The 60,948-nt window shown below is 33.0% G+C and overlaps 4 protein-coding genes across 4 annotated transcripts; 2 read left to right on the forward strand and 2 right to left on the reverse strand.

The window, feature by feature from the left end:
- Positions 1-2,695: 2,695 nt before the first annotated feature.
- Positions 2,696-9,496, reverse strand: LOC25493588 ((S)-ureidoglycine aminohydrolase). The gene is made up of 13 exons (XM_013602128.3): positions 9,336-9,496; positions 9,120-9,251; positions 7,826-7,913; positions 7,668-7,744; positions 6,909-6,948; positions 6,699-6,765; positions 5,591-5,676; positions 5,257-5,338; positions 4,690-4,746; positions 4,531-4,569; positions 4,370-4,440; positions 3,147-3,200; positions 2,696-2,991 (listed from the first exon to the last, which is right to left on the reverse strand). Exons 1-13 carry the CDS (start codon positions 9,367-9,369, stop codon positions 2,922-2,924), a joined length of 897 nt encoding a protein of 298 aa, XP_013457582.1. The 5' UTR covers positions 9,370-9,496; the 3' UTR covers positions 2,696-2,921.
- A 10,317-nt stretch (positions 9,497-19,813) lies between these two features.
- On the forward strand, positions 19,814-48,086 carry LOC25493589 (uncharacterized). The gene is made up of 35 exons (XM_013602132.3): positions 19,814-20,101; positions 20,295-20,388; positions 20,927-21,021; positions 21,354-21,856; positions 21,946-22,162; positions 22,251-22,562; positions 23,603-23,753; positions 23,921-24,058; positions 24,672-24,753; positions 25,456-25,730; positions 25,835-25,948; positions 27,234-27,496; positions 27,755-27,997; positions 28,081-28,236; positions 29,890-30,027; positions 30,133-30,372; positions 30,624-30,751; positions 30,974-31,097; positions 32,998-33,159; positions 33,253-33,400; positions 33,503-33,603; positions 34,015-34,176; positions 35,315-35,362; positions 37,301-37,408; positions 37,888-37,962; positions 39,163-39,213; positions 40,398-40,541; positions 40,639-40,769; positions 42,235-42,322; positions 43,888-43,947; positions 44,035-44,272; positions 45,232-45,383; positions 45,485-45,555; positions 46,299-46,455; positions 47,370-48,086. Exons 1-35 carry the CDS (start codon positions 19,922-19,924, stop codon positions 47,532-47,534), a joined length of 5,514 nt encoding a protein of 1,837 aa, XP_013457586.1. The 5' UTR covers positions 19,814-19,921; the 3' UTR covers positions 47,535-48,086.
- A 1,272-nt stretch (positions 48,087-49,358) lies between these two features.
- LOC25493590 (myotubularin-related protein DDB_G0290005) lies at positions 49,359-51,548 on the reverse strand. Its single transcript, XM_013602133.3, has 4 exons — positions 51,407-51,548; positions 50,984-51,292; positions 49,871-50,032; positions 49,359-49,779 (listed from the first exon to the last, which is right to left on the reverse strand). The coding sequence occupies exons 1-4, from the start codon at positions 51,419-51,421 to the stop codon at positions 49,729-49,731; spliced, it is 537 nt and encodes a 178-aa protein (XP_013457587.1). The 5' UTR covers positions 51,422-51,548; the 3' UTR covers positions 49,359-49,728.
- A 4,304-nt stretch (positions 51,549-55,852) lies between these two features.
- On the forward strand, positions 55,853-59,684 carry LOC25493591 (glutamate dehydrogenase 2). Its single transcript, XM_013602134.3, has 9 exons — positions 55,853-56,149; positions 56,332-56,445; positions 57,727-57,948; positions 58,040-58,114; positions 58,220-58,336; positions 58,444-58,694; positions 58,890-58,965; positions 59,056-59,142; positions 59,271-59,684. The coding sequence occupies exons 1-9, from the start codon at positions 56,042-56,044 to the stop codon at positions 59,454-59,456; spliced, it is 1,236 nt and encodes a 411-aa protein (XP_013457588.1). The 5' UTR covers positions 55,853-56,041; the 3' UTR covers positions 59,457-59,684.
- Positions 59,685-60,948: the final 1,264 nt, after the last annotated feature.

The raw sequence follows: 60,948 nt of genomic DNA on the forward strand, positions 1-60,948 counted from the left end.
TACACAAAGTGGTGGGACATGCATGAATTTCATCCAATAAAAGAGTAAGTGATAAAGAGAGTATTCAAGTGTTGTTGGCATTCCTCATGTATATATATACATCCTACGCTAATTCCTAAGTAATCTTGATCCATATCTTAAAAAGGATTTGTTACGATACACCCACTTGTTTTTAGAATGAGTATTTTAGCATGTGATAACTAAAAAGTTGGCAAATACATCCTAAGATAAGATACACATTTAGGGATACATCCTAAGATAACAAATCCCTAAATAAAATCTACTCCGCATTCATAAAAACACGCATTCTTTAAAGAGACTTTGTTGGAAATAGAGAGAAAATAGGGGGAGGACTTTGGAGTTTGGAGTGTGAGGGGGAAGGGAAACATATGGGAATCCCTCACATTTTCTTGGAGAGTATTTGTTGTAGCCTTGTAGGAGTGAGATGAAAATACTATCTTTTTATTTTAAGGATTATATTAATAAGTGTCCTTATGATACTTTTTAAGAAGATAAAAATAGAAATGATTGATGAGAGTGGCTAAAATTGCTTCTAATCTATCTTTTATTCTTAGTTATTTCAAGAAGAACATGTTTCACACTTTGAAGGATTTTGCCTATACTATACAATTACTTTCAATCTAATATATTTTTACCAAATTTATTTCCTTAATCAGTGTTCCAGAGACACTTGTTAGCATTTTTCTTTTAAAAATAATCAAAAAGTAATTCTACATTTTATTTTATTTTATTTTTAGGAGAAATGATATTTATACAACTATTTTTTGACAACTTTATCAAAAAGTATATTCTTATTCTCTCTCTTCCTTTTTCTCTCTCTATTTTTTGGACCAATGAGGAAAGAGCCAATGAAAATTGTCATCAAAGTTGTATCAAATGGTTGTACATATATCACTACTCTATTTTTAGTGTGACCAAGACTTGTTACCATAGTCTTGTGACCATGGAACACTTGAATCAATTTCTGATGGCCGGATTGGTGGTTACAAACAATACAACTTGCACTAAACATACAACAATCATTATCCTAAGAAGCCTAGTTAGACCATGAAAAATTCTTGCATATCCCTATGGTATAGGCCACTGATGGAGCCGTACATTGTGGGGTCACATTGTGCTTCAATGGAGTCAAGTATTTGGCTATTTGCAAAAGCTAAAGCCTCCTCGATCAAGTATCTTGAATTAACAATTGAGAGAGTATGTGGCCAGAAAACTAGTTGTGAAAATATGCTAGAATGACCTTATGGTATGGTATGCATCTTAATCTAATATCTTAGGAGAATGATAATTGGCTACAAGCCAGAGAATCACAGAGAAGAAATTCACTAGAATCGAATTTAGAGACCAAAAAGAAACTAAAACTTGAGAATTTTTTGGATATTAAACGCAGGATTTGATAACTTTGATGAGTCACAAACAAAGGTGAAGTATATGTAAAAGATGAAATACTTTCCAGCAGAAAAGTTAGCAATGTTAATCAATACTATGATTTTTTTTCTCTAATCCTTTGTTACTACCAATCATAATAACACTAACAAAGGGTGGGACCAGTTCAAAATTCATTCACATAAATTCTCTATTGAGTCACGCGGAAGCTCATATACCACATGTTAGTTATTCTAATCCAAATTCCAAATGGTTTTGTTTGGACCTTAGAGAAAGATTAAACATCTTTTAATGATAGTGTTATTGATTATAATATCCTCACAAAACCAAAGATAGGGTAAAGGAGATTCCAAATTCTGTGTTCCCATTGTCAGAGCACAATTTTATAAGTATTAAGGTGCTCTTGGAGTCTTGAGCTTTATAAAACACGATCCTAAATAATAATAATGAGGATTTTACATCACTGCCTTCACAACCTCTGCTTTTTAGATAACTGTAACTTTGACTATAAGCTACATGAAGAAGCTGGTTTTTCCTACAGTTTCTTCACCCTTACATTGTCTCCCTAATGTTTCCCAATTGTCTCTTTTCAACCTAGTAATGCTTCGTAATGCATTCAGAGCTGTACATAATCAAACTACCAATAATCTTCACAGACATAATTAACCCTAAGAAAAGAGGCAATGGTTTAATGAATCCCTCTATTGAGCAGCAACTCAAGATTCAAACAATCAAACCTACAAGCAAGTTGGATAGTTCTTTGTTCAATCGGTTGAACCAACCGATTCAGTCTGGTTTTTAAAAACATTGATACCAGCAAGCTAAATGTAGACTTTCTTTGGAAAGGAAATATTTTTGTTCAGCGGTATCAAACAACTCGCACCCTAAAGTAAAAGGTTGTGTATAACTAGAATCTCTTGGAAACTTTTAAATGGAATTCCTGATTAATTTAATTATTACCTTACTGGCAGAGATGCTTTCAAAAGTGTGTAAATTTTTAAAATAATGGTTAATGACATAATATTAAAACTTGTATGGTTGAGTAGTTTATGATTTGATCTTATCACAACGTTGTTATTTTCACTGAAAGTTGATTTTGACACCAAGTAATTAAACTTGAAACGTATGTACTTCAAGATTCAAGATTGGGAGACTTTCGCACAAAAAATATGTGCTAAAAATCGACATATACCTTAAACATGTTGAGAGAATTGATTCATGATTTCTATACTTTTTCTGGATAATTTCAAAACTCAGCTTGGTGTTGAAAATCAAAGGTTCAAAGCCAAAGGCAATTCAATGGTATTTGTTCAATACATAAATGGAATTAAGTTAACAAATACTGAAATTAACCATATGATGAGATTCAATGCATTAGTGTTGGTATGATATGACCTAACCATACGAGAGCTAATAAATATATACAGCAACAAGTCTTCTTTTATTTAAATTATTAAATAAGGTGGTGGCTAATATCATTCGTGACATTTATCTAACATCAATCAAAATCACAATTATAATGGGCTTCTGTTCACGTCTTTGTACAGAAGATACCGTGTCGGAGTTTTCCCCAGTGCAGCATACCTGCAGACAGCACCACATGTATTAGTCCGTTTGTTGCAAGATGATATGGAAGTAACATGTAATGTAACATAATTAAGAATGTGATTTTAGCCTTGTATGCTCAAATTAAAGGGGAACTGAAGGAGGAGGGAACAATGTAGTTTGACGTAGCTTACCATTGTGGGACGAATGGCGCCATCCAAATGACATCACCAGCCTGAACCGGGTACCTATTCACATAAAAATCACAACAACAAAAAAACAATTAAAAAAAGAGATGATTCTTTGATACCAATACTCATTAGGTAAACGCGTCCTTGAAGTTACCTGAAATATTAGCCAGAGACCTGCATATAGACTTACATACTAGCTGTGGTTTTAACAAAGAGAACGTCTAGTTCTCTCAACCAAGATGCGCAAACATTCATACTTGACCAGGCAAGTTCAATGCGCCTAACACTATTACTAGTCAATATACGTCCCAAATCTAATATTCAACCCAAAAGCTCAAGATATTATATAGACATGTTAGATTTTGTATATATCAGTCGCATCACTTCCGCGTAGGGCAAACTAAAAATTCTCTTTCAATGTATTTTGGATTTACTTTTATTAATTATTAAAATATAAATGAAATATATAGTATTAAATATTATTGTACTTGTTATTTATATTTGGCTTATTGTGAACGAACCGTAATAGGTTGGACCGTTCTTATTAGTCAGCCCATTTGAGAGGTCCCTGCCTCCACTGATGAGTATATAACCTAACTATCCCATTAGGTTAGACACACTAAAAACAGAAGAACGCTCCATCAATAAGGCGGCAGAAGCATCTCTCAAAACCTAATTCTCTCAAGTCTCTATCTCACGTCTCTTTCAAGTTCATACCAATTGATAAATATTGAACAGAGGACCAAAATCATAGATATGAAAATATAGCATATTAATTAATACCATAACCGTGTACCTTGAATAGTTGAAGAATCCATAGAGACTTGAAAGAGACTTGAGAGAGAATGAAAGAATTAGGTTTTGAGAGATGCTTCTGCCGCCTTACTGATAGAGCGTTCTTCTGTTTTTAGTGTTTCTAACCTAATGGGATAGTTAGATTATATACTCATCAGTGGAGGCAGGCAGGGACCTCTCAAATGGGCTGACTAATAAGAATGGTCCAACCCCATCATGGTCCGTTCACAATAAGCCCAACATAAATAAATAACAAGTACAGTAACATTAAATATTTAATACTATATATTTCATTTATATTTTAATAATTAATAAAAGTAAATTCAAAATATTCAACAGAATATTTATTGGAACCAAAGAATGTCACTATTTTGGATTCTCTGCAACACTCAGGCCAGTATTTTTTTGTAAGGTCAGGTTTAAACTCTTACCAACTATCACCCAAACGATAAATGCCTTCTCCTTCCAATAGCAACAAACCATGCTGGTTATAATGGACCTCCTGCAAAAGCCACGACGTAAAAAAATTAAAAAGGCCTTTAAAGTAAAAAAATTAACAAACTAACTGTCTCGTAGACTCATATATGAATACCTTAACGTTAAGAAACTCTCCAGGCTGAAAATCCATTATCTGCAAGCATGGTACATCAGTTAAATTTAACTACAACTGACCGAAACCATGATAATATTAGAAAGATTAGACGGACTTTGACAAAGTAGGACCTTGAGTACATGAGAGATTTGGGCTTACATGTATATTGAAGTCGTATGCCAAAGACATTGGAAGTAGCTTTCGCAGTTCAAAAATCTGATGATGCATACGGAAAGGAATTAAAACTGTGTCTACAAATTATTCAGGCATAAAATTGCAATCTAGCTTACCAATAGGAGGGGAGGAGGGAGAGACTTAAACAAAACTCCAAGACTTGGTTATTGAGTATACGCCTCAAAAATGGGGCATTCTAATCACAAGTGAATAATCTAAAGCCTATCGTAGAGTGGCTTGACTTGTGCCAATTATAAACATGAACTGTCAGATTATCTTGAATAAGATATATAAATCGTTGAGTAAGATACTTCCAGAAAATCCTAACATTAACATTTTCAGAGTAGTTAAATACGAACTCTCAGATTAATGATAGTGACCTGAACCCAAACCATTTAAGAATTGCTTCAGTCAATGACATTAACACTGATAATAGTGGGGCATTAATTTTTCGATTAACTATCATCATATATTGAAAAAATATAATTGTTGAATTTAAACAAAAAAGAAGAAATAAAGCACAATGCCTTCCAGAATATGGGAACAACGTACCTCCCCTGGAGTTTCAAGGAGTGGTTGTTTATCCGTCGAATTAACTAGTGGCTCTGTGACATGATTTGACAGATGAGCATACCTGACAGGTTATTTACATTACTCATGTGACTGCCGGCAATTTGAATTAATGCAACAAAATATACTCAACCCTTGAACGTTCTACAAAGTTTTATTGTGACTACTTGTCAAAGAATCTTCAAATGTGAAATGGGTTCACCAATGCATTTTCAATAAAATTAACTACATGATTTCTCATTCTGATGAATGGTCAGGTCATGCGGATGATGCATTTTTTATAAATCATAAAAGGGTGGAGGTACAAAGTACAAACCTTCGTTCAAATACCACAATAATAGCAGGTGCGTCGGATTCAATTGAATGTTCGAAATTTGGAGGAAAATAAGCATATGAATCAACCTGGAATTGATAACATGGCGTAAAAAATTCTTTTAGCCTTGCATGCATGTATAAAAATAAAACATCGCATGCATGTACCTTGAATGATATAAACATGAATTAAATAAGTATAACTTTAAAGCCACATCACACGCTGTTGATTCTTATATTCTTTTTCTTATATAAAAATAAAACATTGCATGTATGTATCTTGAATTTAAACCCAATGCAAATGACACGGGACTTTGTACCCTAAATAATAAAACACATTTTTGAAGTTGTTAGAGCGCTGGATAATGAACTTGATGTAAGAAGTGAGGTTGAACAAAGCATGAACAGCTATTCGGCATGGATCTGGAAGGGTTGTATTCGTAAGAAAAAGAAAGGTGTAAGGGGGGAGAACTGCAGAAGTAGTTCCGAATTCCGATGCTAAGTTGGCAAGTAGATTAGGTCATGCAGTGTGTTGTATGGATGGGAGTAGATTGAGGCTAGTAAATTTTTGGGTTGTTAAAGACAGAAAAGTACATTTTTTCTCTGAAGAGCCGAGTCTCTGGTTTCCATTATGAGAGATTAGGATCTACGTTTATTGATTTTTAATAATATCTTACACCAGTTATTGTTCCTGGTGTTCCATCAATGGTTCCAAATTCCAATAATCCACAGATCATGGACTTTCCAGGGATAGAGACCAGTAGCTGGTCCGTGCTATGTTTGACCTCAATACTGACATCATGGTCATTATCCAGTGTAGTGCTTTATGAGAAACAGACCTACTTATGGGATTCAAATAATGAGCTAGATCAGAGTGTAACCAAATTATCTGAAACAGTGTTACAGTGATAAAAATGTTATGCATTTTTCCTGAAACTAATTAATTAATACTGCACTTCTTCCACGAGTATAAGTTTATAAACAATAGTGAGAGGAAATGATATATACATACATATACATATAATTATTAGAAAACTAATTATAAAAGTCCCCAAAACTAGTATCAGACTGACAGGATCGCTTCATATGCATAACAATCATAAACTTATCACCTTCAGTATATGGCTCTCACCATGAGCACTGGTGACTGTGACAGCACCGTGGAGCACAAAGATGAATCTGCACAGAACAATCTTATAAATATATCAAACATGCATGAGCTAGAAATGATGTCAAATTGTCAATGGTTTGGAGCATCATGGAAATGGAACTGGGAGCAGTAGAACTCAGAAATTGAAAAGATGAAGGAACTAGTTCAAAACCTCTCTACATCATGCAGGGGAAGTCCTGATCTTGAATTTTCTGCAAAAGTGGTAAAGCAGAAATCAGTAGCATACCAACTAAACCAGTTGCAGTTACAAACTTTAAATTGCACAGTACATTAAAAGATTAAGAGTCACAGATGAAATGTCAACAAATGCAAGTTAAGGGAAAGTGTGAAGGTGTGGTTGGAGGATATAATGACAATTGTAACCCGATATTACTACGATCTCTAAAAAGAGAAGCAGATAAGATATAGCCAAACAACAACAGAAATAGAGCAAAAATACAATGAAATTATGTTACCAGACAGGAGAGTGGTTACAAGACAGTTAAATAAACAAAGCACCAGATGTGACGCACAAATCATGCAAGAAAGATAGTTTGCTATAGTGCAGTTAAAAGAAATGTCGTTTATGAGACAAGTAGAAGTGACTGTGAATGATGAAACCTGATTTTCTGACATTCACTATTCCATTTACAACATATTTTTCTTCAACTGTCTTTCTAAGCGCTCAAAACTTTCCATAATATTTGATCTAATGTGTTGCAGAGTCTTTTACATATGCTTAACATATTCAAGGAAGGAAAGAAGCCTCATAAATATTATCAATCATTGTATGGTATATGACGTGAGCAGAAAATGACATTGCAAAGTTAGTATTTAGCAAATATACACGGTTTGGAACTCCACCTTGCCGAAACAAAGTTTCATCACAAAATAAATATAATATATTCTGTGTAGTGAAACATAATCAAACCTTTCAGCTTTGCTAGGTACATTATAAAGTGTGAGCCCATTTCAGGTGATATTAAAAATGCCCCCGATGTATTGATCCTGCCAAAGCCAATATAGTTACCACACAGGAAGAGGATTAAACACCTTAACCAAAACGAAATGAGGATATTCAAGAGTTACCAATCAGGCAATGGGCCATAAACATGACTTTCTGGTGATATCAAAGCATGATCTCTCTTATAGACACTGCGTGTGAATCCAGGCAAATCTGACAAACAAAACCACATTAAAGTCAGTTCAATACAATTTAACCAAATATTTTTGTTTTAGAAAATAAATCGAGACTCAACAATAACAAGACCATAAGATCCAAAAGATATTTTGATATAGTTAACAAATAAAACAAAGATCAGATCTCAAGCAAGTATCCAAATAATAACGCTTGGTAGTTGGGTGTCACGTTTCACCACTTGGTTCAATTCTTTCAGTAACCAAAAATAACAATCTTATAGTAATTGTGAAGTTCACAACTTTATCTAGGGAGTGGCAAAGAATCAACCATAGAAGATGGCATTAACTTCTTGAGTTTCACCAATCTCACAAGCCTACTAGGAAATGTCCAGTTATATATGTTTTTTAACACCTTCGTCTAGCTATATGTGCATAACTAGTTTACAACTATAATGTATTTCATATTTACTAGAAGACTCCCTCCTCTATCATGAAAACAAACATAAAACTCCCTTTTATTGTAATGTTGACAAGACTAATTAGAATTGCAAATTAAGCCATTAGCTCGTAGATATTGTACTCAGATTCTAGTGTTTAGGTGCATATAACACATTCATTTGGTGTGGTTAAAATGGTCAGGTACGAAAATGAACTTTGAATTAAACTGCAAAGTAGGAATGCCATTTGACTGCAAAAGCAGCTTACTTGACGAGCTTAATCAAGTTGGTAGAGTCAGTTTTTATAATAAAATGGATAAAAAATTATAACATTCCCAGACAAACAAACATTTAAAAAATTTATAGATAAAAAGTGCTTAATTGAGCAAGTTATATCGACGAATCTAGTACATAAAGGTTATTTGGATTAATCTACTGTCATAACCACATGTGAGACTCGGTTTGGGAGAACTCGGAAAAGGTTTATGACATGTGTATAAGCTATTTTCAGTTTATTTCCACAGGCTCTCCGAGATAACTAATGAAACAGTTTGGCTTTATTTAATATTTTGTTATAAGTAAGAACTTAAATGATAAACGCTTATGTTATAAGTGCTTAATTAAGTTGTTTATCCAAAAAATTAGCAAGTCGAGATTAGTTTGATACTTTGATTATCTCCATTCCACCTTAGTTGCAATGAAATAACCAACGATTATTCGGTAGTAATTGTTTACTTCTATCTTCATTAACCATTTGATTCATATATGAAAATAATACAATCGGTGAAACAAAATGTTACACTTACTTTGAAGGTTAAGAGGAGATAGAGTGGAGTCATAAATTTTGGAATAAAGAGGCTTCGATTTTGATTCTTTGCTAAGCACAGAAGGTGCAGAGCAAAACCCTTCTTCTTGGGCCAATGAATACCTAAACAACCCTGAAGAGAAAGAAAAAAAACATAAATGAAGCTTTCAACGATACATAGCTTGGGTTAGCAACGAAGGTGGAGAAGAGATAGTACCGGAAATGAGGAGAAGGAGAAAGATAGTCCGCATTTTGAGAGTGGACACTGGATAGTGACGATGACTCGTGTCACGGAAATGTTTCAATTCGCATGCCTTAGCAAAATACTATAGGCCAAACAATAAAAATCGTTTTGGACGTGGTCATGAATGTATATCTGGCTACTAGTCTCTATTCGTTGGAGAAAGAATTCATAATTTATTTATCCATGTCTTGGTTAAAGTACTAAAATAAGTCTTTTTTTTTTTTTTTTGCTTTCGCTCCAATTTCCGATCCATCAAAGGTGGGCGACTAATTCGGCTCATGCATAGAAGCATGTACACTGGCCAAGTGTTGTTCCCTCTGGAAATCGAACTCGGTATTTCCCGGATACGTCCTTGGAAGGAGCTCCTTGTCACTGGAGCCCAAGCAACTTGGTTAAGTACTAAAATAAGTTAGTTTACATCGAAAAGTGGTGTAATTATTGCTAAGAAAAAAGTAAATACTTGTATTTCTAAGACAACATTTTTATTAATAGAATGTTTAACCATTGTCTTTAGGGCACTGGTTAGCAACACCCTTAATTTATATATCGTTATAAAAAATTATTTCTTAAGAGAGAATCTTATAATATTTTAAACATTTAAAAAAAATATGAAAAAATATTATGGTTACACATAAGTTAGCTTAAAAGTAAAGACAAAAAGTGGTGATGGAAAAAAATTTAGAGAGTAAAAGTTAAAGAAATTTTTTAAAGGAACTAGAACAAAAAGGTCGATACATTTATATGGGCAAAAACATGTTTAACCCTAAATTTATAGGTTTGCTATAATACAATCATTCATTTTTAGGAAGGTCTGTTTTAGCAACTACGTTTTTACGAGAACTCTTCAGGTCCTTTTTCATTCTATTTCTTCCATCTATTTCTTTTTTATCCATCTTCTCTCACAAATTTGCATGGGTTTACGTTTCCGACGCCGATGCCGTCGGCGGGATTGAGCGTTATCTCGGTATGTTTAACCTAAAAGCTAGAAAGCATTCACTAAACATGTCACATGACCTACCATTTTGCTGAAGACTTTCTCTCTTACACACAGTTGTTTGCTCCAACCAAACCCTTAACCAGCGACGTCGACGCAACCTTTTTTTTCATGTTTAATTCAATGAAGTTTATTAAATTGTTTATTTTAGTATAACTTTTCTTAGTTGATGGAATATGATAATATAACTAAAATGTTTCCATGTTGTTGGGACTCAACGGAATACATACAGATCGAATTAGTTATATCAATCTTGCTACTGTTTAAGGTTGATCCATTAATTACGTACGTATTCCAATTAAATTTAAAATTATCCAGAGAAACAAGGTCGAATGAAATAAGAATTGAATATATTTTAAACCAAGAGAGTTTGATGCTTGATTGTTTAATAAATTGATATGCCAATAAACCTAACCTCCTTTAGAATTGTAGGTTTTAAACTAAGGAAAAGTTGTGTGAAAAGTGGGACGGAATATAAACATAGAATCGTAGGTTTTAAAGGAATATAACACATGGGTTTTTAGTCCAAGTGAAAATGTGTTGGTTGCTAAAATAGACTTTCATAAAAATGAATGGGTCTACTGTAGCAAACTTCAATATATATACACACAAACATTTGAGGATGTTATTAAATTTCTATACATTTTGAAAAATCAACTATTTGTTTTCTTTTAGTATAGGTCATCAATGTATTTGTTGACTATACATAACTAATTTATTATCATTGTATCTTCTAGACATTGTTTAGATATCCCTCAATTGTTGTTTGAAACCAAACAATGATTCAACATTTTCATAAATTATAAAATATCATCATCGTTTTGAATCATGTAACTCTTAACATTCAAAGTTGCATTCAATGATAGAAATGTATTTACAATTTTGGCATACACATATTCTAGACGTGACATCATCAATTTATACATTATTAGTTATAAGTAACATCTAATTTTGTAAACAGTCCAAATTACTATAAAACAACAATAATTAGAATTAGGCCAACCCAAACACAAAAAGATAACAATGAAAATACTACAACAACATATATGTATAAATTAAATCACAAATAAAACTTTCATGTCAACTTTCTCATTTAAATAAAGAGAAAAATAAGTTGTTTTAAACTTTGTTTTATGTTAATTTATATAGTTTTCAATGGTTAAAATTTCTTTTTAATTAGATATCTAAGATGAATGTTATGAACAAATTAATATTTTTTTTTGGTCTTATGAACAAATTAATATTGATTGTGTATCAATATGAATTTGAGGTTTAATACCTTTATCTATTTCTCATTAATCGATCTTTTATATTTGTATAAAAATAACTCACCTATATTATGATTTCAATTCAACAAGATCGATTTACTCAAAAATGACATACAATTATCAAATTAAATAAAAACAAATGATTGAATCTAAAAAAGCATTGTAAATAATCATAAATACTCAGACTGCATAATCACAAATAAATAACCTATCTCTAATTTTCTTTATATCTCAAAAATAAGCAAAATATATGAGCTATGATCAATACGAAAGATGTATTATATGAGTGTTTCGGTGTCGTACACGCCTAATCTTCCATCGATATGAAACAAAACATAAGCAAAGATATCATATGACCAAAATAAGCAAAACATATCATATGAAGCAATTAACTAACTAATTAATTCATTAATTAATTAAAACAAAGATGTATAAACTATTATAAAGAAAATCAATTTTAGTAACTAATGTAACAACCCGATTTTTGTTAGATTTATTTTTTAATTATTTTATTGTGTGTTTAATTGTGCTTGTGTGTGAATATTCATCATTGGGTGCATTTTCATGGGTTTTCGTGCTAGAGGGGTAAATTAGTAATTTGGTAGTAATTAGAATTATACCATTAAGTGACCGTTGCTAGTGTTTTACCGTTAAGTGACCGTTAACAGTATTTTACCGTTGTAAGTGTAGAGACATTTTGGAATTGAGTTGGAGTAGGTTAAGTCCACTAAGGTTTAAGCCCATTAAGAGAATAGACTATTTAAGACTTGTCTTAAGAGAAAATATCACACAATTTTCATTACATAAGATATTTTGAGAGAGGTAGAGAGAGAAAGTGAAGGAAAAAGGGTTAGAGAAAAGAGGAGCTTGAAGATTCAAGAATTGGAGAGTTCCTAGGAGCTAAAGTGAAGCTTGGGCTAGGAATTGGTGATAATTAACGTAAGGGGGTTAGAATTCATCATAATCATTTTTAGTGTAAATTTTCAATTGTGGTATGAATAAGTGCTTAATTGAGTAATTGATTAATTGTTAGAATTTGTGCTCCAATTATGATAATATATTTGAATGCATGAAGTTGTTGATAATTGAATTGTTGTTAGTGAAATTTCATGTTCAAAGTATGAGAAAGTGATATATGTTGAATTATGCTCAAATTGTTGAATTATGCTATGTTGTTGTTGAATTGTGGCAAGAGTCATGTTCAATTGATGTTGTTGTTGCTAAGTGATGTTGTTGTTGATGAATCATGGCTTGGGTATTCATAACTTATGATTTGTTGATGAGAAATGAGTTGTTGTGGGTGGTTTTGTGAAATTGGTGCAAATGTCATTGGTTTCATGTTTGTTGTGTTGTTGTGAATCAATTTAGTTATATTGACCTGTAAACAAACTCTGGAAACACTTTCGGGCATTGGGAGATCAAAATTGGGGGTTTTGGATAAAAAGGGGTTGAAACCCGTAATATTTTTCTGCAGAATTATGACTGTTCGCTTAAGCGAAGGCTAAGCGAACATGTAATTGAACAATCACAGTAGGTTCTGTGAGTAGTTCGCTTAAGTGAACAGCTAAGCAAACTTTAGCTGTAGCTTCTGGAACTTGTTCGCTTAAGCGAACAAGGTCGTCGCTTAAGCGAACGGGCCCAGTTTCAGCCACTTTTGATTTTTATTCCGGACTTTAGGGGGCCAATCCGAGCTTTGAAAATTGATTCTTTCAACTTGTTTAACATCTGTTTGAACTCCTAAACCTACTGGAACATGTCTAGCTTACTTAAATTGGGATTTTCCGTTTTGGGTTGAAACTTGCATATTTTGGGAATTCCGGATTTTGATGAATTGAACTTTTATGAAATGAATGAGACTACAAGTTAAACCTACAGCTCAAATAGACTTAGGTAAGACTTGTAAGGTTGGTCAAACACCTTAATCATGTTTAACATAAATTTCAGGCGGGAATGTGAAAAATGTTAATTTGGGTTATATCACACGAACTTAAGTTATTCTTTGAACTAATGCCTAATAGTTTGTAAGTGGCTTAAGCTCTTAATTACATGATTGATTAAGATTGTTTGGCGAGTTTCCAAACTTTATATTGTTACCTTACTTGAGAGTTATCAATGTTGGTCGTTTGCCACTTGATACGGTTTTATCGGAAGTGATTCCTTTAAGTTAATTAACTTATGACCTTTTGTGACTAGTTTCATATAACTGCATGAAGATGTGTGAATGATTTGTTATATGAAGGATATGATATTTATCATGTGATGTTGAATGTTTCCTTACTTGAAATATGAGAATAATTGGAGTGGTGAAACTATATGATGTTGAATGATGTTGATGATTATTGATGATTATGTGATGATGACTCTTATTTGAATTATGACTTGAATGTTGTGTGGACGTAATTTCTTGATAATGCAAATGTTGTGGAGATGATCAATATATTTGAAAGTTGTCATTTATATTGCTGTGAAAGTTGAGGTGATTGCATTGTTGAGTCCTTACTTGCATGTCCATGCATCATAGTCATGTTGACTCTTGTGGTTGTAAAAGGGTTGAGCTCTTTTACTTCGGTGATTATGTAAGACGGGTGTGAAATCTCACATACGATGTTTTTGTTACATCGAAGGTGACGACCTTGAGGTGATTCGGTACCACATGTATTTGTGTGTTTAGGGACATAACATTTTGTTGCATGAGTTCTAAGTGTGGAATAGTTGACATACTTGTGGTTGTGAGTGATTGATTGTGATATTTGTATTTATCATTATGAATTATTATTGAGATTCATTAATCATGTCAATTATTTGGAACTTGAATTGTTTTATTCATGTCTAACTGTTATGTGGATTGTGATGATGTAATACTTACCCTAGTGGTTTTGACCGCCTACCTGTCTGTATGGATGGGTAGACGTTGTGCAGGATTAGTTGCTCCGGTGAGTTGATTGATGTTTGGTTGGATATCGGGAGCTATCTCCGGTATCGGTTTAGTATGGTCTAGGATAGACTCCGATCTAGGCGTCTGTTTGTTGGTCTAGATTATTTGTTTGGATTATATATTCGTGTTGGAGATTTACCCATTGTTGGGATATGGAGATCATTTATGTTGATGTATTATTTGATTCATGACATGCATGCTTCGAAGTATTTTGGTTTATATCCACTGCGACTGTTAAGATTTTTATACATGCATGTTGAATTTGGATTTTCTATGATGACGTAGCGTCTATTTCTTGAATAATTGCCTTATTCACGTGTTTTATCGCTTTAATAGAAATAGGGCGTAACAACTAATCTTCAAGAAACAAACATATAACAACCTAGGGATCATAACGATGCTCTCTTGGACAATATTAAGCGTGATCCCTTTTCTCAGCTACGCGTCGCGCCTCTTACTCCTCTCTTTCTTTGTCCTTCTTAGGTCTTCAACAAAGATAGTCTTTACACAGAGATCAATGCCTCTTTTAGTGAATGATAATTTTGCAAGATATGACTTCATATTATCAATTCTTTTCTCGAGATCGTCATCTTTGAGTTTGTTGAAATTATCGCACAATTCTTCTGAGGCCTTGAAGACACTTACCTCCGCTAAGATTTTCGTGTTTCAACTTCTCTTTGTAAAATCTGAATTATACCCTTGAGTTTGTGACATCCATCCAATATATTTGCTTTGTTTCTAGTTAGAGTATTCTTTATGCTGATAATTCGCTATTGAACTTCTCTATCATTTCACTAGTTGATGAATTGAAACAATGGCGCATTTCTTATGTTATCTCGTTTTCATAACTTAACATCAAAGAAATTTAGCGCAGCGACAGATTCAAGATTCTCACAGTCAGCGAGGACTTTCTTTTCTTTAGTCTCAATCTGTCGATTTAGTTTGCAATCTGTTAGTTTGGGGAGGAAGTTCACAATAGGCTCGCCAGTTATAATTTATCATGCCAAAGACCTAAGACAAACAAAAAGTAAATTACAGTCACACCAATTTATCAACAAAAATAAACAACAAGATAAACCCATATTATATATAAAGAAAATAACTTTTTCATCTCTTTTGAAATAGCTTTTTATCTTTTCAAAAATGCTATGAATTTGCAATACAAATAACACATGTAACAAATAAATTAGAATAAATATAAATATTAAAGAAATGTAACAAACAAAATACGAATATATATATGATTTTTTTCCTTTATCATTTAATAATTGTAACAAATTAGATGAATATATTTATACTTGCTTATTCATTGTCCCAGTTATACCCTTAAACAACTTTTTCTATAATAAAGATTGTTGTTGGTGTCGTTAAAAAAATAATTTAGATCATATTTTTTTGTATATCGTTGGTGTCATTGAAATAGATAATCATTGTTAGGTTAATTTTGTTATAACTTGAAAGCAACAAATATTTATATTTTTAGTTTTAATCAAAATCAAAATTTCATTAAACAAATTAACCTATTGAATTAAAGATCGAGGGTGTTGCAATATTTATAATGAATCATAAAAAGTTATATTGTACATTTTGTTCCACACTTAAATTGTGAAATAATTGTCTATATCTTTTTTAGGAGATCCACCGTTTCAACGACTTCGCATATGTTATTATTGAAAAATTGTGCAAACAATTTCTAAGGCACAACATATAATTTTTTTCTAAAAGAAATTGAGAGATTAGAAAGTTGGGTGCCTTTTCAAATCCACAAATTTTTCAGAGTTTATTATAATAACAAAAGGTAAATTTTATGTGAAGAACCATAGAAAACGCATATAAGAAAATGTGATTTGATAAATATTCTTGTTGCTTATATTTAATATTTAATGATGTGTTATTGTGATAATCTATAAAATCACCAAAATGCTAAAATTATATTTTCATTGAGATTAACTACAAATCATGTTAATAACTCTAGATCTAAATTATCTTTAAAATTTAAAAAAAAACTCTAGATCTAAATTTAACAAAGGGAATTTTAAATAAATAGTTAAAAAAAAATCAACCAAAACAATAAATTTATCGCATTAAACTAGATGTACTATACATTAAACTCAATCTCTCGATATCACATCAAAATCAACCCAATTTTCCTTCTTTCACATGTCACCCAATTAACATCACTGACTTGTCTTTAAACATACATACGACAATTTAGTAATGAATACACTCAAAGTAGACACATTAACTACATTATCATGTTTTTTTGTTATGTATAAAATTAGTCAAAGAGGTTTGTAATAAGAAACGTAGGCAGTAAATAATCATCACAAATCCAACTTCATAATTAATGTTTTATTCATATATTAAAACAATCTTTGTTACAATACATGTGAAACAATTCCTACTTCTATCGATCATGACAAAGAACATAATAACTACATTAATAAATGTATTATACATATCCTTAAGATTAAAAAATACATAAATCAACAAAGTTATTTTATCAATTCAGATTTAGAGGCTAAAGTATGATGCAACTGCCACACTTCGGTGAAAAATGGAAAGAAATTGAAATAATAGAGAACATGTTGTCGATGAATATGAATTTTTAAAAATCAATTAAGGATAGGGTGATGCTTTTTTTTTTTCACAATGAAGGAAGCAAGAAAAAAGTAAATTATAAATCTATAATACTTATGTCTTAATGATGTTTGAATTACTAGTGTTAATGTTTCAGTTATGGGTGTGCAGCCAACGACAATAAAACTCGTGTTTAACATTAAATTATGTTTTATTGTTTTAATAGATTTATTATAGTAGGTAACAAAACCAACAGCCGTACACAACTTGTTAATTTGTGCATGGTACACAGGTTTAACACATGTGTAAATTAAATGCCACTAATGATTTGGTGATGTTTAAGATAAATGATATTTGTACAACCATTTTGGTACAACTTTTGACAACTTTCTCTCTCATACTCACATTATATTTTTATTCTCTCTCTTCCTTTTTCTCTCTCTATTGTTTTTGACCAATGAAATGAAAGAATAGCAAGGTTGTCCCAAAAGTTGTCTAAAAATGGTTGTACATATATCATTACTCGACATTTAAAGTGCACAAATATTAAATTTTTCATCATGCAAAAGTTTTATTTTAACCATTAGATTAATCAAGAACAGAATTTTACCATGGTCTCTCATCATCTGATATCCTTCACTTTCTCTCACTATCTCATCCTCTCCTCTCTCTCCACGCTCAAGACCATAACCACCACCATGTTTAACACCTTGATCTCACTCCCTTTCTTTCTACTACCAACAACTACCATTGACGTCACCTACCACTCCACCATCACCATGAATAATAAATACATACAAAGAAGTTTGAAGAAAATTAGTGTCGCTTAACACTCAGTTCCTGGTGAGAATTAATTTGTTTGTTGATTTTATAGTGACAAGAGATCTAAAGAAATGGGCAGTGAACATGATAATGTGATGCAGATATATTATAGATATATATATGTTTGAAAAGTACACCATTATTAAATGTAGAAACCTTGAATGGAGAAGAAGATTTACGATACATCCATAATGTACATTTGAGTAGTTGAACTTGAAACATTATTTTTAAAGTGAATCTAGAAAGATGTATCATTAACTATAAATTGAATGTAATTCAAAAGGTTTTGATTTATTCAGTTTCTTATTACATTTAATGCTATAAGTTATTCGGCAAGTGTTTACTATTCATGATAAGATGTAGTACAATTGCAAAATCTGATGCGAGAGATCTAGTGCGAGAGACACATGATAAGATGTAGTACAGTTGCAAAATTTGATGGTTAATCTAAAGGCCCACTCCCCAAAGACCTTACCCTCACCAAATCTCCCATCTCTATCAAACCCAACCCACTCATACTTTCCTTCTTTCATACGACCCCCTCCCTATCAACATTATCAAATTCGGCTTCATCGACAAATTTATTGGCTCTACTACCACCGATCAATGATTCAAGAATAACAATATAATTAAGTCGATAAATCATGGTATAATCTTTGACTAACTTGATAAAATGTTTATCATAGGCACCTTAACAATTCCAAACAATTCATGACAACCGATATGAATCAAAATCGAAACATTACGAACAAAGAGGAGAGACAAAAACCAAACTCTCACAATAAGGAGAGAAAAAGACCAAGCTCTCACGATATGCAGAGCAAACAATTAAGGATTAAAAAAAAAACCATAATATGAAACCGAAGTGGAAATAATCGTTACCTTTATCATTGTCTAAAACCTATGTTTACTCTTTATAATCTAACAAAATAAATGTATATTGAGTGACAATATTACTCTAATATTAAATACAATTATTTTGATTATCTTGTGAGTATCCCTTTCATGTTTTATAAGAAAAAAATACTTCTCGTATTTTCTTGATAGATAAAAACCACTTCTTTCTACTACTTACGATTATTACTTCACATAACAATGCAGTATTTGGACTGGTTATACATATATATATATATATATGGATTTGCTAGAACACACCCACTAGTTTTTATGTGGGAGTGCTTTAGCAAAGCTACACCTTAAAGTGTATTTAACCACTTTTTAGTTATTCACTTGCTAAAATACTCATTCTAAAAAATAAGTGGGTGTATTCTAGCAAATGCCTATAAGATTTGCTAGAACACACCCATTTATTTTTTTAGAAGGTGTGTTATAGCAACATACACCTTAAAATGTATTTATTAACTTTTTAGTTATATCTTGCTAAAACACTCCCACATAAAAACTAGTGGGTGTGTTCTAGCAAATCCCATATATATATATATAGCGAAGCACGTTCTTTCACTTTTTGTTAAATTAAAATTTGTTTAATTATGATTAAATCTATAAAGTTTTGAATGATTTTTCTTATAGACATGTTAAAAATATTATAAGAAACTTTTTTTATACGAAATTATATATATTTTTTAACCTATAACGAATTAAATATGAATATTTTTAAACGCAAAAATTTCAGGATTAGAGTAATGAAATTTGGACTAAAAATCAATTTTTGAGCTAATATTTTGTGGATAAACTTTGTATAATGTTATAAATAAGTAGGTAAAAAATCATTCAAATTTTTTAAAGTTTAAGTATAATTAAACAATTTAAAACTTTTTAACAGCTAAAAATACGTGCTGAAATTATTTATTTACTAAAGGAAGGCGCGAAGAATTGAAAATGAATATTGCATAGACGAATCCAGACACGTGCTTGATTCATTTCAGGGTTTAGCAACTCAACTCAAAATTAGGGTTTAACTTTTCGAGCTTCGCAACAGCTTCGAAGAACAGTGAATACAATGATTTCCGAAGCAGAAGCAGGTTCAATGGTTTCCGTGGTTGCTTCGTTATCCAAAAGCTTCGATCAAGTTCCTCCTTCCGCCGTTCCGGCGGTGCTCGATTGCATTCTCGTTTCAACTGGTTTGTCTCCGCCGTCGCTCCTCGCTTCACTTATCCATCATTTTCCTCGTTTTCTCAAGGTATCATTCATCTTCTTCATCTATCAATTCAGCTCCACTCTTCACTTCTTTCCATACCTCATCCTGTTACTTGTTGATTTGCACGTTTCTAGAATTTCTAGGATTGTTTTTTTATTATCTATTTATTAACTTTATATCGAGTTTTTTTGTTTTGTTTATATGTTTGATTATCTTTGTTGAATGTAATTTATAGGACATTATCAAGGAGGACGGTACTTTGGATTCTGATAAAAGACACCGTTTGGTGTCATTGGTGGGCGCATTTTGTCATCTCCTGAAGAAAACAGGTCTGTTTCCCTTCGATTTATGTGCTCTTTTTGGTTTGGTAACCATCATTTTCTCACTAGCTTATAACCTATATTTACTTGTTTATAGTGTTTTTTAATAATCTAATTCAAAACATTAAAAAAAAAAAGAAGCTAATTCAAGTTGCTTATAGCTTAAAGCTTATAATTTATAATTTTTTTTTCTCTTCATTCTATTAATTGAAACAAAATTAAAATTAATTAAACATATCTTTGTTATGTCATTTCATATTTACAAGCTAGTTCAATCGATAATTTTACCAAACAATACAAATTCAATCAACTAACTTATTCACTATCCGCTGTAAGCTCATCCACTATTTCTTACCAAGCAGAGCCAAATGCTATTTTTGTCAAACCACATGTTGTTTTATCTGTTATGCATTTGGAGATGCATTTCTCAATAGAAACTATAATGCTATGCTGAAATGGATCACAACAGTCGCCAGATACCCTCCATCCTTTTTTTTTTTTTTTTTAACTCAGAATCCTTTGATGTATATATTTTCTATTTTGGTAGGGGCTGATAGTGACACGATACAACTGTTTGTGTGGAGGTGTTTTCTACCTTTAGCTAAGGTGCTACAGCCATCTCAGCATGATTTGCTTAATCAGGTATAATACAATGTTAAATAGCTAGGAAATTGTGTTTTGTTTAGGGTGTGTTTGGATTGAGGGTTTAGGAGGGGATGGCTTAATTTCTTTTTTAAATTAGGGACTATATAGCATGTTTTTCTAAAATAAATCAAATGTGATTGATGTATTATATGATCATTTATTATGTTAATATGCTAACTTTTTAAAAACCATTTCATAGTGTCCCTAAATTAAAAATGAAAACTAAACCATCCCCTCCCTTCCCCTCCTAAACCCTCCATCCAAACACACCCTTATAGTTGTCGGAGAACTTTTTTATCATCTAAGTACTTTGTAATCTGATATCGTAGATAACAGAATCGTTCATGGATGTTGTGATTGGAACCAGCACCTTGGAGGTTCTTGAAGAAACTTTGGTGCCAGTTTTTTTAAGATCAGTCCGTCTTTCAATGGGGATGCTTCATAATGTTGATTTGTGCTTGTATAAATGGAGTACAGAACCGTCTCACCAGGGTTCACATGATATAATGGACAAGGAACAGTTTATGTCTTCATCAAATTGTTTCAAACTGACAATGTCATGCAATGTTTTGTCTGTAATTCTGGAAGTTGCCCTTCAGTTTCTGAATACAGATGCAGTCTCCAAATCAGTAGAAAGAGAAGGGTGTATTGCAGATACATTTGTGAAAGTTTTGATTTTGGAATTATGTAATATGAGTGAACGGATGCTTTTACATAGTCCAGAACATAGGTCTTGTGCAATTGGCTTTCTTCTTCCTATTATTCTCAAAGCATTCTCTGCCATCGGCTCATTTGAAATCTCAATCCGTGGGCTTAAACATGGGTTTTCTCGGTATAACCAGTTGAATTAATTAATACTTATATGGTTTAGTATACATTCTTTATTTGTATGAATTTTTCTTGTATATTACTGGTTTTCAGGGTGTATTTCTTCATGAAAATATGGAACTGCTGCAAAACCCTATTTTCAATGGGACCTCTTGAGAGAAGAGAGGCTTACAATACACTTTCTCTGTATTTCTCTTTTTCCTGGCCAACAGAAGAATATGAAATGTCGGATAGTGATACGGTCATTAAAGCAGAAGGATTTGACATAAGAGCAGAAAAAGAGTTCTGGGATGAAATAAAGACGGGGCTGGTACTTGAGCTCTGCTTAGTAGTTATCTGTTTGATTGCTTAATTTGTTGTTGCTTTGCTTACTTAAGAACCAAAATGAATCTGTACAGGTTGACAAGGAGAGTTTAGTGAGGAAGCAGAGCTTACATATACTGAAGATGGCTCTGAGTATACAAGAAGGAACCAATTCCCTCTCTAGCATTTCAAAAAGCAATACCAATGGAAAGTGTTCAGTACCTCGTGGGGTGACAAGGAAGGAACGATGGGCTTACAAGGAAGCCAAGTCACTTGGTGTGGGGAAGCTTTCAACGATAGATGAGCTGATTTATAACAGCCAGCAGTATTGGGGTGCATTTGTGCTTTTATATGAGATGCTTGAAGAATATGGTACTCATTTAGTTGAAGCAGCTTGGAATCATCAGGTATATATAATCATGGAAAGAGAACAAACTTGGTATATTATATTATATATATGAAATGTGTGTGTGTGTGTTGCTTTGTAATAATTGTTAAAAAGTAAAGTGCAATAACTTCTATTACTACTTATACTGCAATACAGCCCTCCAGTCACAATTGAATAAGAAAACAAATCATGGAAATTACTCGTAAGAGTTCATTTGCATTATTTAAGATACAGTGATGATTTTATGAGATAGTTTTATATATACTGTAAATGTTTAGTAGTTTTGGATTGACGAAGATGTGAGGTATGCTTGGTATTTAGAAATAAATTGGGAATTAGGAAATGAACAAGGAGAACGAAGATAGGAAGTTGTAATGCACCCTTCCTTGGTATGCTGTTCGTCATTTTAGCCTCTCACTTGAAAAGAAAGTTTCTTTATGTACATAGAAAAAGAAGTCATGATGTGATGGGTAAGTTTATTCTTTGATTTTGACATATGTATTGTGTGTTTGTCTAGCTCAGAGACATCTTTGTTTTTTTTACCTTTTTAACAATTCCTTAGATGGCTGCCTCAGTCAAGAAACCTGTTTAAATTGGAGAGAATTTTGTGTATCTTTGAATATGAAGTTGTCAAGACTTCATCGTTTCTAGGCCATTTACAGTATCAGTAAAATAAATCACACCGCTTGTTTTTTTGTTGTTGATGTTTGTTGGAAATCCCGCCCTGAATATGAGGGGGTGGGTTGGTAATTCCACCTCAGGTGCGTTGGAAATCCCGCCCCGAATGTGAGGGGGTGGGTTGGTAATTCCACCTTAAAATTGCGATGCGATCTGCCCCAAGTTGCCTTATGTTGGCTTGTCTTTGAGGGGGTGGATTTAGTCCCACATCGGTTAGATTGGAAGCTTGATCAGAGTTTATAAAGAGGAAGCACTCCTCACCTTACAAGCCGGTTTTGTAAGGATGAGTTAGGCCCCAAAATTTCAACAATGTTTTTGTTCCGAGTTCCGTGTTTTCCACAACAAGTGCATCTAATATGTTACAATAATTCTTTAATACAGGTCTCTTTAATGCTTCAATTTTCTGAGTCGCATCTCAATGTTGCAACCAATATCAGTAAAGCTCATCAAGATCAATTTGAAATATATGGGGAACCTTTTGATTGGTTATCTATATTATGGGAACGAGGCCTTTGTCATGACAATCCTCAAGGTTAGTGTCATCATCATTATGCACAAGGGAGGACTTGACCAATATTTTTGTCAGTAAAACTTTAAAGTCGGGATACAAATACCATTACCCAAATTATGGAGTTTGTCGCATGTGAAATTAGTCCTTTCATTCTTTTTCCTTTTATGGTGTTTACCAAATAAATGCAGTAAGGTGCCTGATCATGCAGTCTTTCCTTGACATCAATTTGGAGAATTATGGGAACTACATAAAATCAGTGCCTGAAACCTTTGTTCTCGGTCCATTTTTGCAAGGGTTGAATGATCCAATACACCATAAAGAATTTGGTACGTGCTTCACTCCTTTGGCCCCTTTCAAATGAATTTCTTGTTCATATTTTAATTTATGTTCGGTCGTAAAGGTCTGCACTTAGGAGAGATGCAGTCCCCCATGTATGATGTCTTTTAGAATTTTGGCTAGGCCTAACGCAGCAACCAAAGCTAGATCAAGGCATGATTATTGCCGAAGCCATACATTGGCCATATCTCTAGTCAATGTAGGACCTCAACACCCCACCCCCCTCCCCCCTCATGTTCAAGATTGGACATCTAAAATGCGGACAAGTATGGGTGGTCGGTGGCCCAATAGCAAATCTAGGATAGGATTTATACAATCTTGGAATCTGGGGTTGATCGAACTCAACCCATAAACTAGCTCAATGAGGGAGGGTTTTTTAAGCCTTACTTTGACTTAATCTCTAAACGATTTGAGATTTTAACTTTTTTTAGTTAAAAATATATGCTTATTCCATGGTTTAATGTCGCTCAAATTATTACTTTCTCCTAATCTGATGTTCCATTCGTTGACATGATAAAATATGTCTCCATCCCCTTATGCTACTTCCTACTGTTAACATATTACACTCTTCTAAATAGTGCCATGGTTTAATTGATATTTTAGGTTGTAAAGGAGTTTACACATCAACCGTGATTAAATGTGCAGCCCAGTTTTTACGGCAGTACGTTAGTTTTCTAGCTCCAAGGTATGCTTTAGAAGCTTGTTTTAGTAAGCAGTCTGGTATTTCATGTCTTTATAAAATAAAGTTCATTAGCTTATCTTCTTTTTTACGCCCAAAACCTTCATGCCAATCAGTAAAGAGACTTCCAAATTGGTAGGCATATCATGTGGTCTATACACAACTTAGTCCAAGCTCCATAGTATGGTACACTAGTTATTTTAGTTTATTAGTTTTGAATCAGTTTTTATGACCATCCTCATCTCTCTAAGATCTATGTGAGATTATAGAAGGCATTTGATTATGTTTCTTTGATAATATGACGAATGACATGCTTACTGCTAAATTTAGTGGACCAGTCTTTTTTCTCGCAAGTTTTTGGGAGTAAAAATGTTGTTGCGTTGTTCGAGTGCATTTGACTCGAGTGAATGCGAGATTCTCCACTCTTCAGCCAGAAATTGTTAAATGCACAGTTGATGAGTATTTTATGGGGTTTCTTCAGCATACATTTAATGGGAGAGGATACAATCTCTCTCCGTCTTTCTCCTACTCAGTCACACACATGCAATTTTTATTTAAAAAATATAACATGCTTGTTTGCCTATAGTCTGGTGGTAATGCTAGCTATAATGATTTTTATGCTTATCCTCTACTTATCTCTTATATTGTAAATATGTAATGAAAAGTACTTTGGCTTTACTTTTCTTATTGTCTAAAAGTTATTTACAGGAATCTCTTTGCATTTTTATGCAATTTAGCATCCACTGCTAAACATCAATCTTTTGGACGGGCTGGACTTATGGGCCTTGCTGAATGCATTGCTTCAGCTTCTACTGGCATTGGAATACTTATTCATGCCAGTACTGAATCATTCACAGACACTTCTCCAGTGGAACTTGTTATTGGAATGGAAAATCAAACTGTTAAAAAAGAGTTACTGGATATTTTTAGATATGTTGTTGAGAGCAGCAAACAACATTTTAATCCCAGTTACCGTCTTCAAGGTTTATAATTTTGTGTACTTGAATTATGTGATTTTTAATATTCATTTTGATATTCACAAATTTAGGAGCCATAGAATCATCTTACACCTTGATTACGTTTACAGTTTGTGGCAGGATTCTTGAGGCTGCTGCTTCTGTGGTGTGCACATTTGATATTCCTCTTGAAACTCTTTTGCTTTTCATTTCAGCCTTGCCACGTGAGTTCACAGATTATGGTGGTAAGTGAAATTTCTAATATCCAGTGATTTCTAACAATCTAACTGTAGTCATGAACTTGTGTCGCTACTCTATTTTCAAAAGTGGAAGGAAGAAATAATTCTGAATACTCTATTTTCCCTTAAATGATGTGCAAGTGTAAAACAAATAAAGTCACAATCTTCATGTTCTTCATATCTACTGATCGACAGAAGCTGGAAGAGTGAACTATCAAATACTAACCATTTTATATCCTAACTTACTGTTACAATCCCAGTGAAGAGAAATAGGAATTGCTAGAAACAAGAATAGAAGACACAAGCTTTTTATTGAATATTGAGAATATGAGAGAAATCTTTCCTTCTAGGATTTTCCTTTCTTTAACGGAGCTACTGCTCTGTACACTCAAATGTTTACCAAAATCTTAATTAATGATCCCTCTTTACCTTGCATCATTCTATTTATTATGTTACTGATTCCCTCCAACTAACCAGGTAACTGCTCTTACTGTCCCTCACTATTTTTATCCTTCTCTTCTGTCCTTATAATACCCTAACAATTACCAACAAAATATCTTCAACAAATTCCCTCATGTTTTTTGAAAACAAATTACCCTTTCTCATCTGTTGAAACTTTGACGCAAGTGTCCATGCTTGATGTTATGTTCTCTAACGTGGACACTGGACGTCTGGACAGCATCGCCAAGATAAAACTAATCCAATGAAGAAGCAGTTGTGTACATGCACCGTAAATGATGCTAATTTAATAAATGCACCATCAGCCCTGAACTCAGCCACAAGTAGTCCATGTTCTTGTCTCTTGGGGCTAATTAAATGAATGGGCTCTCATGATTCAGGTGTCTGGCATCCGTACAAATGAGTTCAGATATATCATCTATCATGTTTTACTGTTTTATAATTCAATGGCAAAATTCAATAGGGTTTGATGGAATTAAAGGAATTCAGGCACACAATAAATATGAAATTCTGATTGATTATCAGACCATAATTGAACCAACTTTCCCCGGTCTGATATTTTGTAAACTACTCCCTGTTATTTTTCTTCCTTCCTGATTTTGTAAATCACAATTCGTGAGTTTGAACTTGGGAGCATTACTTGTTACAGTATTTGTTGGGATATATAATACAAATATTGACGATAGATTGAATTTTGATCACTCACATATGCTGTTCCGCGGGATACTGGTGTATCTAACCTTTTGTTGGTCGATGAATTAGCCTATAAAATCTGAGTGATATGTGATTTACTGTTGGTATAACGTGACTACTTTCCACCTCTTCCCCGCAGGCCAATTAAGGTTGACTGTGCAACGATGGCTCTCTGGTTGTGGTTACAAGGATTGCCGTGCCAATTGCTGTATTAATGAGATGAAGCTCTGCAAGAATCTTTATGACTTCCCACAGAGCTTTATCAGCAATCATCTTTCCATGGATACTTCTCTTAATTTTGATGATGGTGACTTCAGTGCATGGGAGTTCGAGGCAAATAGATGGGCAAGAGTGCTTTTCCTTGCAATCACGGAGGAACATCCTCTGGAACCTATTTTAATGGTTTGCTTTTGGCTTTTCCCTCTGTATTATCTATATGATGCTCATCAACTCCCTCTGAAAATTGGGCTATTAATTTGTTCTACAAAACAAAGAGAACAGTTATTAATGGATTGTGTTGGCTTCTACATTAGTTTTATAATATACAGTAATAGGATTCTTCTATGACTTGCAATTTATGCTGCCCAATGCATTGAGATCCCTTTATCATTCTCCAGTGCGAACACTGACGACAGAAATGGATATCTATTATTGTTGCAGTTCATTCAAAAAATTGGCTCTAATATCTTCAAGCAAAACCATGATGCAACTTACACAGGAGTCAAATTACTGATTCTAGCCTCAAGCTTGGTTCTGGAGCTTCGTAGAACAACAGAAAGAGTGATTCAATATGGCAACAATGCCAGAACAAATATAGGGAGTGGCTTTCCTGGTGTAGTTGATGATTTGAGTTTCATAGACGACATTTCTTCGAAGCTTGTTGATACATTTCTGTATTTGTTGGTATTATTTCTTTTAACTCTTTCTATTATGTTGCAGACATTCATTTATTCGTTTGTGATGCTTAAATGATTATTGAAATGCAGGATGATCTAGTTCAATTTGCAAACCAGTCTTGTTCTATTTTCTGGTCTGGTGCTGTTGAAGAGGACACTGCACTTCCTGGTGCGGTTAAAGGAAAACTTGGAGGTCCCAGTCAGCGAAGGTTGCCAATTTCTGCCACCACTGCTGTATTGCAGGCGGTAGGTACTTTCTGCACTTTTATTATTGTGGGCTGCTTGAATTCTCTTCAGAGTTGGATTACAGAAAATTATTCATTGTGGGTGCCACCATTGTTCTGGTAGAATTTATAACTAAGCCGGTGAAGTGTAGATATACTCTTATACAAACAAGTGGCCAAGGGTTCAGACATTCATTTTCTTAATGATATTTCTTTCTTCCTTTCTAGCTTTGGCATTTTACTTTATCCGTCAGTGCAATAATTTTAATGGAAGTGCTTGAATAGTTTAGGCACTTCTTTCTCAACTGATTTCTATAGATAGAGCCTAGCGGTAAGGAATCAGCCTGTTAAAAACTAATCTGATAGGTATTAAACAAGTAATATATATTTGTTAATAATATTTAACTAAACTCTTGGGAATATCCTTTGGACTTGCAGTGAGGACAAAGCACAAAATGATAGTATTAATCTTGACTTGGATAGCTGCACATACCGGCCAACCCAAAAACCTTTTAGCAGAATGACCAGCATTCCGAAATTTGTTATACAGATTAAATAATTGATACTATGCATTTAAATGCTAGAAAATTGACAATAAAAAGTGATGGTTCTTGAGCAAAACTTACAAGTAAATACAAACAAAAGTCAAGGAAAAAACAAATTTCATCCTCGAAGCCTTTTAAAGTAACTAAGCATTGAAGTTCTAATCAATGTTTTTGTTAATAGGAATCTTCAAATAAAAGTACAACTAGCAACCTGTGTGGATGATAGCAAATCGTCTATGATTTTTGGTATTTGAAAGACAGAAGATGACACGGTAAACAGAATGAGGAAATGTAGAAGAAACAAAAAGAAAAGAATTCCGTGTAGAGAAAAAAACATTGAACAGACTCACAAACAACAAGCACAAAGAAAAGGAGAAAAAAAGAGAAAGAGGCAAACGAGAGAGCAATTTTAACCTGCCGGAGAGTGAGAAGAAAGAGAAAACAGAGTACCTGATTGGGTTGATGGACAGAGAGTGGTTTGTTAGAAATTGCTTGTTGCTAGCCAGAAACCACTGGTTCATGGCCATAAAGTTGCAGGAGAGCAGTGGGTTGGATGGGGGACATGTAGTAACAGAGAGGGGAGGCTGCTATTTGGAAATGAAAAACAGACAAGGCTTTTCTATTTTTAAATTCCAAAAACATTAAAATACTCCCAAACCCACCTATGTAAAATTAAAATATCATGGATATTTTGGGTTTATAAGATAGTTCCATCACCGTGGCCCAAAAGCACACTACACGCCATGATTTCCGCCACTATAACCACAACAGTTGTGACACTAAAACAGTTTCCATGCTGTTGTCATACATGGAACTTGCAGGGGTTGTTATTTTTGGAATTTTCTTTTTCCATACAGAATACCATCCTGAATGCCTGAAAGGATGTTACACTGTCATATCCATGTACTGCCAATGTCATTATCAAGACCCACAGTTTCATCCTGCTATATTTCTATTTCTCTTCAAGGGGCTGATTTATCTTTGCTCAAAGCAATAATGTTTCTACAAGTTGATATTATAATAAATCAGTTCATTCCCGTTCTCTTCATTTTGTTTTTTTTTGAAATTAGGACATACCTTTTGTTTCCCTCTTTGCAACTTGTCTGATTTTTCCGTGCTTCACCACGCAGGTGATGTCAGTGAAGGCCATGTCGTTAATTTTGTTGTGGTGCAAACAAATTAAAAAAGATGCTTTGCTTAGCTCTGCCTTTACTTTCATGTGGCAATTCTTCTGGAGGACAACTAGATCACCTCATTCTTTCTCAGAGGTACCTGGCATATTAGATGTATTATCTGCTATAAAAATTGTGTTTCTGTCACGATGAAGTGTGTGATGATATTCTTTTTGCTGTTGCTATGTATGTTCAATGCAGACACAGGCAGAAGTTTGTCTCGCTGCATATGAAGCATTAGTCCCAGTTCTCAAAGTTCTATCTTCCACATACTGTTCTCAATCTTTTCATCTCATTGATGAAAATGAGCAATTGTTTTCAGAAACAGAAGGAGGGCCTCAGTTAGATCGTATGTGTGTATCTTTCGTTCAAAATATCAATGATCTCCTAGGGGCCGGAATTTTGGCAAGAACTCGAAGGGCTGTTTTGTTGGATATAAAGGTGGTAATCTTTCTTTCTTCTGGGGCATACATTATTTGCCATATGATTTTTGGAACGTGATAAACGTAGTCTCAACTTTGCATATGCATTTCTTCATTTGTTTCTCTAATTCAATTGTACCTGGGTTGTGGTAAATCATCCTTCAAATTAATGGTGATAAAGCTTTAGCTGTTAGCAAATTGTTAAGTTTGTAGTAACACTAAATACAGAATGTTTATTGAATGGTTTTAACTGATATTTGACTGATTCAGTGGGCGTGCCTAGAATCTTTGCTGTCAATTCCTTCTCATGCTCTCAAAAATGGGTTTCATTTGGAGGGTATCAATGCTTGCTTCTCAGATGACACTCTGAGAAGCATTTTTGGTGATCTTGTTGAGAGGTAAGCAACAGAATAATGTATATGCAATTATCCATGCATGATTACGTGCGATTTATGGGATTTCTGCTGCTGCAGTTTTGTTTATTTATGATTGAGGCTATCAAACTTGGTCAATATTGTCAACATCAAGCATCTTGTTTACATGTTTTGGCTATATCTTCTCTTTTCTTCCTGGTTTGTGTTATTTACGAAGCTTAGCTTACTTAAAATTGTGTTTTGCAGCCTTGAAAATGCTGGAGAAAGTTCTGTTTTACCCATACTGAGATCACTCAGAATGTTGTTTGAGCTAGTTGCCAGAGTGACACCAAGTGCAGTTGTTTCCTGTAGCAAAGTGATAGATGCACAGGTTTACTTCATAGCTTGCTATTTAGTTTGTATTTCATATATTCAATAAACCGTGTTGTCTTTAATTGAATGAATTTTAGGAGTACATGTTTGCATCCGATAAACTTGAAGGTGGTTTTAAACATCTGCTTTGTTCCCAGATATAAAGCATCACATTCTGTGCTGATAACCCCCAAGACCCTGATAAATTACCCTGTTATTGGTTTTGTTTATTTTTCTGTGATCAGTTGTTTGGATCCTGAAATTTCAAATACCTAAAGATGCAATCTTTCAAGGGTGATGGTTTCCCTGCATTTGTCAAAACCAATTGGGCACATACATGTGTTACTGCATTTTTTGGAATAACATAATTACTGAGATAGCACTGTTGTCATGGATTGGAATCCTCAAACTTGAAAGAATAATCTCTGAACTGTAGTTCTTGATTCAAATTGAACAAAGGTGATTTTCATTATATATATATATATATATATATATATATATATATATATATATATATTGACTCCAAGAGTAGCTCTTTAGAGTTACTATCTTAGCCTTTATTTTTAATATCAATCGATGGCTGGGATTAATTAATAATAATAGCAAGGGTGGGGTTCTTCTATTCTTTCTTCCTAAACTCACGATGTCTACTCCTTCCACAATAATTCCAAAGAGTTTAACAAAAAAGATTTCCAGACCAATCGAGTAGCAAAGAAGAATTGATAGAAGCAATGAAACCCGGTCCTTTCTTTATATTAATCAATTCATTCATCTTTTGATCTTATCAGATTCATTAACAATTAATGATGATTGCATAAAAAACAAATAAATGGTACTTTTTCTTATCCAATTCAGTTAACTGGTTTTTGCAGTAGTCAAACCTGTGCTAAACCTCAAAGCCAATAGCCAATTTTTTGATTGTAGTCTTTTGCCGTAGAGAAACAAAAGACTCACCCTATCAATTATTATTATTATTATTATTATTATTATTATTATTATTAATATTATTATTATTATTATTATTATTATTATTATTATTATTAATTAATTAATTAATTAATTAATTAATTAATCATAACCATCAATTGATATTAAAATTAAAGGCCAAGATTTGGAGTAATTCTATAGATTTGCTCTTGGAGTCGATATATTCCTCCCTCCTATATATTTTCTAATAACTACCTGCCTAGAATAGAGCTACACTATAAAAAGAAACTTAATATTGGATGGAATGGAGTGGGTCACTTTTCAACATGTTTCATGCCATTTCATCTTATTTCAAATATTGGAACCTAACACTATTCCATGTCATTTTGACTTCAATCCCATTTTATCAATCCAAACATAGCTCCGTTGGTCATGCATGCTAGATGCTTGAGCAACTAGCCCATGTTTGGCATATAAAAAGAATAAGAAAGCCTCCCTTGGTATGAGATGCCCAATGCGTGTGAGTGGCGATCCCCGCGTATAAATAATTTACAGTGCTAAATAAAGCAAGATAGGAGTTTCAGTTTACTTGGTACTTCAAGGTGATTAACAGTTGCCATACTAATTACATGACTCCTTATTACTAATGATCTTATGCCCAACCGTGATGCCTCTTTAGTCCACCCGACTCCATTGCTTAATGAATTTGATCTTGGTTGATATTGATTACTGCCCAGTTTGATCCTATGATTGTGGTTGTTGGTTAAAGCAATCTTGTGACTTGAACGACCGTGTTCTCCACTGCAATGTTTCTAACTTATTTTTATTTATTGTCTTTTTGTTGCATTCTTGAAATTGCATAATTCTATTTTGTGATGATTTCTAATCAAAATGCTGGAATATTCCTGTATTTAATTGCATGCATATCATTTTCTCGCCCAACCAACAGTGTCTACTGACATAATGACTTCCAAATTGTTGTGTTTGACCAGTTGATGTGGAATTTGGTCCATTCATCTTGGATATTGCATATAAATTGCAACAAACGAAGAGTTGCTTCGATTGCTGCTCTTTTGTCAGCTGTTTTGCACCCTTTGTTATTTAATGATGAGAGCATGCATCAAAAAGACAATGCACCAGGACCACTGAAATGGGTATGTGTTCTCTTACACAAGTTTTCTATTCCCGTGTCTCTTCTCTTCTAATTCTTGCATATAGTGACTGTTTTTTTTTATGTCTGGATTTAGTTTATAGAAAATCTTCTTGAGGAAGGCACAAAAAGTCCTCGAACAATTCGACTTGCTGCATTGCACTTAACGGGGTTATGGCTCTCAAATCCTATGATTATAAAGTTTTATTTGAAAGAGCTTAAACTGCTCTCACTCTATGGTTCAGGTACCAAACATGTTCATATGCTATATCATTTTGCAATTTACTTGGCTAACTGTTGTTTTATTACTATATAATTATCACATGAATATTGGATTTCTTTTTCAGTTGCATTTGATGAGGATTTTGAAGGTGAGCTAGCTGACAATAATGATGCTAGGCTGGAGGTCTCTTTATTAGCCGGGAGCCCTGATCCTGAGCTGACAGAAGTAAGCAACTCAATATTTAAAAGTGTTGACTGTAAATATGTGTTCTGTACTTATTATTTGATTATGCTATTGGATGGGATCCTTGTTTACATTGATAGCCTGGGGCTGATTTGATTTGATACCAATATTTTGAGATCTTGCTTCCTTTGCTTCTTGTATATAAACCTGCAAATCCCTTATGAATAATATGAGAAACAATCAGATTTAACCAAAATTTGGCTACTTTAATTTTCTGTTTGTCTACCCGAATTTCTTAAACATCGAATGCATTTTACTTTATCATAATAACATCATGATATGCTTATTGTCATTAATTGCTAATGTAATAACTTTTTTATTTATTAGAAGCAACTCTAGAAGCTTTTGACTTTGTAATAACTGGTCGTACTAACCGGTCATTCTTCTTATCAGGCATTTATTAATACAGAGTTGTATGCACGCGTATCTGTTGCTGTTCTGTTTTACAAGTTGACAGACTTGGCTTGTATGGTCGGATCACCAAAAGAAGACACTAATTGCATTGCTGCATTGGATTCCGGCAAATCATTTCTGCTAGTGCTTCTTGACTCTGCGGTAGTAATTACTATTATTTGATAAGGAGTAAATCACATGCTAAATTTTGTAGTAATTGTTTTATCTATTATTTTAAACACAGAAATAGCACTGTATGTTATGTACTTTGCCTGTTGAGAGATTTTGTTTCTCTGGTTTTGAATACTATAAATGTGTGCGGTAAAAAATAATTAAAAAGTTAGCCCCACTATTGTATGTATTGAGATTTTATATACTGAGCTTAACTCATCCTTACAAAAACGGCTTCTAAGGTGAGAGGTGCCACTCTTCATAAATTATTTCAAGGCCTTATCTCTTTTTAATATGGGATTTTGGTTTTCCCAATACACCTCTTATGGGACTCTGGTTTTCCCAATACACCTCTTAGAAATCGTGGTTGGGCATAACTCAAACCCCACAAAGGTGAGGGGTGCCACTCTTTATAAATTATTTCAAGGCCTTATCTGTTTTTAATATGGGATTTTGGTTTTCCCAATACACCTCTTATGGGACTCTGGTTTTCCCAATACACCTCTTAGAAATCGTGGTTGGGCATAACTCAACCCCACAAAACCAACTTGTGAGGTGAGGATTGCCTTTACTTATAAATACATTGTCAGACCATCTTTAATCCAATGTGGGACTCTTTAACACACCCAACCCAATCCAATGTAGGTTTTTTTTTCTTTTCCAATAGCATGATGTATTCTTTTCCAATAGCATGAAACACTACCAACACAAAGGGAACCTCTTAGAACATTAATGTTTGCAAGTCAATAGAGGAGACTTTTTTTTTTAGTCATGTCAATAGGGGAGACTTAAACTGTTGAAAGCTAGTTTTTGTTAATGCTTAGCTTTCAACAGTTACAGTGGAATACGAGTTCAGAGAACATGATGGTTCTAAATTTGGGATAGGAATCTGATTGCTAGTTTCTTAATCTTCAAATCTTTACTGATATGCCTGCCACTATGCTGTACAAATTTTGGAACGTACTTTCTTGAATATATATTTATATATATTTTTGAAATACTTCTTGAATGTATTTTTGGTAATGCCATATTTGGTTGTCTGTTGTTTGGGTTCAGCATGTCCATTTATGACAAATTCCAGATGGTTATTTTGGAATGCTTATGTTGAATATAATATCTGTTGATGTAGGTCAATGATAAAGATCTTGCCAAGGAGTTATACAAAAAATATAGTTCTGTAAGTATCCTTTATTCTTTACATTCGTTTAGCATGTTGAGATGGTGTCAGAGAATATAATCTCGGTCCTACTTTCCTGATGTACTTGTTAGTTCACAATCAGCTTCGGTTAGAACTAAATAGTTAAATCTGAAACTGCACCGAGTTTAAATCATAAATGAGTCCTAACTGCCTCTGTCTGTAATCAACTTTACAGAAATTCATTTTTTCTGGAATAGACAGTTCCTTTCTCACATTTTCAGTTTCATTTCAAATATATGGTATCACGAGCCTAAGATCGAGACGTAGCCACTGAAAGTACTCCACCATCCCGACCTCCAACCTTATGAAACGTTCCACCAGTTCATATACAACCTATATCCACCTCTTCAGCGTTAGCTCTGGGGACATTTTGTCGTTTGATTACAGAAAAATTTGATGAAGATGTAAGTAGATTGAACCCATCATCAATGGTAATCATCTTCATCAATTTATGGTGAATCCACACATTTTGCCACATTTTGTTACTGAGAAAGATCAATGAATTTGAAGAATGAATGTTGGGTATCTGGCATAGAAGGAACATGAAAACTTAATCCTTTCATGACCTCAGTTCATCATAACTACCGACATTCTCATACTTAATTGCACATTAACTGAACACCACAACTCTTGATGACATATCTATCTGAGTTCATGTCTTGAGCCAAAGCCCTTTTAGTTTCGCTGTTGTCAATTGGAGACCCAGTAACTCCACACTCTTGAAGATTTGCTGAAGGGATTGCCCTAGACACTATGAGTCAATCAATACTTGTAGAACCAAATAAATAATCAATATATTTGTCTTTTGCGTCTGACGACCCCTTTCCGACAATTTGTTTTTTTTAACGACATATCTCTTCTCCAGTGGACCCTTCTTTGGCATGTGTCGTCATTGGCTCCACTTTGATCATATTGTTGTCGGGAGTCCAGTCACCTAAATGACTCTGTAATTAGAGCTAGCGGTGGCAATATGATCCATGAGATCCATATCCATCCAATCCATCCACTACAAAATCCATCCAATCCATCCATCAAACAAATTTTTTTGTTAATGGATTGGTTTGGATCAATCTATTAAAAACTATGGATGGATTTGATCCATCCACCTTATTTTAAAAATCCAATGGATCACCTCTTTAAAATAAAAAAGTCCAATGGATAACTAATTTAGAGCTGCCACTTGTCGTCAGACCAATTTTTTTTGAGAGTTTTGCAGGAAGAACCCAGGCCTGGCCATATGAAGTGCCTCCTCCCGGTTTACCTATTGCCAAAGTTTTAGCCTATGGTTTCCGTTTTTGAGGTGTGTTTCTTTGCTTCTGATATTCCAATAAGCAGTTTTTCCAGTCAGGTCTCCTCTGATGTGTCATTTGCTGCTCTCAGTCAATTGAGTTTATTGTCCTGCTGTGTTCCAGCTTTGATTCAACCAGCCGTGCCTTCGCTGGTGACACCCATTCATACATACCATATATTCCAATCTATATCAAACTGTGAAGGTCTATCTTTGCTGATATAAACCCAATGTTATCATCCCTGAAAGTGCTAAATGTTTGGAGTTAGAGATTGCTTCTCCAATTTGTTGACTAGATCCACAGGTTTTCACCATTCATCTTGAATATTGCACGGAATATTCTAATGTGCTATGCATATTGAAGTAAAACCATAAATTATAATAAATAACAATCTAAAAATGAAATGCATACCAATGGCTGATTTTACTCAGATTCAGTGTAGTTTTATCACCCATTGCAGATTGTCTATGAAACCCTTATGCCAAGAGAATATCTCCGTGATAAATTATTATGCTAGCTACTCTGGCCTTATGGCATGATACAAGAACTTTCTTATTGCTACTGCAATTGGTGCCCTCATTTATCTCTGTTATAACTCATTTAGCTCAATGTGACATTGGTTTTACAGATTCATAGGCGCAAAATACGTGCTTGGCAAATAATATGTATCTTGTCTCCATTTGTCGAGGAAGATATAGTTGGGAAAGTTTTAAATTACTTGTACATATCACTTAATGTAAGTTAATGACACTCTGTATAACACGTTTGTGTTTATTTTCTTATTGAAATTTTCATTATTTGTGGATTTGGTTGTGTTGGATGCATGTGTTTGTGAACTTATGTGTAAGCATACAAAGTTCTTATCTATTTAACTTTCATTTTAATATTTTATTAGATCAAACACACTTTTAATTTTTCATGTCTTTGCCCTTAGTTTTAAGATAGTTGTCAGGTTTAGCTTCTCTTCTCTTTCTTCATGTTTGTTTGTGATGCATACTTACATTCCATCATTAATTATATTTGCATTGTTATTTGTTAAATGGACATCACTTTTGATCCAAAAAAGGAATGATAATCACATTGATTCTTCTTTGACGTCAAAAAAGATTAATACAAATTAAATGGAAATCATTTTGTGTTTATACTACTAGCAACTTGTGTTGATTCTTCTTTGACATGAAATTGGAAATAATTATATATTTTGTATTCCTGCAGAGAAATAACTTACCCGCTGTTCGACAATACTTGGAGACGTTTGCAATTAACATATACTTAAAATTTCCATCACTAGTAAGACTTTCTTCTTCCTCTTTTTCCTGTTGTCATTTTTCTCTTCATCTTTATGCCAAGTATTTGCAACTACTACCTCCGTCCCTAATTATAAGGCCCTTTTGAAAAAATAACGGGAATTAAGATAGTGGATATTTGTATTAAATATGTTTGTAATTACTATTGTTTTTACAATTTTATCCTTTAAGAAAGAGGGTTGGCTTATGTTTTCAACATTCTATTTATTGCTGATTGAAGAAAAAGATGTATAATAAATAGGGGCATGTATGTAAAGAAATAATTAATGTAGTTGGAAATAGAAAAGGGGTCTTATAAAAAGGGACAAATTTTTTTCTCAAAAGGGTCTTATAATTAGAGACGGAGGTAGTATATTTATTTTTTCATTGTTTTGATCGACGGATAGAAATCAACAGGCACAAGAACAAAGGATAATATATCCTCCTTAAGGAAACCCACAAAAACCATCTAAGAAAAGATCACCGATCTATCTGCATGTCTCCAGTAGAGTAAGTTAGAAACCCTTCTAAAAAGAGGGGTTTAAAACCATGTGGGGTGGGGGACTTAAAACCACTTTTCCCATAAGAAAGTCAATAATGAGAAATTATCGTTTTAATCTCTAGATCATAAAAAATAACAGCAGACTTTCTGCTTCTGCTCTTATGGCAAATCAATATATTTACTTTGGCCAAAAACGTTAAAAGCTTAAAGCGCATGTTAAAACATAAAAGCAACTTGTTTTTTTACGGTAGTGTAAAAAACTCTATGCAGGTGTTGGTTACTTGAGATTTAGTTTTCTGGGATTAATAATATTTAAATGAAATTAGGTTCAGCACATGTTCATCTCATTTCTGGATGATAAATAATAACTATCTTTCAATTTCCTTCTAAGTTCAGATTAATTTCAGATACAGTTGTAAGAGAATGCTATAAAGAAAGATCTAGAGATTAATGAGTTGGATAGAAATATGGTATATGGTAGAACATTATGGCTTCGTTCGATCCATGTAGCCGACCCGACATAGTTGGATAAGGCTTGGTTGTTGTTGTTTTACAGTTGTAAGAGAATTCTGGCAGGCTGTTTCTTGTATATCTGTTTTATGCAAAATTTAGTGTCAAACTTAATATGCGTGTTTGTAATTTGTGACCTTCCTCCGTTGAAATTATCTTTTTATCCCACTGATCTTAATGTCAAATTCACAGGTTAACGAACAATTGGTCCCTATATTGAGGGATTATGATATGAAACAACAGGTAAATAATGTTTCTATGGCGTGAAACCTCTGCTTTACTGTGTTCTTGTCATTGTTATTTGCTACTCACTATACTGTGTAAATTTAGATTGTTAATTAAGTCAAGTATTTACCAATTGATGCATGAGCTCTATAACATCACTCAATACTCAATATGTATTCTATTCTATTAAAATTAAAATTCATAGTGGTATAATTGTGATGATACAAGACATTGGATGTTGCGTTGGATGTGTGGTATGATTAGACAGGATACAATTATAAATGACAGCGTTAGAGAGAGAGAGTTGGGGTAGCACCTACAGTAGAAAAGATGGTGGAAACTAGACTTAGGTGATTTGTGCATGTAGAGAGAAGACCTGTAGATTCTGTAGTCCAAACTGAACATTCACCAAACCTCCGAACAAGTTAGTCCAAACTACAGAGGCTGTAAATGTTATAGAAACAAGAGGTTTGCTGTTTCTGTTTCTTGGTTAGACAGAGCTGTTATGTGGTTTAACATGTGATCTATGATAAGTTATGTACCAGCAGGGGCTTACATATTCTTTTGACACTTGAGCATTTCTCATGATTTTTCCTTTGTGAATCTCAAGGAATATTGGGAATGATTAACTAAATGACGAATGGAGAAAATAGAATCACGAGACTTGAGCAGAAGTGAGACTGAACCTGGTGTAATAATAACTTGAGAAACTTAAAAGATTGATTTACAGAAATCTTACAAGTGTTTTGGGTATTTCTTGGGTGTGCCGGCATGCACAAAAAAGAATAAATACATATGTATTGACAACGGCAATTATAAAGAATCAAACTATTTCCCCTGACTCTAATCTTTTCAAAATGATACTCCCATAATTTCTGATTACATTTTAATCAGCATCTCTACTTTCTAATTGGCAATGCTTATATCAGTTGAATTACTGAGTATAAGTTATGCCTCAGGATGGCAGTTACAACTTGCTTGTATTTGAAAGTCTGACATAAAATTTACATTTTTTGTCTATCATCATCTTTTTCAGTATTATATTTTATGATTTGGCTATTTTTCTACCACCAATTTTTATTTTATTTTTAATATAGAGTAGTATTTGCAAATTACAGATGTCATGTTTTACAAACTGTGGATCAAACATATTGTTGTATGCATAAAAATACTTCTTCTAATTTGTGAGGATCAAAATGCAGGCACTATCTTCATATGTTTTTATTGCTGCTAATGTCATTCTCAATTCATCTAAAGATGTTCAATCTGGGCATTTGGATGATTTGTTTCCTCCTCTTGTTCCATTATTAACTTCACATCATCACAGCTTACGTGGTTTTACCCAGGTTATTATTTATGGTGTTTATATTTCTGTTTTTTAATATCTTTATATCTTTTTCAAACTCAAATAGATATGCTTAATATGCTTGTCTGTTTCTGCAGTTACTAATATATCAAATTCTGCATAAACTGTTTCCAATGTTGAATTATGGATCTTCCGACATACCACCTTTAGAAAAGAGGTGCTTTGTAGATTTGAAAACATACCTTGCAAGGAATTCTGATTGTGCACGGTATTGTTATTTTTCCTTGCTATATCTACACACACACACACACACATTTAGCATAAATCTTTGTCGTAGTTGATTTATGTAGATTTCTTATTGCTGCTGTAAATTGAATTTTCCACCAGCTTAGGAAATTTAAATTATGAGAACGAACGACTAATTCAATGTTGTAGTTTCCTCGTGTCTATATTTATTCTTAGAATTTGGACTAGGTGTAACTCAACTCTGAAAGAATGGTCAAGGAGGGAAAATTGTCCCATGTCTTATTCGGACTACTTTTTCCATATCTTTAGTCCTTGTGAGATCTTAACAGACACCCTCACGTCTAGGTTTGTACATCTAGATCATGGAGGAATGCAGGGGTTCAAATTACAGATCTTTACACAAAAATGCAGCTTCAGTAGTTTTATTATTATCTTCTTTTCAGCTTACATGTGTCAAATGACAGATCTTGAATTAATTTTGAATATTTTAGAATATCTACAAAAGATCTTTATAAATATTGTGAAATCTATTTGTCCTCTAATCGATAATACAGTCTAAGCAGTTTTTCCTAATTTCATTATATTTCCTAATTTGTTTGCATACCTTAATTGGACTTGGGACTAGGAATTGTATTTTTTGAGTTTGTGTTATTTTGATATACAAATTTGACAATAAATTTCGAAAACAATTTGTATGGTAAACGCAGTTCAAATATGTGGTTCATTACGTTAAGTGGATGGTTAATGAATATGACAAGGGGTCACAATTTATTAGTCATCCACTAAATGTAAGTAAGCACGATTTTGAATGTCATTAACCACAATTTCCATGTGTATATTTGAATACAAACCGTGTTTAATGGATATCATGTATATTTGAACGTGTGAAAATCATGTATATTTGTACACGGTTTGGATGGTTAATGGATATCATGTATATTTGAACACATGAAATCGTGGTTAGTTACGTCCAGTGGATGGTTAATCAGTTGCAAACCTTGTCATATTCATCAACCATAAACGAAATGTAATTAACGACATATTTAAATTTTGTCTCAAAAGTATAATTTTTTTTTTTTTGGGTTTGGCTTTCAATCATAGTACTGAGTTAGTACTACACTACCTTGTTATTGGTAAACAGAGTTTAATTATGCACTGTCAGTCTAAAAAGGTTTACACTATCAGTACATCACTACCAATTATGCGTGTGCCTTTAAAGGTGATTTAAATAAAAGTCGAATGTTTCTAATGATCCGGTGGTTATGATTAATTGACAGTGTAAAGTGTATAGAAATTAAATCCTTAGTATAAATAGGTGCTGGCACATTTTATTTTATGCCACGAAATCAATCTATTATTATATTTTTCACCTTTTACTACCCTACATAAACCCTATTGTTTAAAGATTTTGTAATTTAGGCTGCGAAAAGCTGTTGTACAATTTATTAACGAACTGTACGCACTACTTTATATTATCTTCTTTTCAGCTTACGTGTGTCGATGGAAGGATACCTTGATGCTTATAATCCAAATAGCTCTGCCACACCTGCTGGAATATTCATCAATCGAGCTGAGGTGAGGATCTGTGCGTACTGTATTGTTGGATAATAATACTAATGTTACCTTTGGGGAAAATAAATCAAAATTGCAAAAAAAGGCAAATTATATTTTACTATTTTAGTTTTAAATTAATGAGTTGGACACGCGTTATTGTGTGTGTGTGGAGGAGAATAGGTCAGGCCAGCAGGGGCCTAAGGCCTACCCTACGTCTTAGAATTATATCATCTCTTGAAAGATAAAAATGAATATTATTTCTAAAGATCACCAAAGTACAAAGAACTAATACAAATTATGTAGACAATGTACATAATAAATCTTGATAAATGAATCTAAAAAAATAAATAAAATCTGTCCCAATGATTATACACAATTATGGAAATATGAATAGAAGAGGAAATAATGGAATATTCCAAATAATGCTAAAGTTGTGCAGATATCGCTATTTACAAAATTATACCTCACTCCATGTTAATTTCAGAGAGAACTCACAGAGCATTTCCTAACTATCTTTTATCACAAATTCTGGTATTTCATTGAATGGTTAATTCTGTTACAAATCATCTTTATAGGCTAAGCTGATAGTTACCTGCAATAGCATGTCAACCTATATCTGATTGACACGTGTCATTTGACAGCTTTAGATAACTGTCAAGTTCCAGCTGTATTCAGTTGGCTTAACTAGAACCAAGTCTAACTACTTAATTAACAGCTTCTCTTATACTCCGCAAGATGGTGAATGAATATCAACCATTCCTAACTTACAAGTTAGTTGTTAAAATCACTTTATTGACAAGCCTCTTTGAATTTGGGCTTGGGCCTTGCTCAATCTCAAAAGCTAGCACGCGGGGTGAGTTTAATGCCTCGCTCAACCACTATTGTGTCCCCTACGACTAGTTAATGTATGGTCTTCAACACACCTCTTAATGTCCAATATTGGACATTTGAAGCGTGTAGTTTGTAAGACCAGACATTTGTGGGTGGCTCGATAATGGGTAGGCCAAAAACCGTTCTAGGTTAGGCTCTAATACCATTTTAGAAAATGGGCTTAGGGTTTGACTTGAATTTTCTGAATGTGCTGTTTGTGAATTAGCATCTAACATAATGTTTAATTGTTACATAAAAAAAGATTACAAGAATTATTGTTGTGAAATGCAATTTACGTGAAGTAATTAAGCTATCTCTGTTCCCTGAGATGCATTGATCCTATTCTACTTGTTGTACAAAGAATCAAATCTTCATTGAATATCGATCTATTTCCAATTCCAACAAAACCTTTAGTTAGCAGTAGTACATTTGCTAGCTAGTATGCATGAAAGGATCATTAACTATTATCATCAAACCATAGTGTTATCACTTATCAAACACTTATATTTTCATCTAACATTCATACTTTTTTCTATTTAAAATCGTCTGGCCTATAATCCTTAAATTGCACATCCCTTGAAGCATATATGTCAGAACTAGAGTAGTTCTGCATTCCCAAACCTCTGCTCCAATATCTCAAATATAAGAGCTTGTTGGATATTTATGCTTTTATAGATTATACTTTTGTTAATTCTCTTTTTGTTTGCTGTGTTAAGGAAAACAATTTTGAATGTGTTCCAACGTGTCTCATGGAGCAGGTTCTCAAATTTTTAAATGTAAGTACCTTGTCATACTTCCCTATTTAAAGAATTATGCTAAATTTTTTGTTTCATCCTGTGAGTTTTTATCCCCAATCATTGCAGGATGCTAGAGAAGACTTACGATGTTCGATGGCAAAGGACGTGGTAACTATAAGGAATGAGACTCTAAAATTCAATGGAGATGATTGCATGGAAAAATTATCTGGTGGCAGTGAAGCAGCCTTGTTTAAGGATATGTCCTCAGATTTCCAGAAAAAGATAACATTTACCAAACATGATGCGGGGGACAATGATGCAGGTTTATGTTGCGACGATGATGAAACTTACCGAAAAATGGCTGGTATGTTTTAACTTTTAACTGCAACTAGCAGAATATACTTCTCAGCTGACTAGGGCTTAGGATTCTTATGGTTCTTAGAATTAGAATTCTGTTGTAACTGAAACCAACTGTGATAACTGTAATTGTACTTCTATAAATTTTAGTGATTGTAACAGAAAACAAAGAATGACATAATACATAATGTTCTGTGTTCTCTTGGTTGGATTACCTCTCTCAATTCTCTTTCTCTACTATAATAGGGTATAAGAGCCATAATCTATCAAAGGCCTCCCAACGTCTTTTATCTTCCCCTCCTCATCGGAAATCTCTCCTCTGGTCAGAGCTCAACTACTGAGCTCCCTACATCTGGTAGCGGTGCCAGCATCAATTTATTTCTCACAGTATATTAGAAAAGTTCAATGAGTATAGTTTTCTTCTGCGCCTTCAGCAAGTGTAGCCAGTGATCAAATGTATCTTCACCGTTATCTTGACTCCTAACACTCCGTCGTGATTTCTATCCAAACGCAAATGTGGTATTAGCAAAGCTAATGAAACTTATCTGATGTTGGAGCAAATAGATCAATTGCTCCTCTCATGTCTTCAATCCTCTCTCTCCAGCAGCATCCTCACACGTGATTACTGAAGCTAGTCAGTGATTATTTAGAATATTCATATGGTATTTGAATTCTGCGGTAACTGAAACTAATTTTGACAAGTCACAACTTTGAAGATTAGTGATCATGACAGAAAACAAAGAATAACTGAATACATTACTTCCTCTTCATTCTCTCAGTTAGATTTTTTCTCCCTTAACTCTATTATACTTTAATAGAAACTAACAATGCGATTAAAAGGAATGAACATGGATAATCAGACCCTTTGCTTTGTTTTTGTGCTATATCTGATGTCTGTTTTCTGCATTTTAAATGCGCTTCATAATTTTATGCCTACAATAATTTTTTTCAATATCAACATGACAGAGATAGAAAGGGATGATCTTCTTCTGGACCAAGTTTTGCAATCAAGAAGATCGTCTCTAGATCAACAAAAGGCTAGTCGACAGAGTTTCATCCTTGTAGCATCACTTATTGACCGCATACCCAATCTTGCTGGTTTGGCACGTACGTGTGAGGTAAGCTACTCATGCTTCTTTGTTTCCCAATCTTTTCTATATTATTATTTTTTATTTTCCTTTATCTCTCCAAACAAAATTCACTTCTATTGTTAATGCAGGTGTTTAAAGCATCAGGGCTGGCAATTGCTGATACAAACATCATAAATGACAAACAGTTCCAACTAATCAGGTTTTCATGATAGTAAAACTTTCTTTTTTCCCTTTTTACACTAATTATTCTAGATGTTCAAATCTTTAGAGAACATAAACTTTTGACAATGGACCAGAGACTTATATGTATTTTTGAACTGGGTCTAGTTAATATTTCACATATTTTTAACTGCTAAAATTTTTCGGCAAATGAGACCACCTCTAACTCTGAGGTAACAACAGTCGACCATAAAGAAACATCCTTAGCTCTATCCGAATTGCCTTTTCATATGTCCATCAACTATCCACATGAATATAAACTTCCTTTGTGCCAAAAGAATCCTTCTAAAGTGACAGGATTTTGGATTGGTGGCTGTTTTTTATAGTAAAGAAGTTTCCAAATTAGATGGTAGCCAATGAAATATTATAAATACATGTTATTCAAATCAGTCATGGGAATCAACTGCCTTTTTATAATTATCTACTTATTGTTATATAAGTGTTTGAGGCATCATAAGTATAACACATCTTAAGGTCTGTACACTAATTATCCATTCGTCTGCTTGGATAGGCTCTGATACCTAGCCAATATTTCCATTCTGCTGGACATCTTGAATTGACTTCATATGTGATGATTTTCCTGGAATTTGGAGGGACAATAAAAATAAAATAAAATAGAATGTGGAGCCCTTTATGGTTGCAGCATCTTTATTTATGTTATGGAATGGCTTCAACGCGTTAAATTGTAATTGCTTCAGTCATTCACTGCATTATTGTTTACAGTGTGACAGCTGAAAAGTGGGTGCCGATCATAGAAGTCCCTGTAGATAGCATAAAGACATACTTGCAGAAAAAAAAAAGAGAAGGATTTTCCATATTGGGTTTGGAGCAAACTGCAAACAGTGTACCTCTTGATCAGTATATCTTTCCAAAAAAAATGGTAAGCTGTGTCAAATTCTGAATTTGCTATTTTGCATCTTCTTGTTCCATGGAATGGCCTTCTGGATTGATACTTAGCGAGAGCATATTGCTCTTTCTGCATGCTACATGTGTAGCTAAACTGCTATTGTTTTTGAATTGATGTTTCAGATTTTTTTTTTTGGTGCACAATTGATGTTTCAGATTCAAGGTTAAAAATGTAGAAGGGGTGAAATTAATTTCTAGCTTTATCAAGCGAAAACTAGTTGCGGAAATGAAGTAATACTTAGAGAGGGTGACAATATCTTTTTTCCTTATTAAATAGGAATCTAAAATATACAACCTAAATCACAGAATTAGATGTTGAATCTCCTCAATTATCCATTCTCTTAATATTGAATGATGAAAGAGAGGAAAAATTTAACCAAGCAATTAAGCTCAAGTTGTTAATGAGCTCCACCAAAGGACGAATCATCGGGAGAACCTGAGTTCGAATCTTGGGTGGAACAATTCTTGGCCAAACTATACTTACCTCAAGGCCAAACTCCGGATTACCAAGGCCCCCTTCCTCAGGGAACCGGAGGGTTAACACCAAAAAAAAGTGGAAACATACAAGGATAAATTATGCAAGTATATGTCTTTTAATATCTAAAGAAATTGGTCACTAGAGAACATAACTGATGGAATTATTTTAGTATTGAATGAACAATATCACGTTCCTGGTAAATAAATAACAGACTTTTATATATTTTTCATCTCTTAGAAAAAGGAAAAATAAACGTGGTTGCTTTTTGTCAATTAGGGTTTCCTGTTTATATTTAATTGGTTCGATGCTATTTGTCGATCTCTGATATTGCTTATATTTTCTTCCCCTTTGATGCCACAAATTTTTAACATGACTTGGTGTTTGAGAATGTCCTTTTCTTGTTTACTCAGGTCCTGGTTCTCGGCCGAGAGAAAGAAGGTATACCGGTGGATATAATCCATATTTTGGATGCTTGCGTCGAAATACCCCAATTTGGGGTTGTGAGATCTCTCAACGTTCACGTCAGCGGCGCTATTGCTCTCTGGGAGTATACTCGACAACAGAGATTTAGATAGTCTATAATTTTACAAGCCAACCACATCACATTTAAAATATTGGGAATTAAGGCATTTTGCTCCCATGTCGGTCCATCAGAATATATTTCAGGCTTTAGCCTTTTGGACTGACTATGAAATTAATCTCCCATTAGGGAATACACTTCAACCAACTCTGTTGGTAATATTTGTTGTATTTTACACTAGAGATTGGGACCACTTGCATTTCTTTCAGAAACTCAATAGCTGTGATATTTTTGTTATTTTCATTTGCCGTGAGACTTACAAACCCTTTGAATCTCTCAAATAACAGTTTCTGTTAATTTGCTAAAGGGCCGTCAATATATGATTTGTCAAGTGTTGATACGTTTCAATAAAATGTTATGGTTGCGTCTGTTTTAAACAAAGATGCAGCTCCAACAGACTCTAAGCCAACTATGTAAACAGCTTTGAATATGGGTGTAACGAAGACCCACCTGCATGGCAATAGATTTTTTTATTTTTTTGAAAGGGTGATGACAATAGTTGTATTCCTGTAAAAATAAAAAAGAAAACAGTTGTATTGTTTTAAAACTGTCATTTGTTAAGCTTCAAATATAATTTTTTTTCTCAAGTACAATTCACTTTTGTATTAACTATAATTAGGTAATAATAAATCCTGAGTTTAATCAACGAGTTTTTCTATTCACACCCTATATATTTCTGGTTACACCTAGTTTTTTTAAAAAGTTTTTGATAATACCAAAATTGTCCTTTTATATAAAAAAAAATTAAAATATTGATTTCATTCATTGTCACACTAAAATTTCACTCTCTTTCACCCACCAACGATCAAACAATTCTGATGTTCAATTAATCTCTATGGAAGATTAAAAAGTGAATCAAAACATCTTTCATTCATACTCGATTGCATATAAATAAGTGAATTTTTTCTTCTTTTTCAATAACGCTGGTTTCAATTTTGTTCTTTTTGTTCAACTGTAGTGTACGACAGTTTCAGTTTTACATTGTTGGGGTTAACTTAAATTTAGTTTAAGTAGGTTCATGTAAACTTAGTTTACATAAACTCAGTTTACATGACCTACTTAAACTAAGTTTACATGTACATACTTAAACTGATATTACGTATAATCATTGAACAATGTTGAACTTTTAGATGTACATTTAAACTGAGTTTACATGACCTACTTAAACTGAGTTTAAGTATGTATACTTAAACTAAGTTTACATGAACTACTTAAATTAAGTTTACATGATCTACTTAAACTGAGTTTAAGTATGTACTCTTAAACTCAGTTTACATGTACATACTTAAACTGAGATTACGTAGAATCATGGAACAATGTTGAACTTTTAAATGTACACTTAAACTCGGTTACATTAACTACTTAAACTGAGTTTAAGTACGTACACTTAAACTTAGTTTACATGACCTACTGAAACTAAGTTTACATGACCTACTTAAACTGAAGAGGAATTTTAGGGTGTAACCAAGAAAAAAGGAAGATGCTTTTTGAAAATTAAATTTTATGGAAGGATAATTCTGTCATTTTGGGGTGCAACCAGGATTAAACATGGTGTAATTAGAAAAACTCTTAATAGTGAATATTATTATTTAAAAGGGGAAAATAACAAATATATCACTTTATACTTAAAGTGAAGAAAAATGGACAATTCAGAAAAAAGAAGTGGTTTGTATATGTGATTAACCATGACCTTTTCATTTTTGATTAGTCTCGTTACCTATAAAAAGAAAGGAGGTATGTATTTTCCTAGACAACTTGTACATGAAGGTAAAGTTCTGGATTCGATTTTCGTACACTACTAAAATTTCATAGCTCTGGCTACCCACAAATGACAGCATAAATGCTGAGCAAAGTACATGAAAGAACTTGTCAATGTCAACAATCAGCACGAATGCAAGACAAGAACTTAAACCTAACTACATTATATATTCCTGTCAGATAATATGCTATTGTACTTCTATTCATTTATATAGGTTTTATCTTTGACTTATTGCATAGATATATTTATACTCTAACTCTCTTTATTTCCTTTTTTTTTTTTTTAATTACTGTAGTACTTTTAAATATTCTCTAAGCTCTCCTATTCTCCTCTTCTTTACACATCTTAACAATTTTTTTACTTAAATATATTTGAGACATTATTACACCTTGAGACAGGTGAACAACCACCGTAAAATTGAAGTTCAAGCTCACTTGCATGTCGAAAACACTTTGGGAATGATACTTTTTCCTCTACTTACCTGATAATAAAACATAATACATAGTATATCAGAGTGTGCTTAGCATCTGAGCTTATAATCACAAATAATTCTAAAATTTGAATTCAAATACCTGCAATTTTTTAAATCCATTTCCTGAGATTCCTTTCTTCTTCTTTTTCTCCTTTTTTGGGTCGTTTGACCATGGTCTTAAGAAGCTTGGAATTAGTAGTTTCCAATTGCCAAAGCAACCTGGCGTTCCTGCATTCTTCGGCTTCTTCTTTAAAGAATTCATCTGCAAAATTTAGCAAAGAAACACTTGTGTTCCATAACTTCTAACATTAAATTATTGTGTGGCGTATTACTACAATTATGTCCTATACAGAACTTGTAAGTCTTGGACATCAGTAATTCGTTAACTTGCAAAATGGTCGACATTAACTTATTATTGGAAAAAATCAAGTTCACGTTGAAAAAGTTTATATACCGATCACTTTACAAGTTTTATAAAATTTATAAAAAAACTACTACATCCGTTCCCATAATAACTGAGTCATTTGCAAAAAAAAAATCCCAAATTAACCGAGTCATTTGCAAAAAAAATGTCACAAACTAACTGAGTCATTTCACTTATCAATACAATATTAATTACTTTTTTTCATTTTATAACTCTAATTAATACTACTTTTATCACTTTCAATTCAATATATTCCACTTTGTATTTATGGTAGTGAAGAATGCATCAATACTTAACAAGAGCACTAAAAACCATTTTTCTATCTCCTTCATTTATACATTTTTCTTAATACGTGTGAAACGAGCAAATGACTTAGTTAATCCGGGACATAGGGAATAATAAGTATGATATTAGTGTCTATTAATTGGAACATAATACACACCATATTATTTACGCATCAAATTCGATAGTGATAAACATGAAAAGATATATTGAAAAAAATTCAAGTTAGACATTCAAAAACATATAAAGTTCTTCTAAAACGAGTTTATAAAACACATTCATCACTTTATAAGCCAGTTATCTAAGAACAAGGCAGTATCAATTCAAAAACCTAATACTTATGTAGTAGAGATGAGTTAGGCCTTTAATCTAAATTTAGAGGTTATGTGAGTTTTGGTTCAATCCAGTTCAGAACAGGTTCTTTTATCACATTTTTTTTTAATTTTTACAGTAGTTATTTTAAAGTCAATTTAAATATCAAAGTATTTGCTATGTAATTAATGGTACCTGTACTATTGGAGTTTGGATATTATTGTTTGCAGAATCCTTAGGGAGTAATGGCATGGATGATGCTCCTCCTTTTGTTGAATTCCGAAGGAGACGTGAATACATAAGCAACCCTGATCTTCTATCATATCCTTTACTGCTACTTGTGCTAGCTGAGCCATCAATGCCTTGTTGTTTAACAGTGTGATGTATATGATAATGGTGATGATGGTGATGATGATGCTGTTGAATTGATGATGATGACCTCTTTTTCTTAGGTTTCTCAACATATACTTTGACTAACACTGCCTTATCTTTGCGGTAACTTACCTATAAATTATTACTCAGAGAGGTAAATTAAATAGAAACTCCATATGTCAAATTAAGCACAGCACAAAATTAGGCACTGATTAGAGAAAAAAAATGTAGAAGTAACTAATTTACCTGTTTGGTAGGCATTTTGGAACAAGGTACGAAGCATGTATGCTTTTTGTGAATTTAATTATGTTTGGTTTTGGTTAAGTATTCTACTGTGATAGCATCATCATGCAGGCCTAGAGTAGCTAGTAGATGTTACCTATGTTAATTAGAAGTTAGGCTAAGAGAATAATGCAAATTTATAGTATATTTGTTTGGGTGGAATTGGAATTAACCAAATTATGCTTGGTGTTAAAGAAGATTAATGTAATTATCAATTTATCGTTGTCAACAATGTTGCGGCCCAATTATGATGTGACTAAGTATAAACCATCAGCTTACACATGTGATCTTATGGTCTGCTTGCCATTTTTCTTTGTTTTCCCTCAACAAAATTAAGTTGTTAGTCATACATTAACATCTACCCACAGATTATTAAATTAAAAAAATGCTAACAAGTATCACATAGACATTAAATAAGAAAACATATATAATAAAAATATTTTAAAATTTATGCAATCGACCTCTTAAAAATAAAATAAAAAATTATTGTCAATGTAAAATTTATTTTATTTTTTGTTTCCTTAATTAGTACCTACCTTAGAGGTACTAGTTAGCATGACTCACCTTTAATATTAGTATTTTCTTTGTTACATAAAAAAATGAAAATTAAATAAATCACTAGATTCGTGAATATCATATATTTTATGGGTGAAAGTTAATAGTGTGAAGAAAAAAAAAAACCATTGATTTAATAATCAAAATATACAATTGTTTTTACAAGGCTTAATTGCACTTTTGGACCCCTATCTTTCCAAAAGTTGCGGTTATGGACCCCTAACTAATTTAAATACAAAATAGCCCCCTATGTTTTGATTCTTTGACAGTTTTGGACCCCCAAGGCAAAAAAAAATAAAAATTGACACGTGGCACCTCACTTAGGGTGCCACGTCAGCGTTGACCGAGTCAACAATGGACTGGGGGTCCAAAACTGCCAAAGAATCAAAATATATGGGGCTGTTTTGTATTTAAATTAGTTAGGGGTCCATAACCGCAACTTTTGGAAAGATAGGGGTCCAAAAGTGCAATTAAGCCTTTTTACAATTGAAGGTGGACAATGGCAATTAGAAGCCCGCTGTTGTCCCTTTAAACAATGTAAGCCCAAACAACCACTAATCATGGATGAAGGGCATGAGGAGACGTAACACATTGGTGATGAGGGGCATGTTCATAATGATGTAAATGAGTAGCCTTGTGAAGAGGATGCACATAACGATGATGGTGATGAGGATGAGCAGAACCATGAGTCTGAAACATCTGATGTGGTAAAACAAAATAGTGAAACAACAAATTGTACCAAAATGGAGGAATGCGTGCCTGTTTCTCACAAGCTGAACACGAACGAGGAAAACGTATCACATGAAAGTATTTCAGAGACACATGTTGAGGAACAAGATTTCAACTCTCAACCTGTTGAGGAGCAAGTTGCTAACTCTCAACCTATTCTAAGCAGAGTGGCACAGGAAGATCTTGAGGTTGTATAGAAAATGTTGGAAGCTAAGTCTGCATGTAATGTGGATAGGATACATAATCTAATGCTTCCAAATGAAGTTATTTCCTCCTTTGTAACATCAAGGGTATAAGCAACCCTGATTCACGAATTGCCTTGAGAAACTTGTGTGTGTCACACACTCACAAGCTGATGAATCATGGTCATTCTCACGTTGGAACCACTTGATGGGACTCATTGTGTTAGGCGTCCCATATCGAGTAGATAAAAGTGTTTGATGTGGTATTTAAGTCATGAGATTCTTCCCTAAAAATTCACCCAATAAACCAGTCTTTTGGGTTAAGCTATCCTCACAGGTTCCTCAATATTCAGAGAAAGCTTCTTTAAGGATGGTTTTGAGTTACCAAATTTTTGCTTTCCCTCGTTCTAATTTTTCTGATTTTATGTTCTTTTCATTTTTTATTGATTGGTATGGGTAAGGTCGGTCTATCTTACAAGGTTTTACAACTCAAGAGTTTACCTCAACTCGTTTTACCTAGGTAAAATCAACTCGAAAACCGACTCGATAACTCGTACGAGTTTACTTAATATTAAAATTATGTACAATTTATTATATACATGACATATGTAAGCTAATATAATATTGTAAATATGTCAATATTATAAAATATGACTTGATTATAATGACAGAGTATACCCAATCATCTTAATAAAGTGTTATGTTCAACTTAACATCAAAACATAAAAATTAACGCATAAAATAATAAGTTTCATAAGTCATTGAGCCATTCAAAATAACATCCAAATGAATAGAAAAGATATTGTGATTATCTTCTAGTTGCTCTTAATCATAATGGTTTATAATGTGATTTTCTTTCCTTTTTTTTAAGACATCTTCCCATTTTTATGGTTACACCGGGTATAATCAGCTATCTCTATTTTTTTTGAGAAAAAAAATTCTTAATTTAATTCGTTGATATTGTGGAAAGATAATCATTATTTAAGAATTTTTTTGGAAAAATTATTTGTAAGTATTTTATTTTTACTTTTTCTAAAAAGGGAAATTGCAAGTATTTATTTGATATAAACTGATAAAAAAAAGTTAATAAATATTTTTTACACTATTAATAATACTAGTTGTTGGATAATTAATAACATTTGAATTTGATTATAACTGCTTTTAAAGTTGAATATACGATTAAATTAATTGTGATTAATTTTTTTTTACAACAACATCAAAATTTAAACATGATTTTTAATTTTTTTTTTTAGTCGAGTAGGCCTCATGACTCAACGGTGTCAGAGATTACAAAGTTCCTATATCAACAAGGTAAGTTGAAGTGATGCTTTTGCCAGGATATGAGTCAATTATATTACTTAGTTACTAGGTAGACCAACATTTTTATTTTAATAAAGCTAGACCAACATTGGTTGACAATCAAAATTAAAGTTTGTGACTAAAGGTAGGTTAGGAACATATTTTTATATACGAAAAATCCGATCAAATTAAATGTACTTAACTATCAAAATTAACCTCCACGATTAAAAATAGATATTTTGGTTTAGGGGACAAAAAAAAGTTGCCAATAATAGTGGTTTAAGACAGTTGCTATTCTAGGATACTCGTAAAACTCACTAATATAGTAATATTATATATTTAGAATCACTAATGCATTAAGTGAGATGATTCTTAATAAAAACATGATACTCCATTTGTTTTAAAAGGAATGTTGCATTTGACTATTTCACATAAATTAAAAAACAATTACAAATGAAAGAGGAAAAATAATTGTAATTTCATCATATTATCGTTATTAACTATTGAGGTTTTTTTTGTACCAAAAAAAAACTATTGAGGTTTTCTAATTATCATAAATACAAATCGAGGGCAACATATATAGATAAAACTAATTGGAGGGTATAATTAAAAAATTTGCATTGGGAGTTAAAAACGACACTTATTTAGAGACAAATTATATATATTTTTCTTCCAAATTATGACACTTATATTTGGGATGAAGGGTATTACGAGTATTTGGCACATTTATTTAACTCACTAATTGATTCAAAAAGAATGTAACAAAAAAAATTCAACGAGATAAAAAAACATTAATTAGTCTCGTGAGTTTATCTCAATTGATAGTTGGGGTTCGAATCCTGAACACTTCATTTATTCACCTTAAAAAAATAAATTTCTAGTCATTGGACTAATTGACAAAAGAAACGCTAATTAATAATATATATATATATATATATATATATATATATATATTACAATAATTAATAATATATGTTAGGTCCCCCTAAAAAAATATGTTAGGCGATCAGAAGAATATGTTCTAGAATATTTTTCAAAAATGGATATTGAACATGATTAATTGATAAAATATGTTAGGTTCCCCTAAAAAAATATGTTGGGAAATCATAAGAATATGTTCTGGGATGATTTTCAAAAATAGATATTGAACATGATTAAGATTATATCATTCGGATAAGAATACACATGTGGATGTAGGTGGATTTGATCAAAAAAGTTATTATGTCAATTAATTAAGAAAAAGATTAATTCAGAATGTAACAAAAAGTTATTCAATGAGAAAAAAATAAAGCACACTAATCAATAAGATATGTACTTTAAAAAATAATAAGATATATTTTTTTCTTTCAAAAATCAATACGATAGGGTAGATCTGAAAATCAGAAGAATATGCTCTAGGATATTTTTTTTAAAAATAAATACTGAGTTTATAATCTTGTCAAAAAAAAAATATTGAGTTAATTTTTTAAGTACAATATTGGGTTTAATTTTATGTGTATGATTATAGGAGTATATATATTAGATAAGAATAAGAATACGTGGATACATGTGGATTTTATCAAAAAATAAATATACCAATTAATAAAAAAAAAAGATAAATTTATATATATCGAAGTATTAAAAAAAAAAAAAAAAAAAAAAACAACTATACTACGTATCTACACAAAAATTTCGGTTCTAAACATTTATTGTCCAATATTTTCACACGATACAATCAATACGAGTTTCTCTCTTTAACCTATAAAATCACAACAATTGATGCGTTTTCTTTTCATCGCATCACAATTTTCTTAATTCATCAACACACTTCACTGTTTTATTGTTTTGATCAACTATGAATGCTTTAGCAGCCACAAACCGTAATTTTCAACGTGCATCTCGTATCCTTGGTTTAGATTCCAAGCTTGAGAAGAGTCTTCTCATTCCATTTAGAGAAATCAAAGTATGAATGTTGTTGATCAATCCTTTTTTTTGGGTTTCTCTGTTTTTTGAATTTTTTTGGTTTTAATTATAATTTGCATGGTTTTTCACTTTCCACGTGATGAAAAAAAGTGATTTTTTTTATGTGGGGTGTGTTGAAATTGATAAGGGTTTCTGATTTTCTCTGTTGTGTTTGATTTGTAGGTTGAATGTACTATTCCCAAAGATGATGGAACTTTGGTTTCTTATGTTGGGTTTAGGATCCAACATGACAATGCTCGTGGTCCAATGAAAGGAGGAATTCGTTATCACCCTGAGGTTTTGATCTGTTTTTATTTTTTTTATTTATTGTTTTTTATTTTATGTTCCTTGTATGTACTGATAAATTTGAAATTTATGATCTGTTTCAATTAAACTCTTAATGTTTGAAAATTGAAAATTTCACAGCTTGAATCATTGATTGCACGGTGTAGCCTTATGTGTTTAATGTATGATCTGTTATATCACATCATAATTGAGCCCTAATTCATTACAGTATACAGTTCTAAAATCAGGGTTGGAATTTTGTTTTCAAAATTGTTTTTTGGTATGCCTTGCATATATGCTGTAATCAATTTTCTGAGTCTGCATCTTTCAAAAAATTTGGTGACTTTTGTAATAATACATATGCTTTTTCATGATCAAGTAAAATTGTAAACATTCTCAGCTTCTGGTGGTAAAAAGAGTCTTGCGATTTTTTGTGAACTGGTTTTTATATTAGATTATTTTGATTTTGTTTTGTGCACTGGTTTTTGTGCTTATATAAATGTCCTTTATCCTTATTATGCTTCTTCTGTTGTGGTATTGTATTAGCATGAATTGGTTTGAAATGTTGCTTGCCTATTTCGGCATTCTGAATCCAATCACTTTTGATATTCCTTTTTAGCTATTACTTCCCTTGAATCTGTAGACAAACTGCCTGTTTGATATCAAAGTTTTAAATTATGGTCACAATATCCACGAAATGCAACCGGACAAATATGTCTAATGTTACGAGACAAATATGTCTAATGTTACGATTGCAATTGATTGTGGAGGACCTTTAGAAACTAATATTATGACTGCAATTAATGTTGAATGTCTTTGAAATTTTACCTGCTTATTTCTGTATTATGGATCCAACCGTGAGATACAGGTTGCATATTCCATGCCATTTATTGCTTCTTGAATGCGTAGATATAATGCAGCTTGTAGTCAATGTTTTAAATTTCGGCTACATGATCTCTGATATTGCAAGCCGACAAATATTGTTCCATTTGTCCCGACTCTAAAACTTCAATATTACGACTTCAATAACTGTTGAATGCTGTGAACTTGTACATGCATTTTTTGTTATTCCAAATCCGATCATGAGATCATCGTATATCTCCTTTCATTTATTGCGTCCTTGAAATTGTGTCAAAGATTTAAATTGTGTCTACACGGTCGTTGAAATTGCAAGCCGAAAAATATGGTTCTTGTTATGGTTGTATGTTGATGCTTTAGTCCCAGTTATGAATGTTAACAATTTAATTCTTTATATTGCTTTTGAAATCTAATTGTCAAATTCTCTGGTGCCAGGTTGACCCTGATGAGGTGAATGCTCTAGCTCAGCTTATGACATGGAAGACAGCTGTAGCAGACATTCCTTATGGAGGTGCAAAGGGTGGAATTGGTTGCAACCCGAGGGATCTGAGCATCAGTGAGTTAGAACGTCTAACTCGGGTTTTCACCCAAAAGATTCATGATTTAATCGGCGTTCAGCGAGATGTTCCAGCTCCTGATATGGGAACCAATGCTCAGGTATTGTTTAACAACATAATGCTTGCTTTATGTCCATATATATGAATAAACCGTTTAGTATATCTTCTCATTATATCCATTTATTTTATAGACCATGGCATGGATTCTAGATGAGTATTCTAAATTTCATGGACATTCGCCTGCTGTTGTGACCGGAAAGCCTATTGTAAGTATCATATACAAACATTCCCCGAAGACATCAAAACCTCATTTTTCTTGTGTATATTAGTAATTTGAGAATTTGCTTAAAATTAAATGTTTATTCCTGTAGGATCTTGGAGGTTCTTTGGGTAGGGAGGCGGCCACAGGTCTCGGAGTAGTTTTTGCAACAGAGGCATGGTTAACTGAAAATGGAAGGTCAATTTCTGACCACACATTTGTCATCCAGGTATTTATTCACAACTACTTCAGGATGATAGATTATATATTACACATAAATCCTATTTTCATTGTCAATTTGATTTTTTATGTTTATTTTTTTGTGACATTTTCCAGGGCTTTGGAAATGTTGGAACTTGGGCTGCAAAAGCTATTTTTGAGAGAGGGGGTAAGGTGGTTGCTGTAAGTGACATCACTGGTGCTATAAAAAATCCCAATGGAATTGATATCACTGCTCTCTTAAAGCACAAGGAAACCAATGGAAACTTGACCGAGTTCCAAGGAGCTGATGCCATGGATCCAAATGAATTACTTGTTCATGAATGTGATGTTCTTATCCCCTGTGCCTTGGGTGGAGTTCTAAACAAGTATGTTTTTCTATGTCATCCAAACTCAGATCATCGACATACAATTGATTTTAGTTTTCTGTTAGGTTTGAATAGTAAAGATTAACATTGCATCCTCGTTATTTAATTTTATCTTTTGTGCATTCTTTTAAGTTTAACCATAACATTTTGGTTTTCAAGAGCTAAAACTTAATATTGATATGTCATTTTTTGAAGGGATAATGCTGCTGATGTGAAAGCTAAGCTTATTGTTGAAGCCGCAAATCACCCCACTGACCCTGAAGCTGATGAGGTACAATTACTAGTTTTAGAAGTGTTGTTTGTTATTACGTATATATTCTGAACTTATATTAAATAATGGAAGTCGTTATTTTTTTTCCAGATTTTATCCAAGAAAGGAGTCACTATATTACCTGATATTTATGCTAATGCTGGTGGAGTGACTGTGAGCTACTTTGAATGGGTTCAGGTAAATAGGACAAACAAAAACAACTCAAAGCCTAACCAAGCTCAAGTCTCTCTCTTTTTTATATTTATATATATGATTTAATATTGAATATATTGCTAAGTCTCACTTTGGCTATATGTTGTTTGCAGAACATTCAAGGTTTTATGTGGGATGAAGAAAAAGTGAACCGCGAGCTGAAGAAATACATGAGCAAGGCTTTCTTGGACATTAAGGCAATGTGCAAAATTCATGACTGTGATCTAAGAATGGGAGCCTTCACTCTGGGAGTGAACCGTGTCGCCCGGGCAACACTTTTGAGGGGTTGGGAAGCTTAATTAGTGATTCAATACTCATTGCTCTTTTTTTTTTTTTTTACTCAGACCGTTGATCACTACTTCAGAAGTAGAAATTTTGCCTTCTTTTTTACCTTTCAATTAGGCCTTTGATATCTTAGCATTAGTCGGCTAATTTACATAGTTATGTGAGACTTGCTAATATATATTATAGCGCCACTATTTTCATCTGAGAATTAGATAAAGTTATTTTAGTCATCCTTTGGTTCATCAAGTGTTGTTTTGTTTTCTATTTTACATTAGATACTAGATATTGTGTTTAAATGCGCATGCAAGTTAAAAGTAACAACAATTGATACTTTATGCATCCTAGTGTTCATGAAGAATTAGATATAAAATTCATGTTTTTGTACTGTGAAGAGAAAAGCTGTTAATAAAGAATCCGCTTAAACTACTGAAGCTGGGGTTGGTTTTGTGTCTCAAAGTTGGAGCAGGACGTTGATCCTTGAATCCACTCCACTTATCATCATTACCTTGAGATCCATCATGTTTTTATGTTGAGGCAATCTCATATATAAGTTAAGGTTATTGATAGAACTGGTAGGAAAACAAAGTATTCCACTGAATATACTTCTTTTATTAAAGATATAACCAGAAAGTTGCTTTACAACAGAGAATGCAAACACATAGAACTTACAAATTACAGAGAGAATGATGAAGATTAATACGACGTTCCAATCTTCTGACTTTCAATCCCTTAAAATATTCAGTTTGCATTAGATGTATGACAGCATTACATTACCTAGTCCTACAACTGCAATCACTACAACAAATGGCATTGATGACAGTTTAAATGTATACTTCTTTCTAGGATTATTCACTTTATGGAATCAGTTTCAAACCCTTTGTTATATTTGTTGAATTAGCTGTAAGACTAGATTAAGAGAGTTACTCAAACGTCTTAAAAAAGAAGAGTTACTCAAACTAACAGCCGAATTGCACATAAACTTAAGAAATCTTGCACTGCGAACGTGCAAAAACTCAGTATCACTCTGCATTAGGATCATAAACGGAATTGAAATAAAATGTCTAAATCAGATTCATGTCTTGTTTTCTGTACTAGCAAGATTAATAGTAGAGCACACTATATTAAGAGACAAAAGTTGGTGGGAGATAACTACATAACAGCAATCCCACTAATATTTTTTGGAACTGCTGGAGTTCTCATCCAGCAAAGTTGCTTGCTTGTCATAAAATGTAGTCTCCTCCAATACCTTCTTCCGGATGAGAAGTAATCCCGCCACTTCTACAAACAGAAGAGTTTTGCAAAAGTTGTTCATTTGATCAACTAGACCTACTCCCGTCAAGCTATCGACCAGATACGTCATAAAGAATCCAATCATTGCAGCGCGAGCTGCATGATATCAAGAAGTAAAAGTAAATAAAGTTGATTTTTGTACTCTTACTGAAAGAAGAAAAAAAATTCTCATTTCATTTTAGAATACAAAACGACCATCAAGTAGTTCAGCTTCAG

This window comes from Medicago truncatula, chromosome 4, assembly GCF_003473485.1.
Source record: "Medicago truncatula cultivar Jemalong A17 chromosome 4, MtrunA17r5.0-ANR, whole genome shotgun sequence".
NCBI lineage: Eukaryota > Viridiplantae > Streptophyta > Magnoliopsida > Fabales > Fabaceae > Medicago > Medicago truncatula.

Bases quoted from the DNA above. Each gene is read 5' to 3' on its own strand.
- LOC25493588 (XM_013602128.3), bottom strand. From the start codon at position 9,369: ATGCGGACTATCTTTCTCCTTCTCCTCATTTCCG. The intron at 6,766-6,908 runs GTTTTGAACTAG...TGTTCTGTGCAG, and splicing joins CCCCTGCATGATGTAGAGAG to ATTCATCTTTGTGCTCCACG. The intron at 4,441-4,530 runs GTATTCATATAT...TGGCTTTTGCAG, and splicing joins GAGAGTTTCTTAACGTTAAG to GAGGTCCATTATAACCAGCA.
- LOC25493589 (XM_013602132.3), top strand. From the start codon at position 19,922: ATGATTTCCGAAGCAGAAGCAGGTTCAATGGTTTCCGTGGTTGCTTCG. The intron at 44,273-45,231 runs GTATGTTTTAAC...TCAACATGACAG, and splicing joins AACTTACCGAAAAATGGCTG to AGATAGAAAGGGATGATCTT. The intron at 45,556-46,298 runs GTTTTCATGATA...TATTGTTTACAG, and splicing joins AAACAGTTCCAACTAATCAG to TGTGACAGCTGAAAAGTGGG.
- LOC25493590 (XM_013602133.3), bottom strand. The intron at 50,033-50,983 runs GTACCATTAATT...TAAATTTTGCAG, and splicing joins TCCAAACTCCAATAGTACAG to ATGAATTCTTTAAAGAAGAA. The intron at 49,780-49,870 runs GTATTTGAATTC...TTTTATTATCAG, and splicing joins ATGGATTTAAAAAATTGCAG to GTAAGTAGAGGAAAAAGTAT.
- LOC25493591 (XM_013602134.3), top strand. From the start codon at position 56,042: ATGAATGCTTTAGCAGCCACAAACCGTAATTTTCAACGTGCATCTCGT. The intron at 56,150-56,331 runs GTATGAATGTTG...TTTGATTTGTAG, and splicing joins TTCCATTTAGAGAAATCAAA to GTTGAATGTACTATTCCCAA. The intron at 58,966-59,055 runs GTACAATTACTA...TTTTTTTTCCAG, and splicing joins CTGACCCTGAAGCTGATGAG to ATTTTATCCAAGAAAGGAGT.